This window comes from Ambystoma mexicanum, chromosome 6q (genome assembly GCF_040938575.1).
Source record: "Ambystoma mexicanum isolate Mex_15411 chromosome 6q, UKY_AmexF1_1, whole genome shotgun sequence".
NCBI lineage: Eukaryota > Metazoa > Chordata > Amphibia > Caudata > Ambystomatidae > Ambystoma > Ambystoma mexicanum.
Window position 1 is genome coordinate 997,098,713 of NC_090937.1, and position 66,598 is coordinate 997,165,310.

General features: G+C 45.0%; 1 non-coding gene across 1 annotated transcript; it reads right to left on the reverse strand.

Moving 5' to 3' along the window:
* Positions 1-49,102: 49,102 nt before the first annotated feature.
* Positions 49,103-49,204, reverse strand: LOC138517099 (U6 spliceosomal RNA). The gene has a single exon (XR_011282373.1). It is a non-coding gene; the product is annotated as a U6 spliceosomal RNA (small nuclear RNA).
* Positions 49,205-66,598: the final 17,394 nt, after the last annotated feature.

The following is a 66,598-nucleotide window of genomic DNA, read 5'->3' on the forward strand; positions in this document are numbered from 1 at the left end:
AGGTGCTGTGGAGCACAGCGGCGGGGATCGCACCGCCAGCCGGAGACGCAAGGCCCGGCTCCCCTCCCAGGTTGTCATCTCGTCGGGGAGTGAGGAGTCCGGTGCCGCGTCCAGGGCCGCAGCTGCCGAGGGGAGGTCCAAGAGGCGGAGGTCAGAGTTGGACTCCTCGGCAGCAGAAGGGGGAGCTGGGACCCCACAGGGCCCAACAGGGGAAGATGGCATGGAATCATCCAGGTTGGTGGGGGGTTTGGTGGAGGAGGAGGCCATGCAAGGGACAGAGACGGGGTCTGGAGGTGGGGATTCCACTGGTGCTAGTGGTGCAGTGCAGGACCAGGGACAGGAGGCAGCACAGGCCGCTGCGGAGGTGCCTGTGTGAAATCCTGTCCCTGATCCTGTCACTGCATCATATTGCACCAGCAGGGATGCCTACATCCAGACCCGTTTTCAGGCAGGGGATGAGCTTACAACAACTGGCCTTCCTCTGCCTGTGCACGTGGCTATGCAGGTACGGGTTGAGCCTGTCCTGACTGGTGTGGCGTTGCGTCAACGGGCCATGCGAGGTGACCTGCAGTCTTTTCGTGAGGAGACTGCACATCATCTCGAATGGCCCGTTGACCGCGTCGGCCTACTGGGACCGGTCACCCAGGCCGGATTCCTCCGTTTGCTGGAGCTTGTTCCGACCCCCTCCTCAACTGAACCCCCTATGCACCAGTCGTCCTCCGTGCCATCTTTCCACCCATTTGTCACCTGGGTACCCTGTGGAGCTGCCTCTGACCGTGCGGCCAGGCTGGTGGAGGACACATCCCTGCCACAGTCGGGAGTCGGACGTCCAGCAGGGGTGGCCACATCAATGACTGCATCCCAGCCGGAGGAGGATGTGCAGGCAGCAGGAGCACGGGCACGGGCACAGGCACAGCAGCAGCAGCAGCGAGGTGAGAGCCATTATGGCTCGGGGCCTTCGACATCGGAGGGGCAGGCATCGGCCGGAGGGCAGGCGGACCCAGGACGGGAAGTGTCTTCCGTGTGGCAGCGGTTGGGCCACGTCATAGATGCGGAGCGGCAGTGGGCGGAAGAGGCACGACTCATGATTGTCAGGGCGGAGAACTCCATGCGGAGGGCCCTGAGGCGGGCCGAGTGCCTCGAGGCAATCCGCAGGGAGTTGGAGGAGAACATGTCGTCGGCCCTGCGGATCCTCGGGGCCATGGAGGAGGACCGCCTCCGGGACATTGAGCAGGAGTTCGATGATGCCCTGGCCCGGAACATCCAGAAGTGAGCCGTCGGACTAGCCCGGTGCCCTTGTAAATAGTTCTTTGGTGTTAAGTTTCCTTTCGTTTTTTTTTTTTGGGGCGCTTGGACAATGCCCCAACTTCTTGTATATAGTTCTTCATTAGGTAGGGTTTTATTTCCTAGGTTTCATTTAAAGGATTGGGCACATGGACCCTGGATGTTCACTTTGTAAATAGTTTGACTATGGATTTGGATTATTGACTTTTTTTCACATGGATCAATGTTTTTTTATGATTTTTGCCCCTTGGATTTATTTTCTCAGACTGGCACTTTGGAGACTTGCTTTTGGATTGCTTTTCATTTGGATTTCATGCATCTTTTTCATTTATTGGACATGCAGGATTTCATTTATTATTTCCATTTTCTTCTGTTCCATTTCATTCCCTTTCCTTTCCTTTTAATACATTATCATTTGGTACTTCAATGTGTGGTATTCTCTCTTTGGTTTCATGCATGTCACAATGTGTGTTATCATTCACATGCTCTGATTGTGTGGGATTGACGGATATATGTTGATGTGCAGACTGGCCATTTGGGATGCATCATGTGGTGTTGATTTCATTGTAGGGTGGATGTCATACCTGGTGGTGTGTTCGGACTGGGGTGGCGTGGGGGGTGTATTGAGGGGGCATGGGGAACATGATTGTGGATCGTCATGAGGTGTTGGGGGACATGTGTGGGGGCCTGCTGGCAAGTGCCCCTGACTGCTGGGGGGTGGGGGTGCAGGCGGACATGTGTGGGACATGAGTGGGGACCTGGTGGAGGGTTCCCCTGACTGCTGGGGGTTAGGGGTGCAGGGGGACATGAGTGGGGGCCTGGTGAAGGGTGCACCTGACTGCTGGGAGGTGGGGGTGCAGGGGGACATGTGTGGGACATGAGTGGGGGGGTGGTGGAGGGTGCCTGTTAGGAAAGATTTCTTAATTGTGGGTAATTTTCCTTCCATGTGGCAACCCCTAAACATTTTGCTGTTGTTTTCACCATGATCTAGACTTTGCCAGAGAAGTGCAGCCTTCTGCCGCACTCCTCTGGGCTTTCGCTCCATTCTTACGGGGAAACTGACATGCCCTTAAGACCGTGAGTACCGGGAAACGCTGTTTTCCGTAGTTTCTTTATCATGTTGCAGCTTTCGTGCAACATGACACAAGAGGGCACTGTAAACTAAGTTACTGCTCTCTTGGGTCTCTAGTCTTCTACGGGCCCTAGATACTCTGTTTGGATTGTAAATGATCGGTGCAAGTGAATCACGGACGGGAATGGTGGCAGCGATCGTTTCTTGTGTTTTTGAGCTCCTTTTGGCGTTTTAAGCGTGTTTCTCGCGCTTAGCCCAAAATGGTGGCCTGGCTCCCAAAATGGCCAGACCATGAGGCTCCTTTGTCCTGTCCGCTGACTGTCTTGCCCCCTTCACCTTCCCCAGGTCGAGCCGACCCAGGGCTTCCTTATTGGGGCATGTACTTTCCCGCAAAACACAGATGCTTTTGCAGGCTTCTACAGGCCTTTTGTGTGCCTCCAGGATGTGGGCTGGGATGTCTGGTCCCAATACACATCCTGGGTGCCAGAGAGTCTAGTGTGGTGTGAATGCCTGGGACCACCGTGGTCCGTGATAGGTCCACGTATGGTGTGAGTGTTTGATGAGCGGATCTCCCATTGGGTCCCCTCCATTTTGGCGCAAAGGGAACCGTGGATAAGAGGGGGCTGGAAACGCCACTACCATGTTGATCTCCTGAGTTCTCACGTACAAAGGAATACAGGAGCCAAGTATCCTGCAACCATGAGGCTGAACCGAGGAATCGCTGGTGATCCGCTGAAGGACTGCTCCTCTGCACTGCTGTCGCCCTGTGAAACCCTTTCTACCTCTGATTGAACCAGAAGGCCTGTACTGGTACTTCGACCCTTGGAATAGCGGGGACAGCTATTCTCGGCATCTTCACCATCTCCTGCACGTAAGCCTTCGGAAGTGTCTCTGGGCCATCCAGTAGACTGACCAGCCTACCCAGGAGTCTTGCTCTGTAACCGCCGCCAGGTTGTGTTGTATTTCGAGTCCTTGTCACTCTCGCACGATTCGTACACTTGGCATTCCCAGGTCCGAAGTGAGTAGTGTACATTTGGCTGAGATACACACGGCCGCTCCGTTGCCCTGCTGTGGTAACAAACTGTGCGGGTTCACTTCATTTGGGACATCTTTAACTCAACTCTGCTGCTGCAGAACCTACATGACGACGAGATGTCCCCTGCTCCCCTGAACCTGCCAGCACTGAAACTGATGCGGAGAAGCCTGGGTCTGCTTGCATCGGGGACCGGTGAGTGGCATAGCTAGGAACTGGTCGCCCTCCTGCAGGAGCCCATAGCTTTTCCCCGCTGTGTCAAACAGCACGCCTTTCCGTGCTCGCGCTCTGCTTCTGCCCACAGTGGAGGCTGCGCATGAGTCGCGGAACTCTGTTCTTCTTCATTTGTGCACCAAACTGAACTGCCTGATTCCCTCGAAGAGACTCCCCTTTTTGCCCGTTGGCACCAGCGTGTGTAGGTACTTTTGAGCACAAGCCTCCACTTTTCGTAGGGCTTGGACTTTCTTTTAGTTAGGTGCCTCTGAAGGCGGATTGGGTCTAATCATTATTTCGCACTGCCTGTTTTCCTCCCCTTCTAGGTGGACTACACATTTCGTGCATCTAACGCTTTAGACTCGTTTGTATTGGTATATATATTGTATTGGTTTGATATGTGTTGGTTTACTAGAGTTTTATCGTGATTTCTCGCTACGGTCATTGTTGCAAAGGACTTGGAATAAATGTGTATATATTTTTAATATAACACCTGTTTGGAGTCATTTGTAAGTGTCCTTGCTTTGTGTGCTCATTGCGGGCTTTCAGTCACCCTCACCCCTCTTGAGACCTAGTCTTGACCGCCGCGATCGCTACCCTGATTGGTCTGGCTTGTCCAGAGGTTACCCTGTTCCAAGTAATTAGGTTGGCCTTCTGAACCTCTGCGCCTCCAGGACAGAGTTCAGAAATCCGTCTTTACAGTGCCCCTGACTGCTGGGGGTTGGGGGTGCAGGGGGACATGAGTGGGACATGAGTGGGGGCCTGGTGGAGGGTGCCCCTGACTGCTGGGGGGTGGGGGTGTAGGGGGATATGAGTGGGGGCCTGGTGGAGGGTGCCCCTGACTGCTCGGGGTTGGGGGCGCGGGGGGACATGTGTGGGACATGAGTGGGGGCCTGGTGGAGGGTGCCCCTGACTGCTGGGGGTTGGGGGTGTAGGGGGACATGAGTGGGGGCCTGGTGGAGGGTGCCCCTGACTGCTGGGGGGTGGGGGTGTAGGGGGACATGAGTGGGGACCTGGTGGAGGGTGCCCCTGACTGCTGGGGGGTGGGGGTGCAGGGGGACATGTGTGGGACATGAGTGGGGGCCTGGTGGAGGGTGCCCCTGACTGCTGGGGGGCGGGGGTGCTGGGAGACATGAGTGGGGGCCTGGTGGAGGGTGCACCTGACTGCTGGGGGGTGGGGGTGCAGGGGGACATGTGTGGGACATGAGTGGGGGCCTAGTGGAGGGTGCCCCTGGCTGCTGGGGGGTGGGGGTGCAGGGGGACATGAGTGGGGGCCTGGTGGAGGGTACCCCTGACTGCTGGGGGGTGGGAGTGTAGGGGGACATGAGTGGGAGCCTGGTGGAGGGTGCCCCTGACTGCTGGGGGGTGGGGGTGCTGGGAGACATGCGTTGGTGATCAGTAGTGCAAGGTGACATGTGGGTTGGCTGGGGGGCATGGCCATGGTGGATGGGCTGCCTGCGGGACATGACCAGGGGTGCAGGGTAGTCCCCTGTGGTGTGGGCTGCCTGCAGGGGCCGTGGAGGGTGTAGAGGGAACACCTGGGGGGACCCACACGGCCAATTCACGTGTAGTACTCCCCGGCACCCCCGAAATACACGTACCCTGCTGAAATCGCGTGTGGAACTTCACGCGCACCCCGGAATACACGTAGCCTGCTGTGATCGCGTGTGGGACTTCCCGCGCACCACGGAATACACATACCCTGCTGTGGTCGCGTGTGGAACTTCCTGCGCACCCCGAAATACACGTATCCAGGCCAATCGCGTGTGGTACTTCCCGCGCACCCCGAAATGCATGCACACACTATTTTTCACGTAGCGGGTGTCCGTGTTTGTCGCGTACCCCTTTGCACGTCATTTGTCCTAGCGGGCCACAATATGGGACATTCATCATAGCTGTATATAGGTGCTTTTTGTTAGCGCACATTTTGGCGCACATTCATTTCAGGCGCAGGGACGCTATCGCCTGCTTTCTTGTGGCGATCGTGTTTGTGCCTGTGCACGTCTTTGCCCGTGCGCTGGTTTGCCCTATTCGATTCCATGAATACGTGTTGTAGGCGAGCGTGTGGGCGTTCCGCGCACTTGCCTCCTGTACTTCCCCGTGACGCCCATATTTTCACGCGTTGTTCCCCATTCCGAGTGTTACGCCCCATGTTACGCCTACTTTTGTTATGTGCGCCGCGCTATCTGCGATTTCGCTGTGGCCATGGCGCACGCCGTTAGATAACGTGTGCGCCGGCGTGTGCCGTGCACTTTTTGAGCGCACATCCAATATTTTTCTCGCGCACGGACTTCCATGAATTAAACTTACACTGCGATTTGCACGTTTTTGGCCGCTTGCGCCGATATTTTCGGCGCACATTGATATCCTGAATCGACCTCTTAATTTGTATTCACCTGCTTGGCTGGTGGTGGCAAGAGATGCCAAAATCCCTGGGTAATATATTTGCCAGATGACAAATTTACAGGAACTTGTGTGATAGAAAAGACAAACAAGATTTGTCAGATAATGACATCTAGTAAAGAACTGCGTCCAAGATGGCTGACACTTGCCCATGCATGCGCTCTTGCAGTTTTGGCTCTACTGGAAGTAAGGAGGTCGAAAGGGTGGTTTGTGGGCAGAGTCGGACTGGACAATAAAATTGTCTCGGGCACCAATGAAAAAGTGGCCCACAATTACAAATGGCAGTTCATTCCTTTTATGACACTGTTTGGATAGTACCCAAAGGTGAATTAATTGATAAAATGTTTTGGAAATTATGCATTTTATAGAATTTTTACTCAGAATGAACAAAACTGCTAGCCACATAGTGAACTAACTCATCAAACTGGCCCACACTGGCCAGAAAAGTGGCCCACTTTGCCAAAAAAAAGTGGGCCACACCAACATTTTGTGTTTTTGGTTCGGCCCTGTGCCTATTTCCCTATAGGCCAGTCCGATCATGGTTATGGGGTGCGGGGCAGTGAAGGGATAGTGTCAGTAAAATGGAGAGAATAAAAATGATATCCCTTCTTCACCAGTTGTCAAACTGGTAAGTTTCTCAATGAAACGCAATTTCAGAAACAGCAACCTCATACAGTTTGTTAAATTGGCAACCAGTGGATTTGTTCTGTTGTACTTTGTGGTGCAATCTTCGGATGGACAACTCAAATGAATGCATGGTTGAACAAAAGAAAATGCATACATGTATTATTATGTGTACCTTGAAAATAAATGCCTGCATTTGTTCATTTGGTTGACACAAGCGCAAGGCCACTAACTGTTTGTTTCATTGAGTTGTTTTATTAGGCGGGAAAGACATGAACACTCCACAGATAATTTGTAAAAAGAAGAACACTGCATCCTGGTCAGTCTCGTCATTATTACATGTCATACACAATTCCTTCAGCAAATTCAATGTCAGAATGAAAGGCCATACTCCCCAATGACCACCTCTGCCAAGCCCTACACAATGAGATAACAATCTCCACCAGCTTTTCCCCAAATAACCAACGCCTACTGCATACAAGCTGTAAACATCCAAACCTGGCACTTCGAGAAATACCACTTAAAGATGATGCTCCTATTAAAATCCCCAAAGAATACACAACTCTAGTGCACTCACTGTCAGCTATATACACATATTAGCCTTCCTTACTACAGCCAGGCTAATGATCCATCAGGCCTGAAGCAGGATCTATCTGTCATGAGGCCCAGGGCGACAGTGAAATATTACCCTCTAAGAGAAAGCCAAGACAAGCCTTGAGGCTCAAGCAAAGGGAATAACCGCTGCGCACTTTAGCCATCCCATCAGTATCTCAACAAACTGACTAGGCCAGGAATAGCTATTAGAAAATATTGGCTCTGAAAATGTGTGGACATTTCTTAATTTTTTTTTTAAAGTTCATTTTGTCATGAAAAATGACAGCCTAGGCTTAATCTCAACCCTGATTTCACATGAGATCAACCCACTTCAGGAGACCTGTCTGCCTACCAACAAGCTCAAGATAAAACCTAGTTGGACTACAAATATCAGGCTACGCTAGGGTTTGAAAACTTATAAGGGAGATTTGCAACAGAATCCACACTAAAGCTAGCCATTTGCACCACCTTCACAAGACTAATAATTGTCCCTGCTCACCCGCAGAAATATATGGATACTGAGAGACTTTAAAAGGAAATTATAAGCCGAGTGATTCATCACATGAACGGAGCACCGCACCCACCTGATTGGCGAAACAATAGCATTGATGTTTGACAAAACTAGAAGGTTCAACTGCGGTGTTGTTCTTTGCTGTATGGATGGATGCATGTTAGTCATGAGGTCAGAGAGAGTGTTGATGTATGAGTTTGAGAATGCTAGGGTGGTGGTGTTCCACCTGTGGCAGTTGGAGACATATAGCCTGGGTGGTGGGAGCCAGTGGGGTCTTCTCTTGTAACTTAGCTACTTACTTGTAACTGAATAAAAGGAACTGTATTGTATGGTAACTTACCTGGAGCGATTGGAAGTATCTTTACACCATTGGCAACGAGCTGGTCTTCTTTCTGTATGGAAACTGACTCCGATGTGCTGCAAGGAAAAACAGATTAATAAGAAGTGGATCATTAAGAAGCTGCTGCGTTGGGTGCACCTGACGGGGACCCACTGCCACCTAAGTAAGGACCCATCACCCAGGTCAGCCTGCAGGAGCAAAGTAGGCTATGTGGGCCTGGAAAGGTATGTAAAGGAGACAATTGGATCGGCCCCACTGCAAGGGTATTGTGGGCAAGGATACCTCGGGCAGCTAGCACACAGAAAGAGGCTGTGTCAAATGGGTTAGGACCCGAAGCTGTCTTCAAAGGAGAACAGTAGTGCTGATCCCACATATAGGATTGCCCTGCAGTATAGATCCCAGGAATGTGGTGTAATGGAAGTAAGTGGCTCATTGTAACACAGCTTAAAAAAAGAAGGTTGTAGCTGCTGAAGAAGTGGAGGACTAATGTGTAATATTGTAAGGATTTTTTCCCTGCTTGTCATGAGGCCTCCAGGTGGCTCCCAGTGAGCGGGCGTTCCCTGGAGCATTCACCGGTGTGAAGCAGGAGCCAAGGAGAAGGAAGGCTGGTGCACTGCTTGGAACTCCGAGCATAGGAGGAATGATGACGTTAGGGAAGAGGCGTCTCCAGCAGATTATAGGGGCAGAACTTTGCAAGGAGAGGAGATTGGAGGATGCAGAGGACGTTGCAGGACCCCATGTACAGCAATGCAAGGAGCTGCACAGTACATGCGCAGGTGCTGCCATAGTATCATTGGCACAAGTGTGCGCAACCTGGGTTTGTAGGACATTATTATGTGAGGCACGGTCGGTTTACATGAGTTAAGGTTGATAGAGTTGTGAGGAGTCAGAAATGTGAGGCAGAAAACATTTGGATGATTGTTCAAAATATGCCATTTTATTAAATTATAAATGTTATCAAACTCCTCACTAGCCCTACTCTGACGATGATTTCCTTGCCTATCAAAACTAAAGGGAAACACTTTAACACAGGATGTCTGGCCCTCACACTTAATGATCAAATACACAAAGAAAATACATGGCAATTCAAATAACATAAACAATGATATTAACAGTCTCTTTTGACAAACTCTTAGTAACCTGGATGAGCTTTCCTTCCCCAGGATTCAAGGTCAATTCAGCTTCAATGTTCAACAAAAAGAAACCAGGAAATCCATATATGCAATACAGTCTCAATTCAGTTCTTGATATCTTCAATTACAAAGTAAGGTTTTGTTAACCAAAGTTTGTTCCAATAAATGAAAAGCTTCTCCTCTTGATGATAAGACTTTCCAATTCACCAAAATATCATCAATGTCATTCCCAGCCATGATGCTTTGTCACAACTTCCAGTTTTCCAAGAATAATTATCACAATTCAAAGGAAAGACAACTTCCATGAATGTTAATGAAACACAGTTCTTGGTTAACAGTTGATATGGCTCTTTACAAGATTAGGATTCACAGTAGGTATCTTTGCCAGGATGGTTTCACAACACTACTTCCACTTCAACAACTTCAGCTTCTACAATAGTTTATGTTGAGGGCATATTCCCTTTGCCTCATAGTATTCCACATTCATTTGTGCTAATGAAGTCTCAAATCTACTGATAACCAAATACACCACTGCAGGTTTGGTACATTGTGACACCACCACAACTTTAGCACTTTGTGACTTTAAACAGGTTTTTGATTATGACAAGATTCACTTTCAGGTACTTCACACCTTCAAGTAGACAAGGCACTCTTCATTTGAACAGAGGGTCAGCATCTTTGCCTTTCTTGCCTGTCTGCAACCACCAACAACCTAGAATTGCCATTAGGACACAGTTCTCTCTTCCTTCTATGGTCTTTGGCAATGTAGGCTGTATCAGCTTCAAAGAATGTTTATAAGTAGCAAGTTTCCCTTCCTCAACCTTGCCTTTATCCATCTGCCTCTTGTTAGCCAGAATAATTACCCAGAAGATTTGTTATCTCTCTCTTGGCTTCAGGTAATGCTTGCACACTTGTATTTTAGGCAATGTGGAAGTTCTATTGGGCTCACAGTGTTGTTCAAACTGTTTTCTGGCTTTGGGAAAGGATGATTTCAGTCTCAATTGGGACATACCAGGTTCACTCTTAGCTTGGGCAATGCTTACTCTTCCCAACTTCAAATAACAAGATTTCCACACTTGACTTCTCTTAATGAGCAATTGTTGTTGGTGTTAATAAAGATTCCGAGGTCACTCTTCCTCTGAGAATCGTAATCAGGCACACACAACCACTTCTTCATGGGTTTTACAAACTTTTTTTTTGTACCAGTGCCATTTTGAATTTATCATTGTTTTGATTCAATATTATGTTTCACCCTTTACTTGATGTAAATATGTTTTTTGTGTTGTTTGTATGCTAAAAAATATAAAAAATGTCCTTTTATTGCATATAAAAAAACCGTCATTATGAATATCTGAGATACTCTGTGTGACCTTTTGTGCACCATATGAATTTCAAATATTTGTAATAAGGACAACACATTAAGTTGTATGCAGCATGGACATCCTTTATTTGTTTACTACGCATAGAACAAGGACAGAAAACTATTCCAGCAGCATTTGGAGCCGAGACGGTACCATTGACGGGACACCACCCCTGTGGCAACTGGACAGTATTTGCAACGACAGTGACACTCAGGACCTTTGACCACAACCCTTTCCACTGGATCTTGAAGAATTTTTCCACATGCAATACTAAAAATGTGATTCATGGCATTAAATGCCATTGCATTTTACTGTATAATGGTATGACTAATAGGAAGATATTGGTGAGGATTTCAGAACACTGGGGTAGGTTTTGTTACCAGCTGCTCACAGGTCCATTAGTCCAACAATTCATTGAAAAGGGGCATGAGCCAGAGAAGTTAACTTAGTTTGTCTTTGATCAACTTAAATCAGACATCAATGGTCCTCCAACAACAAACCACCTGCTTCCTTTGGAACAGAAATGAATCTATCACTTAAAGACTCATGAAATAGGGCTTTATGAGGGCATACTATAGTCTGCGCTGATTACTTAGCACATTGTAGTTGAACAGGCAAACCATTTCCCTGGCAGCTTCCCCTACTTTTGATAAGAGGCTTCCTCCCACTCTTGTTAGGGATCACAGTCGATGGCACCAGAGGAGGCTAATGGCAGATAGGCTTGATTCATTTGCTGCCATCGATAGCTTTGCTCCACACCCCACTTAATTGTCACCCCATTGAAAATAAGCAAAGAGGCATTTTGATTCCGACCCCCGTTTTTTCAAGCAGGATAAAAGTGCCACCTCTACCCCATTAAGTTATCATGGCCCCGCCGAAGTTTAGTAAGACACTTAAGGCACAGGTCCTACTTTTCCATACCCTTTTAACAAGTACATATATTCAATTCACTTCTGCTTCCCATTGGGGCACATCTAAAATTCAGTAGATTCATTCCTTAGACCTAGAGGGAGAAGACCCCCTTATAAGTTCCTGATATTTCGGCAGATGGCTGTGGTATAGGAGCGCTGAGGGCAGCGATGCGCTTGCACTCCAAGCTCTGTTCCAAGATGGTCGAATCCGGCCGAAAGACACCTTCATAGGGCTCCTCAAATCACATGACATTGCTAGTGGAATCTGTTTACACAACCTGTTTACATCTGTTTACAGTTGAGTTGAAGATGACCCTGAGGTTTCTTACCTCACAGGAAGGCACAGGGAGAGGGCCCAAGGAGGGGGGCCATAGTGAAAGAGGGAAAGCAGGAGCAGGGGGTATTAATGAGGAGGATCTCTGTCTTGCTGTCATTGAGGCGGAGATCGTTGCAGGCATACCATTCCTGAATCGCGGATAGACAGTCAGGAATGTGTGAGAGAGAAGAGGAGGCAGAGGGGAGCCTCAAGGAAAGCTGAGTGTCATCTGCATAATACTGAAAATTAGAGAAGAGGGTAGAGATGAGGTGGGCCAAAGGGACCATGTAGAGGTTGAAAAGCCAGGGAGAGAGGTTGGAGTCCTGGGGAACACCACATGAGGAGAGAGAGGTGGTTGGGAGAAAGGACCCCAGTTGGACCTGAGAGGGACGGTCCAGGAGGAAGGAAGCCAACAAGGTGAGGGCCTGATCCGTGATGCCCAAGTTCTCACAGAGACAATTGATCAGGATGGCATAGTATACTGTGTCAAAATCGGAGGAAAGATCGAGGCGGATGAGAACAGAAGGAAGGCTAGAATCAAGATTAGTGAACAGGTCTTCACAGGTTTTCAGAAGAGCAATGTCCATGCCTCTGGCTGCCCTGAAACCAAACTGATGGTCATTATTTATTTATTTATTTATTTATTTATTTGTAACGCGCCGAAGCTCGCAAGCATCAGGGCGCGACAAGGACACAAGGACGAAGAAGAACGGGACAACACATAGAGAGCATAGAGAGGGAGGAAGCAGAACGATGGCAACTAGAAGCGGTGTGGAGGTTGTCTAATTATATGAAGAGAAAGGTCTTCAATTGTTTCCTAAAGCGTTGGAGGTTGTTTTCCAATCTGAGGCTGCAAGGCAGTTTGTTCCAGTGGAAAGTCGCCAGGTTCGGAAAAGCTCGGCCGAGACCAGTGGCTTTACCTGGAGGGCTGGGATTGATCAATCCTTGTTTTGCAGATCTCAAGCTACGGCTCGGCTCATACCAGCTGAATTTATTCTTAAGGTATGCAGGTGCCGTGCCATATAGGCATCGGTGGGTTAGGATCAGTGATTTAAACTTGATCCGTTCCTTTACAGCCAACCAATGAAGATCTTTTCTGTCCTTGGTGATGTGTTCACGTTTGGATTTATTAGTGATGGACCTAACAGCATTATTCTGGATAATCTGACATTGTTTCAGGCAGTTGTTGCTGGCGCCGAGCATTAACGCGTTCCCATAATCTAAGCGGGATAGTATGGTGGCTCTCCCTATCGTGGTGCTGTTCTTGGTATTAAGAAAAGGTCTTATCTGACATAGAAGCCTTTGGTAGTATTGACAGTTTCGCTTTAAATAAGCGGTTTGGGCTTCTGCACCTAAGGAGGATTGTAAGTAAATACCTAGTGTTTTAACCTTATTAGATACCTTAATGGTAGAATCTTTTATGGTGAATGTGGAGTAATCCGAACCAAGATTGTTTAAGGCTTTAGCGCTTCCGAAGGTCATGAGTTCCGTTTTGGAGCTATTAAGACACATCCAGTGTGCAATCATCCAGTTTTCGATGATGTCGTAAATAGCCGATAGCTTCTCGTTATCTGCGTGATGGTCTCCGCTCAGCTCTAGAATGAGCTGTGTATCGTCAGCGAAGTTGGTGAAAAAAATTCCGAGCTGAGATAAAAGAGTACAGAGGCAGCGGATATATAAGTTGAAGAGCAAGGGTGAGAAACTGGCTCCCTGAGGGACGCCGCAATCTACAGGTTTGGGTGAGGTGGAATGACCTGCCCAATTGATTTTTGAGTTCCTGTCTTCTAAAAATGAAGACACCCAATCTATTGCATCATGGGAGCAGTTACCAGCTGCGCCTAGGGCCTCTCGGAGCTTTCCGTGATCTAACAAATCGAATGCCGCCGAGAGGTCCAAGAGGATTAACAGCCCTGTTTTACCTCTGTCCAGGATGCTCAACATTTCTGTCTGTAAGTCCAGCAATGCTGACTCAGTGCTGTGGGCACTTCTAAAGCCCGATTGTTGGGGGTGTAGCAAGCTGTGATGATCTACATAATCTTGTAGTTGCCTGGTCGCTATTTTGTCAAGGACCTTCAGAAGAAAGTTGCAATTAGTAATGGGTCTAAGGTTGGCGGGGTCTTGTTGATCTAATCCTGGTTTCTTGACTAGGGGGGTGACTGTGACTGTTTTGATTTCTGCCGGTACCTTCCGGTCCCTGAAGGAAGCATTTGTCATACGGCAGAGAAAAGGGGAGAAGATTTCAGTATTATCAAGAATCAGTTTGGGAGGTATGATGTTTTCGGCGCAGGTAGTGCAATTTATGGAAGAGAGGGTGTCGTTCATGTCTTCAATAGAAACTGGCAAGAATGTGAATTTAGGAATGTCTAGAGCCGGATGTGTCATCTTAGGTTGCACGGGTGGCGGATCTGATATTTTGCGATTTATAATGGAATCTCTAGCCTTTTTGATTTTATTTGAGAAAGCCAGTTGGACTGCTTTGCAGTCAGACAGGGTTGGTTGAAAGGGTGAAGGGTCATGGAGACAACCAACGGATGCAGTGTGGACACTGAACTGGGAGATGTCCAGCTTTTCCACGAATTTGCCCAAGAAAGGAGTGATAGAGATAGGGTGGTAGTTTGCCAGACAGAAAGGATCAGAGGACTGTTTCTTCAGGAGGGGATGCACAAGGGAGTGCTTACGGGGAGGGGAAAGTTCCAGTTGCAAAAGAATGATTGCAGAAATCGCCCAAGGCTGGAGCAAGGTTGTCAATGTGGTCCTTGATGGTTCTGGAGGAGCAGGGGAGCCGCTGCTTGGATGATATTTTCATAGCTCGGACCTGTCTAGAAACATCATCAGGAGTGATCACAGAAAAAAGGGGAGAAGGGGGAGGAGAGGAAGAGAGGGAGAGGCAGCCAGAAGAGGACCAGGAGAGGTAGAGGGATAGGAAGAGGAAAGAGAGGAGGAGAGAATGGACAGGATGTCCTAGGTTTTGGTAGAGAAGTGAGAGTCCAAAGCCATGCATAGGGCCTGGGAGGGAAGAATCGAGGTGGAGACTGTAGCAGGATTGGCCAGCTCCTTACAGATTCTGAACATTTCAGCCATGTTGTTAGAGGCCACTGAGACGTGGGCTCTGATGTAGGCTCTCTTCTTGGACAGTACAGAGAGCCAGCATTGCCTTTGGAGCAGACGACAGGCCAGTTTGTCAAAGGATGTGCCAGATGCCCTCCACTTCCTCTCGGCCACCGTACATCTGCGTTTTAGGGTGGCGAGGTCAGAGTCATACAAAGAGTTGCACTTGGAGTTAAGCAAAAGCGGATTCGTAGGACAGTGGCAAGGCTATCTAGAGTGTTAGCGATAGAAAAATGCAGGCTAGAGAGGGCTGTGTCAGAGTGTGAGAAAACCACAGGAGTAGGAGGAGGAGAGAAAGTAGCAGCAAAGGCTCCGCTGACACATGCTTTATGGGGCGGATGACCCAGAAGGTTGGTGGTGGTGGGGAAGGCTTCACCTGGGGGACAGAGAGAGTCAGGTCGGAGGAGTGCAGCAAGTGGTAAGTCCAAGAGAGAGGAGTGTTGAGAGGCTTAGAGAGGGGGATGTCAGAGGAGATGAGGACATCCAAGGTGTGCCCGGCTGGGTGTGTCAGAACAGAGGGTAGAATAGAGAGAGAGAAGTGTCACAGAGATTGCAGAAGACCCCGGATGAGGGATTGGAAGCATCCAGATGGATGTTGAGGTCTCCAAGTAGGAACATTTGAGAGGTAGAGGCAAGGAGAGAAGATGAGAGGTCAAATCATTCAGACTGAAAGAGAGTTACCTGACTAGGTGGCCTGTAGATGGTGGTCACATTCAGGGAGAGGCCAGGAGAGATAGAGAGCCTGCAGACCAGGCATTCAAAGGAGCAGTCGGCCTGCGTAAGGATGCCAGAGGCAGGGAACCCCTCCAGTAAGATCAGGGGTACTCCACCTCCAGGACGGTTGGTTCTTGGTTCGGAGAGGATCTTGTAGCCCTATTGGGTTTTGACAGAGGAGTGCTTGACAGTAGAACGAGAATTGGGAGTAGCAAAATGGAGCAGGTTACCACATTTGAAAGACTTCCGTCGAGGGGTACAGGCTTGAAGTATGCCCTGCAGAGGTGGTAGAGGCGCCTGAGCATGGGCAGAGGAGGAAGAGGAGGGTGCCAAAGAGGTGGCAGAAGGAGTAGCAGGAGAAGGGAGAAAGTTGATAAGACATGGCAAACGCCTATCAAAAAGGAGGAGATTGGTCTGGGGGGCCTGAACCCAACGGTGCCATTCAGATAGACATTAACGATGGTCTTGGAGGAGTGGAAGGATGCCAAGAGGACCTCCCACCTAGTGCCACCATTAATGGGAAGGGAGGAAAATGGAGAACAGAGACCATATGAATGGTCCATAGGGCTGGATAGGGAATGACAAAGAGGATGTGGGCGAGAGTCTGTCTGGAGGAAGCACTGGTATAAGTATCAGTGATAGGGAGCCCTGGGTTGGAGACCAGGCTGTCCCTCTTGAACTTCTTCCTTCCAGACTTAGTGAGAGGGATAGGGTAGGAGATAGAGTAGCAATTAGAGAAGATGGGAGAAACAGAGAGTGCCAAACGGGGTGCAATGGAGGTTGGTTGAGGAGAAGGGCGTGAGAGAAGAGACAGAGACGCACAGCCCTGTTCCACACAAGCTAGAATGTGCAGAGTTGGAGGGGGATGGGGTCACAACAAAGGAAGACACAGGAGGGGAACAAGTAACTCATAAGAATGAACGGCACACCTTGCAGGGGGGGATCAAGCTGGGGGAGCCTAGAGAGACCCAGTAACAGTGCCTCAGTTACTGGAATGCGAAACACCCAGATTCAACTTTCCTATAGGGGGGGAAAAAGACGACTTTTTTTAACACAGCACAATACAACACACCCAGAATGAACTTACCTGATAAGTCACCACAGGGTGAGGGCTTCAGGCTACTTGCTACCACGGCGGACACTGAGAGCCATCATCTGCAGCTGCTTCTCTGGAGATGCCCTTAGCCTCAGGGTCCTTAGAACTATGCAGTTTGCGTGATTGTTTGCCTCTAACAGACTCTATCACCACTCTGCGTCATTCCCTTCATTGGCTTCTTGTCAGATGCTGAATTACCTTTAAGGTGTTGTATCTTGTCTTCAGGTTTTTGCATGGACTTGCTCCCATCTACTTGCAAAACATGATCCAACAATTTTGTTTGTTGTGTTCAGACCAAAAATAGCTGAAAGTCGCAAAATCTCATTTTAAAACCAGAGGAGACCACAGATTTGCTGTCGCTGTTACCCGATTATGGAATTCTCTCCAGATGGATATCTGCAAATTAGAGAACTTACTAAAGTTTTATAAACCCCTCAAGACAATGTACATGTAATGTAATGGTTCTCATATTAGTGCTGTTTGTGTCTCACCCATTACAGAGTGCAGTCTACATATGGTCCATCAGAAATCAGCACACATTCACTCACTCCGGTGTCTAGCCACATTTGTACAACTCTCGAAATGCCTCTCCCAAGCTTCCTGGTCAGTGCCTCCAGAATCCACTGATCCTTGGGCAATGTGGTCACCAGGGCCCTCTGCGGTTCTCTTGCCAGTGGTTCCAAGGTCTCTCTCCTCTTCCAGCCTCTCTGCTGGCTTCATGACACTGACTCTAGCTTACAGAACCCCTCCTGCAACCAGGGGGTCATACCCAACCAAGGTCATAGAGCCTCCCGCTCACAGCACACTCTAGGTCATTACTCCTCCAGCCTTCAACATCTACCAACTCTTTGCTGCCTCTTTCATATCTCCACAGCTTCTCCCTTGAGTCTGTGCCTCTTACTCTCTCATATTACTGAGGCATTTACCAGTTTGGGGGATTCCCATGACCTGCTCTCATTTGTCCCATTGGTTTATTGGCTTTATGATCCTACTTATCGTGCAGCATTATCTGCGCATTCTCATGTCATGAACGGTCTTAAAACTAATGATGTCATCTTGGGTCACATCCTTTTTCCTTGACAGTGTTTGCTCAGACAAAGGGTGACCAGCTGTGTTACTGCTTCCACCAATGTCTTAACACAACAGAAAAAGTTCCCTTTTGTGTGTATAAATGACTGTCAAAATAGGCAGTATGTTGCAAACCATATTTTACCTACAAATGCAAGGAAGATCACACAACTGACATAAAAAATAAACTCTAATTACATCAGGGAACTTAGATACAGTATGGCATGAATCGGGGCTCCTATGTCGGCAACATTTCCCCTTCCTCCGCTGCCTCAAGAACACTCACTACGGAGGTCATGTGTGGTGGCTGCAACAGCATCTTTTGTCCCAAACGGCCATGAGTGCTATAGGTCTCCGACATGGCCATATGAGCTGCGAAAACTACCTTTCTCTGCATGCCCTGAACCTACAGCACAAACACAGCATCAGATAGTAATCAACTCAAATTGTGTCCAGGAGCGCTCCTCACTGGGTCTAATGCCTGCAACGTCCCAGGTTCCTTCCAAAATTCTTCTTGGGTTCTTGGAAAGCCTAATGTTCCCGATATAGTTATCCAGCTTTGGCCTAGGGAACACCTCTGTTGTTTATTGACTCTGTCTGCCGATTTTGCTATTGTGCTTCCTTGAAGTTAAAGACCCAGGTTTTGTCTCTGGAGACCTTATCTTGCTTATTTTGCCAACTTTGCCTGTTCAAGGGTATGCCACAGTTTTACCCAGGGCGTTCTTCTACTAACAGTTGACCTTACTGCCATATATTCTCTGGTCTCTCATGAGCACTAAGCTTTTAATGCCCTGTTCTGTTTTCTTTTTCACTCATTCCCTTCTGTTCACTTAAGGTGTTCCTAACTCTCTCCTCTGGTTCCTGCTCACTTTAAGGGTTTTGTCCCTGGTCTCCACCCAGCCTATTTCTTGATCTGGGGACCTTTCTCTTACGAACCCTTGAGTGGACTTACCTCCCTCTGGGAATTTATCATCTGCATGTCATCAGGGGAGAACTCTGGACCATAATCAATTACCCTGTCTGCTTGTGGTATGGGCATGAACTTCGGACCATCTGCTGTTGCTCTGTGTGCTGTTGGACTATTTAGACATTTGGACGATTTTCTGCACAGAAGTCTTCATCCTGGATCTCCATAGCAAACTCTCCTGGCCTAGGGTTCCCTGCCTGATGCTCCGAACTTCAGGTACCTGCTAGTATAGCTGTTTCTTATTTTTTGCACGTCTTTTTGATCCTATAACTAACTACTCGCTGTCTATTCTTTGTAAAGGAAGGTGAGACAGTCGGTCCTTTACATCACTACTGTTGGTTCTAATTCTTAGATGGATGGTGAGCCTGATTTTAACAGTCGAGGGATTGGGAGGAGAGCTCTGTGGCGACCCCCTCACATTTTTCTGGCCATTCATGGCAAAGGTGCTTGCTGACACTGTTAATGGTTGCAGAGCAGCAAATACAATTTTCTTCAGCCACGGCGCCTTAGTGGTTCCATGTAATAATGTCGCCACAAAAATCTCGCCATGCAAAAATATTTCCGAAAAATGGCCGTTTTTTGTGGCGACATTATTGCATGGAACATGCGAGGGACACCCCTGCAACCCCCAATTTTATTTTTTTTTATTTTATTTTTTTTATTTTTTTTTAAACCTTTTTTTTTCTTTTTTCCCCCTGTCGCCATATATATGGTCACCCAAATAATATCGCCACAACATTTTCCCGGTGATATTATTTACGGCGACCATATATATGGCGATATTATTATCTGATACCGTCTTAGTGTGTAGTTTATATCTCTGCTGTTGGCTCAAGAAAGTGTGAGCTCCTTCAGTAAAGTCAGGTTGGGAGATTTCCACCCCTCATTGCGTTTGACTTTAATAGGATACGCAAAAACCCTTGGATCTAAAACGTTCAGAAAGTCATGACATTATGCATCAGCTTTTATCTTAAATCGAAAGTTACAAACGGAATTAAAGGTTTCAATAAAAATCTTAGTAATGAAATGTAATTTGGCACAAAATCTTACATTAAAGTTAATGGTGATCCTCTAAAATAGTTTACATTTACGAGTTGACATGGACAGCAGGAATCCTCCCACAGGTAGGCTGTGCAGCACTGAGGGAAAAAGCACCATTATTTAGTGAAACATTATTTTGTAATCATTCACTCACAGAAATCTTTGTGAGCCGGCTTCATTTTGTAATCCAGATGCATGTCCATGGCCTTCAAGCTGCAGTAGGGCTGGCAATGTACTTATTTTCGTCCTAAGCAGAACTCCTCCAAAGTCAGCTTGATAGACAATTACAAGGGCAAGCAATGGCTGGCTTCGTGGTGTCACAGGGGCTCAATATTTAGGTTCCAAACCAAGCGCCTTTCTATTCTTTAAAATTGATTGGATGCAAGTGATAAGATAACATGTTAATGTATTAATTAAACACCCCCAGGAGGGCTTCTGGCCAATGCAAAGAACTAAGTGACTGATGTCATTGTAAAATATTACTCATGAGGGATAGTTGGTTCTTTCTAACCTATTCTCATGATCATCAGGTTGATTATATGTAAAGAGATCAAAATTAATGGTACTCGGTTGATAATTTTTTTTGTTACTCCTTCAAAGCAGGAAGTTCATATAGCTCGCAGAAATGTAGAATGCGCCTTAGATATGTGCTAACCCCAAAGATGGTGCATACGTATGTGCTTACGCGATGGCATAGTCGCGCTGCACGCTATGTTAAATAGCAGCCATTTAGCGAAATTCCTTGTGGCAGAGATTCGCCTAATACACATTAAAAGAAATGCTGAGAGGAAAAGTATTGTTTAATATTAAAGGTAAGACAAGGCTTGCTTAGTGTAAGCAGCAATAATTGATTTACATATAGATAGATATTCTTATCAGGTATGAGTTAAACAACTTAAAGTCAGTACACCTGCATCTTTTGCAGTTCACTAAGAACAAAGTAGAGAAGAGTGCACAAACAACAATTTTCCAACCATGTATGCATTATAAAGTAATAAGGTCTCCTCAAGCGCACTATAAGGTAGCCTATATCTAGTAGACAATGGGAATCGAGCTGCTGCGAGAGGTTTACAATGAATATCTACTTTTTGTTTTCATTTCAACGAAATAAGAAAAAAGTCCTGTATGGAATTTTATCACATTAATAGTGATGGGAAAAGCTGAATGGAATATGTACATATGTAACTGTATACAGTACAGTAGCATTCTTGGGGTAGAATTCTATATATTTTTCATTAAAAGTGTTCCTTTTGCATACTGATTACTTAATTAATGTACGTATTTAGACACACATGAGTTCCAATGATTGTATGGAATAAATATGCGTGAATACATTTATATTTTTGAGCAGCTGTTTCAAATATATATGACATAGATAAGTAGTCCACCCTTTTTCTTTCCATACTTAATCAGTATAACCCAGTTAGTGGGTGGTAGAATATTTGTCCTCATATACCGGGTTAACCGTTAGGTAGCAAAGTTTGGCAATGAAAGCCACGGGGACCAGCTTAAAAGCTACATCGCAGGTCAAAGAGAGTACACTTTATGGTTGTTCTAAAGTTGATATTGTTGAGAGACAGATGAATGCGTTGTTCATAGTGTCGGCCTTTTCCCCTCCTCTATACCATAGGAAGGAAACAAGCGCATCATTCATGGCTGTCCCCTCTCTGCTGCCATACGAGTATAAGTATAAGAGACGCTACTCACTGGGCAACCCTACCAACCTAACGATTGAAGAAGAGATGAATCTGCAATCTTTAGCAGACATTGACATGCTGTAACCAAAGATGTCTAAAGCCAGTGACGTCACTGCCGAAATAGACAAACGTAGACGCATGAGACACGAAGCAGATATGCACTCACCATGAAGTTACATGGACAATAGGTCAAACTGCATTTAGGCATGAAGAATGTTAACTGCATTCAATAGACACTATAAAACATATACCCAATGTATACGCTGAAACGCAAGATACATAAGAATACATATAAAGCTTAATGCAGAGATGCAACAGTAACTAGTGGCCATTTTGGATAAAATGGACGGTGCAGCCATGTTCGAGTGAATGGGAAGCATTGAAGAAGCCTCAAAGTTGCAGGAAGAATAGGCTCGCTGAATTAGCTGAAAACATAGATCTGAGCAGACCCAAATGGTAGCTGCACAATTCCTGCTAAGGTTACGGTACAAAAGGGAGGTTTGGACTTGCACTGAGGAGAACAGAAGATAACAATTCCCAAGCGTAAGGCACAATTCTCTTAGATTAACTAAAGAAACAAACAGCCCTTGAAGACCAGGTGCTCATTCATTAATGCTTAATATTGGAAAAAAGTCATTCAAACAAGTCTCCAGTATAAAAATAGGCTAGAATCCTAGATAAAGTCGAGCAGAATAATTCAAAACATGGTCTCCTCACATGTGACTTATAGTTGGAGAAGTGGGGCTAGTAATTAACTCCAGACGCAGATAGACTGAGGCCTTTACTACCCTCAAATTCTCAGAACAATGATACAAGACAAAGCCATGTTCAATGCTGAAAGCCCTGGCTCATAACCTAGGAAATCAGAGATGGTGTGTTATAATTGGGAAAAGCAGCACCTTGATGTTGCTCCACCTGCCATTATTGTTGCTTATGTGCTGAAGACCTAATATCAACAAAAACGAATGAGCAAGGTCAGGTCGATCTCTGCTGAAGAGTAACCACTGCTACACCCTGAGTGGGTAACCCCTTGTGTGGGTGGTCACAGAATTCTCATGAAACTGTTCTTCTGCACAAAATGGCTTTGTTTTGAAGTGCAGTGGTGTAGTAATACACTGGTATTTTTCAAAAACATAGGACATTCACATTTGAGGACATACAAAGTGTAGTACCTAAGTACAAATGATCAAGTAGTCAATATTTGAGACATCTACTTGTACAGTTTGTTCATTATCTATAGGTTTCTTGGGAAGGAAGCTTAGAGAATTCAGTGGAATCATAGACAAGTAGGGGGCCCATAGAGTGTGGGCACAATCAAGAGTTGAACAACAACAAATAATACATGTCAACACGACAGTGTTTCGGCCATTTAGTGTGGAGCTAGGTGAGCTCTAATGGTGTAGGCCTTCATCAGGACAGGAGTGTCTTTACGAGTGGAGGGTCCTATGTGGTCTGTAGCAGTGAAACAGACAAAGAACGTGTCAGGATGTACGTGGTCAGCAAAAGATCTAGCAGAGAGAAGTTGTGAATACTATGTAAGGCGGATGCCGGTGCTTACCGAATCCGAGGAGCTTAGTGGCTCAGATTAAGAGGTGGAAGGATCCACTTCTTTAGGATGCAGTCGTAATCTTGTCAACAGGCGCGATCACGCCTGTCAGGGGATAAGGAGGTAGGATTACTAAATGGCGCCCCAAGGGTGCGGTTCCTCTCTAGCCCATAGTTAGTGTGTGACTAGGGAGGTGGTGGTGTAGGTTTTAACAGATTTGGTGAGAGTAGATCTAGTGGTGGTCCCACTAAACGTGGAGTGCGCTTAAATGTGATAAAAAGGGCTTCTGTGGAATCACAAATGCCATTTATCAAGTGCACGGAGAAATTAGTACAAATCTGTATTTAATACAATGTGATTAAAAAGAGTGCCCCTTCTCAACGGTCCTGGGGGAAGGATGGACCGTGATCTATGTGGGCTGTGCAAGTTCTCGATTGCGGTGCCACAACACATGTCATGCAGCCTATGGTGTAGGTGGCACAAAGGGCTATGGCCGTTTAAATGTGCAGAGTCATACTGTTTAGAGATTCCATACATTGAGGATAGGCCTACCACCTACCAGTTTCTGTGCATAAAGCTGCGTGCAGTAGAGCTTACCTATTGCCAGAGCATTCAGCTGCCAAGATCGTTGAAGCAGCAGTGTGTCTTCTCAGATGTCAAGGATGCAAGTGTGTAGAATGCAGGTAAGGGCCATGTTAAAGAACAAGGGCCCTGTGGTGGGGTGACTACCTAGATGCCTGTTTGGAGTTGATGCAGGCAGTCAATCGGGCCAAAATGCAAGTCATGCAAGGTGTGGCGCAGGATGATGATGTCAGCCCCTGTCAATCCCATTGGGTGTCAGCTGTCATATAGTATAGAATCAGGCCTGTGTTATTCATTCCCACGTGTTGTTCATGACAGGTATATGACATCAATGATTTATATCAATTTACAGATGTAATTACTTTAAAAAAAAGATTTGACACACAAAAACAAATTGTTACACAGTGCAAATTCTTGTTTTTAGAAAATGGAAAGGATCTGTATGCAAGTCTGGCCAGATGCAAGGTGGGTGTGGTTTCTCAGAGTGCATTCTGCAGCCATATTGTATCACACACATTGCTGTAGATGGGTGTTCTGTCATAGGACATACATACTGTCGCCATATTTGACAGGAAATGCTTCCATTCTACAGTTATGTTCAAACCCTCTTTGACAGTTCGTAGTTTGTGGAGCCATTTCTGTTCTAGTCTGGTCAGGGTTTTGTCAATGTCTCCACCTCTACGGGTGGTGTTCACTTTCTGTAAGACACACCACTTTATATCCATGTTGGTGTGGTTCTTCTTACCATAGTGTTCCACTAGTGGTTTGTCTGGTACCTTGTTTTTTATACAAGACCGGTGCTAGCCAATTCGGGTCTTCACAGCTCTCATGGTTTTCCCAACATATAGAAGTCCACATGGGCATTCAATGGTGTAAATAACTTGTTTGGTATTGCAGTTTGTGTGATCCTGTAAGGTCCACGAGATCTCTTTGTGTGTGAATACTTTGGTTGTCTCGGTGAACTGACAGGCCATGCATTTGCCACATCGGTAGTGTCCTTGGACAGATGGTAAGTTCCATAGAGTATTGGGTTGTTTTGGAGTTTCAAGAAACACATGGACCAGTGACTCTTTGATGTTGCGGTTTTTCTTGAAGGCAAAACGGGGCACCTTTTGGAGAGATCCAGTGTTCTTGATCAGTGGCAAGTGCTGCTTGATTGTCTTTTTTTTATCAAATTGCTGAGGGGACTGTAGGTTGTCATGCATACCAGTCTGTCCAGTTCTTTTTTGGTGGTTTTGGTGAGGCAGATAGTACGGTCTGTGTTTGCTGCTCGTTTGCTTGCGTGTTTCACGGATTTCCTCGGGTAGCCTCTGTTGAGAAGGCTGTTTTGTAGATCTGTGGCGTGTTTCTCATATGTGTCATAGTTGGTGCAATTCCTCCTAATCCTCAAGAACTGTCCGTAAGGCAGGTTATATTTCAGACCTTGAGGGTGATAGCTTCTAAAGTGTAGTAAGGTGTTCCGGTTTGTAGGTTTCCAAAATAGTTCCGTGCGTAGATAGTCTCCTGACCTGTAGATGTGGAGGCCTAGGAAGTCAATCCCGTGGAAGTCCCAGTGCATCGTGAAGTTGATGTGAGGATTGCATAGATTGAGCCATTCCTGGAATGCAGTTAGGTCTTGTTGGTTCCCCTGCCAGATGAGGAGCACATCGTCTATGTACCTTTTCCAAAGCTTGATGTTGTTTCTGTAGGGATTAGTGTCTGCCATGACATTTTCGGTTTTGTAATGTGCCATGTACAAGTTGGCGATGTCTGGTGCAAAGGTTGCGCCCATGCTGACCCCTTTGATTTGTTTGTACAATTGGTCTTTGAATAGAAAGAAATTTTCGGTCATTGCAAGTCTCACACATTCTAGTATGAAGTCTGTAGGGACGGTTTCGGTGTCATTTCTTTTATCCAGAAAGAGTTTTAATACCTCTAACACCTCTTGTTGTGGGATTGAAGTGTAGAGGGCCTCTACATCCAGGGTGGCTAAGGTGTAATCTTGTTCCATGTTGATGGTCCCCAGCATGAGGATGGTGTCCGTGCTGTCTTTGAGGTAGGAATTCATTTGGTTTACAAAAGGTTTCAAGAAGAAGACCATGTAGACTGATAGGGGTTTGAAAATTGAGTCACAAGCCAATACGATCGGTCTTCCAGGAGGTTTTTGTAAGTTTTTGTGTATCTTTGGCAGAATGTAGAACGCCGGGATTCTCGGGTGAGCTTTATTGAGGAAAAGATGCTCATCTTCGCAGATCCAAGTTTCTCGAAGTGCGTTGTCTGTTAGGATGCGAATCCTATCCTGTAGACTCTTGGTGGGGTCCACTTTTAAGGGGCGGTAGGTGTTGATGTCACTCAGTAGGTGCAGACATTCCAGCTTTGGTGACCATTTTCTCATATGTTTCGAACTCACAAGGGATAGTGTGGGGAGGAGGCATACATGTTGATTTCATTCATCAACACCACAGGCCTCAAAATGAAATCAACATTTATGACTCCTCCCCACACTATCCCTTGTGAGTTCGAAACATATGAGAAAATGATCACCAAAACTGTCCAGAAGGGACTCACACAGCACAACTTCTATGCAGACAACCTACAAATAGATGAAAGAATAGTGTTACATTCCCTTAAAGACAACCATGACATCACCATCAAACCCGCGGATATAGGCTGTGGCATCGTTATTCAAAACACCAAGGACTACGACCTGGAATGCCTGTGCCTACTAAGTGACATCAACGCCTACCGCCCCTTACAAGTGGACCCCACCAAGAGTCTACAGGATGAGATTTGCAGCCTAACAGACCGCGCACTTCGAGAAACTTGGATCTGCGAAGATGAGCATCTTTTCCTCAATAAAGCTCACCCGCGAATCTAGGCGTTCTATATACTGCCAAAGATACACAAAAACCTCCTGGAAGACCGATCGTATCGGCCTGTGACTCAATTTTCGAACCCCTATCAGTCTACACGGACTTCTTCTTGAAACCTTTTGTAAACCAAATGAATTCCTACCTAAAAGACAGCACAGACACCATCCTCATGCTTGGGACCATCAACATGGAACAAGATTACATCTTAGCAACCCTGGATGTAGAAGCCCTCTACACTTCAATCCCACAAGTAGAGGCGTTAGAGGTATTGAAACTCTTTCTGGATAAAAGAAATGGCACCGAAACCGTCCCTACAGACTTCATACTAGAATGTGTGAGACTTGCAATGACCGAAAATGGATTTCTATTCAAAGACCAATTGTACAAACAAATCAAAGGGGTCAGCATGGGGCCACCTTTGCACCAGACATTGCCAACTTGTACATGTCACATTACGAAACCGAAAACGTCATAGCAGACACTAATCCCTACAGAAACAACATCAAGCTGTGGAAAAGGTACATCGACGATGTGCTCCTCATCTGGCAGGGGAAACAACAAGACCTAACTGCATTCCAGGAATGGTTCAATCTATGCAATCCTCACATCAACTTCACGATGCACTGGGACTTCCACGGGATTGACTTCCTAGCCCTCCACATCTACAGGTCAGGAGACTATCTACACACGGAACTATTTTGGAAACCTACAGACCGGAACACCTTACTACACTTTGGAAGCTATCACCCTCAAGGTCTGAAATATAACCTGCCCTATGGACAGTTCTTGAGGATTAGGAGGAATTGCACCAACCGTGACACATATGAGAAACACGCCACAGATCTACAAAACCGCCTTCTCAACAGAGGCTACCCGAGGAAATCCATGAAACACGCAAGCAAACGAGCAGCAAACACAGACCGTACTATCTGCCTCACCAAAACCACCAAAAAAGAACTGGACAGACTGGTATATGTGACAACCTACAGTCCCCTCAGCAATTTGATAAAAAAGACAATCAAACAGCACTGGCCACTGATCAAGAACATTGGATCTCTCCAAAAAGTGCCCCTTTTTGCCTTCAAGAAAAACCGCAACATCAAAGAGTCACTGGGCCATTCGTTTCTTGAAACTCCAAAACAACCCAATACTCTATGGAATTTACCACCTGTCCAAGGACACTACCGATGTGGCAAATGCATGGCCTGTCAGTTCACCGAGACAACAAAGTATTCACACACAAAGAGATCTCGTGGACCTTACAGGATCACACGAACTGTAATACCAAACAAGTTATTTACACCATTGAATGCCCATGTGGACTTCTATATGTTGGGAAAACCATGAGAGCGGTGAAGACCAGAATTGGCGAGCACCGGTCTTGTATAAAAAACAATGTACCGGACAAACCACTAGTGGAACACTATGTTAAGAAGAACCACACCAACATGGATATAAAGTAGTGTGTTTTACAGAAAGTGAACACCACCCGTAGAGGTGGAGACATTGACAAAACCCTGACCAGACTAGAACAGAAATGGCTCCACAAACTACGAACTGTCAAAGAGGGTTTGAACATAACTGTAGAGTGGAAGCATTTCCTCTAAAATATGGCGACAGTATGTATGTCCTATGACAGAACAACCGTCTACAGCAATGTGTTTGATACAATATGGCTGCAGATGCTCTCTGAGAAACCACATCCACCTTGCATCTGGCCAGACTTGCATACAGATCCTTTCCATTTTCTAAAAACAAGAATTTGCACTGTGTAACAATTTGTTTTTTGTGTGTCAAATCTTTTTTTTAAAGTAATTACATCTGTAAATTGATATAAACCATTGATGTCATATACCTGTCATGAACAACATATGGGAATGAATTAACACAGGCCTGATTCTATACTACATGACAGCTGACACCCACAGGGATTGACAGTGGCTGACATCATCATCATGCGCCACACCATGCATGATTTGCATTTTGGCCAGACTGACTGCATGCATCAACTCCAAACAGGCATCTAGGTAGTCGCCCCACCACAGGGCCCTTGTTCTTTAACATGGCCCTTGCCTGCATTCTACACACTTGCATCCTCGACATCCGAGACAACACACTGCTGCTTCAACGATCTTGGCAGCTGAATCCTCTGGCAATAGGTAAGCTCTACTGCACGCGGCTTTATGCACAGAAACTGGTAGGTCTACCCTCACTCTAAGAAATCTCTAAACAGTCTGACTCTGCACATTTAAACGCCCATAGCCCTTCGTGCCACCTACACCATAGGCTGCATGACACGTGTTGTGGCACCGTAATCAAGAACTTGCACAGCCCACATAGATCACGGTCCACCCTTCCCCCAGGACCTTTGAGAAGGGGCACTCTTTTTAATCACATTGTATTAAATACACATTTGCACTAATTTCTCCGTGCATTTGATAAATGGCATTTGTGATTCCACAGAAGCCCTTTTTATCCCATTTAAGCGCACTCCACGTTTAGTGGGACACCCACTAGGTCTACTCTCACCAAATCTGTTAAGACCTACACCACCACCTCCCTAGTCACACACTAACTATGGGCTAGAGAGGAACCGCACCCTTGGGGCACCATTTAGTAATCCTACCTCCTTATCCCCTGACAGGCGTGACCGCACCTGTTGACAAGATGACGACTGCATCCTAAAGAAGTGGATCCTTCCACCTCTTAATCTGAGCCACTAAGCTCCTCGGATTTGCTAAGCACCAGCATCCGCCTTACATAGTATTCATAACTTCTCTCTGCTAGATCTTTTGCTGACCACGTACATCCTGACACGTTCTTTGTCTGTTTCACTCCTACATACCACATAGGACCCTCCACTGGCAAAGACACTCTTGTCCTGATGAAGGCCTACACCATTAGAGCCCCCCTAGCTCCACGCTAAATGGCCGAAACACTGTTGTGTTGACATGTATTATATGTTGTTGTTCAACTCTTGATTGTGCCCACACTCTATGGGCCCCCTACCTGTCTGATTCCACTGAATTCTCTAAGCTTCCTTCACAAGGAACCTATAGAGAATGAACAAACTGTACAAGTAGATGTCTCAAATATTGACTACTTGATCATTCGTACTTAGGTACTACACTTTGTATGTCCTCAAATGTGAATGTCCTATGTTTCTGAAAAATACCAGTGTATCATTACACCATTGCACTTCAAAATAAAACCCTTTTGTGCAGAAGAACAGCTTCATGAGAATTCTGTGACCATCCACACAAGTGGTTACCCACTCAGGGTGTAGCAGTGGTTACTCTTCAGCAGAGATCGACCTGACCTTGCTCACTCGTTTGTTGATATTATTGTACCGACCTGGGCAGAGCAAGGCAGTAACCAGGTACCCTTCCGAATACTAAGTTGTGCTGAAGACCTGCCAAGTAGCCAAGGTTTGAATTTAGGGGTGGTCTCAGGTGGAGCATTCAGATAGAGCATGACCAATGAGAAGACTAACCCTGATACATTATATACATAGATGATTCCCCTCACCAATCCCACCTTCCCATAGGTTTTTGTAACTAAGAGTCTAATGTGACGTCAGATGTGGCGCGTTTCGTGTTTTTACTCTGTTGTCAAGCTTGAAGACGATGAGCGCATTGAGATTTTTCTTGTTCATTGCTGTCCCTATTTTGTATGGATTTTTAATAAAACAGGCCTTGGTAGGTTACTTGGCTCTTCTGTTTTTTGGCGCAAGAAATCTTAACTACCCAAACTTGCAATCCTAAACCAGGAGGAAAAAACTAAGAGTGGTGGAGAGCAGTCCTAGGGGATGAATTGAGTATGTATGCATTGTACTTGAAAGGAGGAGCCATTGATATAAAGCCCAACAGTTCTGAAATTAGGGCTTACATTTAATGAATTTGGAGAATTCCACAGAGATATTGTGGCACCCTACCTCCACATGCTCTCTAAACTAACAAGTAGCAGTTTTCCAATCATTGCAAAATTCCACCCGTTTTGTTTCCAAGGTGCCAAAATAGCAGCTACTTCCATAATATGGATTAAGCAAAATCATGATCACCATGACATGGTGGTATAATAGCAATCTCAAATGTTTGAGGTAGAAAAATCAGGCATGAGAGGGTGATCTAATTTAGAGGCCAAGGATTCTTTGGATATCACTGAGGACACCCAGGCTCCTGACTGAGACAGCTCATTCAGAGCAGGAGCCTATGAATTCCAAGCAGAATTTAGCCTCCTTTTCTCAGACGTATCGGGGAACACGTATATCTGCTTTGTTTAAATTGTATTTAAGGCTTTTCATAGACAACAGAACAACCCCTAGCAAAAGGCTTTCTTTTTGGTTGATATAGCGCTCTGAACACTCAATTGTTCAAGGAGAGCTAGATGTCATCTACATGCATGAGTAAACAGGGTGTTAGGGAGAATTCTCAGAAATGTGCCAATTCCTCTCTACCTTAGAGACACCAGCAACGTTGCTAGATTTCCGGACCTTTAATTTTTAACCTGGAGAGAGTGAGGCCCTTTTTCCCACTCTATCATGTATTTTGAATGTGATTTGAACTCTGTGTTTCTTTGTTAAGTATGGAGTCTGACAAACTCCAAAGGCATCATCTTTACATTGTGTCACACAGCACCTTCAGTGCAGTGGCATGGGGAACATTTTCCGATTTCCCAAAGGTTTAAATACCTTCTCTTGGATATACTACTGTTTCCAAAAACAGTGAAGTGAAATTGACTTTACTTACAATGGGCCTCATTATGACCCAGGCGCCGTTAAACACGGTGCCGTAAAAGGCTGCGGCGCCGTTAAACACTTAGCGCCTAATTACGAGGTCCCTTTGTGGGACCCGACCATAACGGCTGGTTTTACCAGCCGTTAAAGTAGGGACCTGCAAAGGGACGTTGGTGCTAATTACGGTACCGCAATTTGCGGTACCGTAATTAGCGCCTTCCCCCATTCCCATTGAGCCCTATGGGGCAAAAATGGGAATGGAGAAGGGCCATGGCGGCATGAGGAATTACCGCCCCCCCAACCTCGGAATGGGTTGGTAATTCTCCATTCCGCCATGGCGGACTCCGGCATGGACCATGGTGCCAGTAGCACCATGGTTTAGCGCCGGAGTCCTAATGAGGCCCACTTTAAACTGTCTAGACCCAGCACACACTATCTTACAATAGGGTGCTGGAGGGGTTACTTAGTATCCCCTTTGTCTAGTTTGTGATGTAACATTTTGATGTTACCATTTCCTCGATGAATGGCTGGTGGCAGTGGTTTCAGTTTAACTACCGTGGTGTGCTTTTACCGCGGGCTGCATTTGCAGCTGCAGTAAAGCACCCAAGGGTGCCATTTTTGTCAAAATGGCCCTGGTCATCTTTTTTCACCATTTCTTTGTGGAAAGGTGCTTCTTGAGATTTACTCTGCGTGCCAAACCAGGTCTGGTCCCTTTGTTCATGTTGTCTTTGGCAGAATTCACAAGTGAAGCCTGCCCCTCGCTCCAGGGTGTCTGGCGGGTGGAGGAAGCGAGGGAGGTGCCCAAAACTCCATGTGCTTAGTCTCCTAGGAGGCAGAAATGCACTCTTAGGTGATTGGGCGGCTGGCTGTCTGGCAAGGACAGCCACCCTGCTGGGTGACTGACGGCTGGGCTGGGCTGGAATGAATGGGAGAAACCTGCATAAAAGGCAAGGCTTTCTGGCTTGGAAGGCACAGTCGTCCACTGGATGAAGGAATCTGAAGAAGATCTTGGAAGAGGCGCTTGCTACAACTCCTGGGCCATTGGTTTGCCCGGTGAAGCCCTGCTGATCTGCTGAACCTCTGAATTCTTTTTGACTAGAGAAGCCCTGTAAGGACGACTTCTCCCCTTGAGTTAGGTGGACCAATCAACTCCAAAGTAAGCCACCTGGACATCCTCTCAAAGGGGGTTATATTTCCACTGCAGTTGCTGCTGGAACCGAAGAGCCAGGGAGCGGAACACCAGATTGGGTGCATTGCTTTTAAGCTGGCCAAGAGCCCCAGGAAGATCCTCTAGACTCCCAGGAAGCAGGACTGACTGAGCCTGAGCAACCTCAATAGAGTGCTGGACCCCAGATGCAAGGAAAGCCCATCTCAACCGCCAAGAGTCCGCGGTGGTTCTATTTGCTGAGATGCAAGGAGCTGAAATCGCGAAGTGCCACTGAATAGACGTTGGTCCTTTTCTGTCGCTGACCGTCCCGTTGCAGTGCAGGAGTCCTCCAGACGTCCTCCCTCTTGTCCCCACGACTGAAGCCCATGAACACGGGATCTGCAGAGCTGCACATGAACAGAAGCCAGCTGGAACCGTTTTACTTCTAACCAAAGGTAATGTAAAGTCTAAGAGAACTTACCTCTTGTTGTGTAACCTCACTTGTTCTCAGTGGAGACTTGTCCTTGGTTGCTTCTGTAGAGTTGCTAACAGCTTCTTTACCTCACTAGCTTAATCATCATGTGGCCCTACTTTGATTTCTTCTTAATCTACAAAGACTTCTAAAACATTGTGCAAGACTTTTACGTACCTGCAAGAAGTGCTTCAGCTCACCTTAACTTTTGTCCAATTGACTTTGGCTTGGCCTGGCTCCCTAAATAACTATTCTTCCCTCTGAATCTGTATTTAGTCCTCCTTCCAGGAAGGGGTTAACTTACTTTGCATTGGGGGTTACCAAAATTACTTACCTGCATCAGAATATTTGTGAGATATCTTGTTTTATTCTAATAATCTTTTCCTTTAACATTCTCCTAGGTATTGCCCTAAATGCAACAGTGATATATTAATATCCACATTGTCCTAGCAATTGAAGTGACCTGAGGGAGTAGGAAGTGTCTGTGTGCCATCCCAAATGGGTATTTGATGAATTAGGGAAACTCAGAGTGTGTATTTTGGAGTGTATTTGTGTGTTACCATTATATTGCCCCTTCTGAAGAAGGCTTACTCAAACTGACTGCTAAATAAATTAATAATTGTTTAATCAAGAAAACGTGTGTGTAAAAGTTTATTTGAATACTTATCACTGTGAATCTCTGTGTAACTCCCCTACAGCTCACATTGACCCCTTTTGAGATAAGCCTGGCTGCTCAACACGCTACCAACCCATGTAGTACAGACTTATACCAAAGGTTGGGTTCCTATTGCCAGGAGGTCACGGTTGTTGTAGTGCACCCAAAGGGAACTGCATAGAATCTTGACTAACACAGGACCAATGAGACTACATGAGAGAAGCAAATGAGATCAGTGATACATTAAAAATAGTAAAAAGGGAAGAAGAGCCCTGCAGGAATCTGGTGGAAACTCATAGTAAGCCAGGTTTAAAGGGAGGGATTGCACCATATTATGCTCTCAGACAGAATAGAAACAGGCCAGTCTGGCGTCGTGCCCTGGGCTCCCTTGGAGGTGAGGCAATGGAGAAGGATTTGGTGGCCAGCATTGCCCAAGGTTGTTAAAAGATAAAGTTCAGGGCCCGAATCTCACTGAAATCTGCTACCTGTCTGCGGGTCCAGATCAGAAGTTATATAATTAATTGTGTATTCTTTTTTATGGTTAGAATTCATGTGAAAAAGGGCCACCTTTATCATTGTTGTCAGGACTGTCTACATTTTTACTTTTAGTTTGCAATCATGACCTTCGAATGGGCAATTCAGGGGATGGCGTGGACACCTGGCTGTGTACAATCACTCTTGTTTCTGGGTGCATAGCCTTCCCTCGTCTGTTGGCCTACATACATTGTATGCATGTGCTTGAGACTATACGGCAGTGAGTGACTAACTGTATGAGAGGCATTTGGTGGGCACTGAGGTTTTCATTGAAGTGTGTTTTTCACTTAGCACTTTGTAGTGTGTTGTTGCAGCCTTGACGCTGCTAAAAGTCGTCATGGTGCTGCACCACTGAGCATGTATAGGGTATTGTGAAGAGGAATTGTGTTTCCTGATGTATTTAAGTGTTGCCGAAGTGGCATATTCGCTATCATATTTTTTGCTAAGTTGCCTTTTTCCCTTTTGTGAGTAATTTTCATCAATTGCTTAAGCATTCCTGTGAATATAAGTGTCCTCACTGTGCACACATTGTTCTCATGGCACACACATGCATGTGCTGCGGAAGGAAACAATTCCCCATGGCAGACATTAACATATCAGAATATTTAATATTGCCCCCTTCCGCATGGTGGTAGCAGGCACGCTCCATTAATGTTCCTGCAACTGTGCCATGTCCTGTACTTAGGTCTTTTGAAAGTACATCACAGTAATTCATGTTACATTGAATTATTTGATCTTCAGCATGTGTCATTTGCCTTTCCCTCATTCATCTATACTTCATTTAATTGGTGCTGTCACTGAGGATCTACAGAAACAACAGGTAGCAAATCTTCCCCTCCACCAGGCCAGGGCAACCATGAAATCACGAGAGCTTTCCAGAGGGTCACAAGCCAGCATGTGTCCTGGGGCAAACATACCCACTAGCTTAGCGCTCTCTGTAGACCAGCCCCCACACTCCCAGGCAAGTGGAGTACAATATAATTCCTTGCAAGGCACTTGCTGGATCCCTTCAGAGAACCTGGCATCCCATGCATTGGTGCACAACTTAACACCGAACCCCCTCTAATGCCAACGATTCCTCAGCCCTGGTGCTTTCCATCTTCATGAAGTCATGGATCCACCAAGCCTGGAGAGGTCACTTAAAGCAGGTGCCCCTGGGTGTGTTGGGCTATGACTCGTATGACTATGCTGCCTAGGGCTGATGGAAGTTCTACTCCAAAACATCTAGAGAATAAAAGTTTGCAGAAACCTGATATAAAACAATGCTAAAGAGAAACAAGCACAAATCGGGTTTGTTTTATGGTGGTCGAAATGTTGGAGGCTACGTGAGAGTATAGATGATCAAGGACCTCTGTGGACCATTTGTGCATGTACCACATCAGTTATCGGTTTAGCTTTTTTTCCATCGTTTTTTTTAATTGAAACATTACAATTTTGCACTTCTATATTAACATACTTGGGTGTGGCACTGTTGCACAGAGTGCATTTCCAGTCTGTCGAACATGCTTAGAGGTGACACAACCTGTGGGCCACTCTCCCGGAGGGCCAGTTTACTAATTACACACTGTGGGAGTAGGAACAAGGCTAATTAATCTGCAAGGACCTGCGCCTCAGCCAGGACAAGGAAATTACGCATATTGTGATAATCAAGAAGGACAACAGATGCTGCTACTGCCCAGCTTTTCGCATGCTGACAAAATGTCGTTTCTTATTTTATGGATCTCACCGCCAGAGGCCATTTTGGACTCCTAGTAAATATAACGGAGGAGACTGCTTGGGATTACACTTACATGTAAGCGGTCCCATCAATGCTGCTTAGTTTTTTTGACCATCAATGTACATGTAGCATGGAAATCCAGGCAGAACCAGTTTTCCGGTTTAGATTTACATCCACTAACAAGACAAGTTGTAGATGCTGCCTGCCAGGCCACGCAAAGGGTGAGGGGGGACATTTACATGGATTCCAATCACTGTATAATGGGGGCCCAACCCCCACCCCCTGCGGTGCCGGGGGCCACGCCACCCATGTCCTGGGAGGGGGCTACCATGGACAAAAAAAAAAGACATCTTATTTTTTGTCACTGTGCCTTCATAAATAAATGCTTTCTGTTACAGCATAACAGAAATAATGTATTTATGAAGTCAGAGTGACTACAAAAATAAACTATTTATTTTTGAAGTCTGAGGGCTCCTCCCACCCCATTACATGGAAGCCTCTAGGGGTGGGGGAGCTCTATGACTTCAAAAAGAAATAGATTTTTTTAAGTCACTCTGCCTTCATAAAGAAATTATTTCCATTATAGTTCGATCCTTAACGGAAATAATGTCTTTATGAAGTCAGAGTGACTTCAAAAACAAACCATTTCTTTTTGAAGTAATAGGGCTGCCCTCAACCCCATGATGCGTGTGAGTGTGTGTGTGTGAGTGTATGGTGAAAGGGTGCACAATTAAATGTATGGGTGGCTGCCTGTGTGAGTGTATGGTGAAAGGGTGCACAATTAAATGTACAGGTGGCTGGGTTTGCATGTGATGTGTATGGTGAAAGTATGCAAACTTAAATGTATGGGGTGGCTGCCTGGGTGTGCCTGAAGGATGAAAGGGTGGAGACTTAAATGTATGGGTGGCTGCCTCTGTGAGTGTATGGTGTAAGGTTGCAGACTTAAATTTACAGGTGGCTGCCTGTCAGTGTATGGTGAAAGGGCTCACACCTAAATGTATGGGTGGCTTCCTGGGTGTGGGTGCCTGTATGGTGAAAGGGTGCACACTTAAATTAATGGGTGGCTGCCTGGGAGTGCCTGTATGCTGGAAGGGTACAACTTAAATGTATGGGTGGCTGTGCATGCATGTGTGTGTATGGTGAATGGTGTGTGTGCTTGTGTTCAGGGGTGCAACAAAACCTAAATTTCAAGTGGGAGGGGTGCTAACCCTTCAAATGTTGCTAGAGGTGGTAACTTCAGCGGGAAAGGGCAAAATTATTTGTGTGGAGCATCGAACTTCTTTATGCATTCTAATGAGACTGTTATAGTGCAGCTTCAATGTTACAAGCAGTTAACTCTCTATTTTAAGTCTGAAAGCACCCACTTACGGACTACTGTGAGAATAAGCGGTCTCCTGTCCCCTCTCTACTGTTCCATTCACTTCCCTGGCATGCAAGTACTAAACCCACACCGGATTTCAATTGCCTCAAGAATTATTCATTTGAATGCAGGCCCTAACAGTGAAATGCTTTACGTCAGTAATTGTTGGGCCTTTGTTAACAGCTAAACCCAGGTGCAGTTTAACATCTGTGTCCTGTTTTGTTCGGCAGCTCTTTAGGTCAGCCAGGCCGAGTCAATATAGCCCTAAATTTCTAGGGGGTGGGGGGTGATGGCTGAAGCCCAGTCATCCACAATTGTGTTTCGCCACTACTTGTGTTTAATCCCTTGGTACTTATTGGTAATCTTCATTACACATAGCCCTATTCTTCCTCGCCCCATTACATGTGTATGAGGTACTTTGACTCATACACAAGTACTGGGATGAGGTAGAAGGCCATGGAGGTCATGCCTGGCTTAGTTACCTGTGATCTTCATTACTCATAGTCCCACTCTTCCTCATGCCAGTACTTACCTATGAGGCAAGGACCCTCATATGTAAGCACTGGGACAAGGAAAAGGAATGTGGAAGTAATTCTGGGCCGAGAAGCTGATGTTGGGGGTTGGGGCAGAGGGTGGGAGGGAGGGGGGATGTGTGGGGGGTGGGGCGGGACGGGATTGTGTGATAAATCATAATGGTCATCCATGTCCAGGCTAAGCAGGCATGATATGTGGTATTATTGGCTATAGAGGCATTTTGGTGAAGCCAGTCTAGTCATTTCTTAGTTTAGCTTGATTTTTTTTAACTGGGCATCTCTGATAAAGCAGTCCTGCTAAGTGTAATTACCTGGCTAGACTGGCATTTGGGTGATGCCAGTCTATCCATTTCTTACTGCAGCATTGTATATTTTTCTGGGCATCTGTGATAACACAAGCATGATAAGTGTTATTGCTTCGACTGGCATTTTGGTGCAACCAGTCTAGGTATAAATGTGGCCTGACATGCTTTACTGTAATATGTTATTACATGCCTAGACTGATCTACATTGTACAGCCAGTTTGACATGTTTTCATTGTGGGATGGCATTTTTAATAGGAAAGCATTATATTAAAGCATTAACGTTCCTGTACACTGTTGATGACTTCCATGTGTTGGATTTTTAGATTGGTGTCACCCTACAAAACAATTGCAACCGCTCTGGCATTTTAGCCAATTTTTCCCAGAAAGTGTACTGTATAATGCATTAAAACACATATTTATATCTTTGACCTAGTGCAGTGTGCGGCTTACCCCTGCAGCAGCACGTTTGTCCGTATTGCGGAAGCGTGGTAATCTAATTAATAGCACAAAAGGGGGCCTAATATCTCAGTAAACAGGCCTTGCCCTAACTGGCCAGGTTTTTAACACAGAAGAAGGCACAACGCATCTGTACATAAGTGTTCTGCAACACAATTCTCCTGTGGTCATAGGATGAACTAAAGGCTACAACCATACAGAAGGACCCAAGGATAGAGTGATTTTCAATCTAAAACTACCTATTGATAGACTAATACTAGGAAGCGCTGATGTGCCGCTTATCTAAAAGTAGATAGGACAAGAAAGGAAAAGTCCTAAACAAATTGTCAACTAGGTAGCTATAGTCTCACTAGTGTGGTGAGAAAATTACCAAACATTGCTCTGGTCTTTTAGCCACTTTTTCTCAGAAAGTTTGCTGTATAATGCTTTAAAGCACATATTTCTATCGTTCTCCTAGTGCAGTGTGCGGCGTACCCCTGCAGCAGCATGTTTGTGCGTATTGCTAAAGCGTGGCAATCTAGGCCGGCACAGAGTGTGGCGCAACCCGTGATTTGTTGCTGAGTTGGGGGAGGAGGCATGGCCCCTCAACATGGCTTGCAGGGGGCCGCGAAAATATGTGTTACGCCACTGATTCCAATGGAATCTGCCTGATATTTGCATTTGTAAAAAACATGAAGATTCTATAGGTAACCATATCGGATGCGGTCGTGTTTGAGAGGTCCGTCTCACAAATCAATCAAAAGGTCATGGTCATAAAAAAAGCATACTCAAATCGTCTTATGCATGAATTCTACACACTGTGCCTATGCATCGCACAGTTTAATATTACAGCCACGTGTTAATTTTAAAATGACTTTAATTTTTTGAAATAATTGTAAGGCTATTGGAGGCACGCCAGTTGCGCACGGCTTTGACATGCCGTTCTCAATCATCTCGATCAACTCGCTGTATTTTAATTGAGAAACGATAGCAATTATTGCCATAATTCTATATTTGTGGAGTCTACACTGGCAGGTTGCTAACATGTTAGCCCGTGAATTCATCAGTGACTACAGAGAATTGTCTATACTTGAACAATGTTGTCCAATGATGTGGAGGGCCTTACAAAATGATAATGAGTGCACTGATTCAGGCAAGGGTGACAGCAGTTTGATAGCATTGGGCTTTGCTCCAGCCTGTAGCATAAGTCATTGCAGCTGTTTAAATCCACTTACTTGTATTTTGCAATACGCGAAAGGAAATGTTCATAGCATTAAATTGCCCAACATAGTCATCACAGTTCTTCCCTTTGCGTTGTCATTCCCATAAACTGCCTGACCCATGGGGGATATGTGCAGATTTCCTATTAGGACTTCTGGTGGGTCCATGAATAAGTTGAGGTGCTTGAGTGATAGAATCTAGCCCGGGTTTCCTGTATGCCTTCTTGACTGGGGTAGACTTGGAGCCATGCAGTTAGGCTAGATCGAAACTATGTGTCAGGACAAACAACAAAAACTAGTTAAGACACTGTGCCTTCAACACCAACGCCATCTTCATCGAGATGATGACTCAAAAATTGTCAGTCTCCCATCTTGTGCCCTTTTTTGAGATCATCCTAGATATTTATTTACAAATCTGATAAATTAGATGATCTCCTGTAAAATCTTCATTTGCACCCTGCTTCTGCACATCAACCAATCATATTATGTGGGACACAGGCATTATCTGTCAGGATAAGCCTGTGCTTCCTGTGTTCAGTCGCCACTGCCTCCCAGGTGCCATTTTCCCACAGCCCTCTAAGCGGTGCGCGCCTTGCTTCCTCCTTGCTCTATTCTCCATCCCATGCATGGCCATTTCCTTCTCCAGCTTGGTGCTGCCACTGCCCCCCTTCACTGTCTCATCTACCTGGCTGCACCATCTCCTCTCACGACCTTGGGTGCCAATGCCCCATCCATGCCGTCACTTCTATCTTGCGGGCACACTGCTCCTACTGCTATGCACTTCCAGCTACTTCTCCCTACTCTTTTGTAGATATCACCTCCAACTGAAACACGGTCATCTCGCCACGGGCGCTAATGCTGATAATGGCCTCCTTGGTACAAGCCCACAAAAGTCGCCATTATTGCCATATTAGTTGCTGATATGAAGACTAAAATGACGAGTGTGACTCTAGAGAGTCCTTTTTGCACACCAGCCAAGCTTTTTGTAATTGATATGGTTTCTTTCCTGATTGTCCTGTTGGTACCACAGTCCAGTTTCCTTGGCACGTAAAATTGCGATGTTTCTGTTTAAGAACCACTTATCTTATTGAAAAAAAACGACCCACTATTTAATGAACTTGTATTCCCCACCCCCACAGTGAAAATATGATTTAATTTAACATTTTCCATTTTGTTAAGTAATTTCAGTCTGTGCCTTTTGTGCAAAAAAGGGATACATTATAGCATTACAGTTGGGAAAGAAGAAGACGTGAGATGGAAGTAAGAGTCAAATGGGTGAAGGAATACAAAGGTTGGGACAAAAAGGAGGCATCACAAGAAAGGGCAGAAGAGGATCTGAGATCCGACCAAAGAGTCATGACCAGTTTCCTCTTCTATTTGAGACAAGGATGTAGAAACTCAGCTTGCTTTCCGCTTAGACTGTGCCAGTCGAGGGTTGTATGGGCACATCGATGCAAGGCAAGCTAAAAGTATGGACTTTAAAGCACTCTGTGCAGTCTGACTTTGTGTCTTTTCTATTTTTTCCAGGTTGCTGTGGTATGTCTTTTGATGCAGGATTTTCTTTTTCAAACATACGTCAACCCAAAACTTTCCCACTGACAGGGAGACTTCTGAGAAGTGCTCCCTTGGTGGAAAATCATCACCTTCTCAGTGGGGATGGAGAGAAAATGCCTTTTTCATAATTCCGTCTATAAAAAATATAATTTTAGAAAGACTGCGCTGAGACCGCTCAGTGCAGTCTTTATTTTATACCGAACTGCCATGCTTTTGCTACACACAAGTCCGCGCAGTAGATGAAAGGCACGTGCATGCCTGACGTAAGCCATAGATGCAGCAGGTAAGTGTTAATGTTAAAGGATATTTGTACCGCGCACTATCACCACCGGAGTGGTCCCCTGGCGCACTGGCAGCTCTGAAAAAAGGGAAGGGTGGGTGAGTTAGTGGGAATGAGCTGCAAAAGTGCAAGAGAGCAATGATTTGCTATTGGCAGTCTCAAAACCGGTTAGCTCCATTGGCAGGACTTGGGGCATTTTCCAGTTGGTAGCCATTGTGTACTGTTGTGCGAGTCTGTGTGGTTTGTATGTTGTTGTAGTGTAGTGAAGTTTGTGCGGATTGTTGTGTTTATAGGCTTCGTGGTTGTGTTTGGTTAGAGTTTGAGAGGTGTATGCAGAGGGCTGAAATTGTTAGTGGATTGGTTAATTGGCATAGCTAACATTCAAATTTCTCCAAGTGTGGCGCATGCTAACATTCATATTTCTATCTAGATGCGATGCCTAGTGTCTAAGATTCCATCTAAGTGTGGCACATGCTAACATTCACATTTCTAACTAGGCGTGGCACATGCCGACATCCACAGTTCAATCTGATGTGAAGTGTGTGTGTGTGGGTGGGTGTGTGTGTGTGGTGACGTCGCGGGGGTGAAAAAGGTGACTTTTTTGTGTGCGACAATCAAGATTCGGAAATTTCACATAGAACCTCTTAGTGTCTGTGGTGCCTTCTCTTTCTCCTTGAATTCTGAGAAATGATTGGAATTTCCCAAACAATCACCAAGAGATTTTCTGAGGAAAAAAACACTATTATGATAACAATATGATGTCTACATTTCAAATATGTATTTTCAGTACACCCAAAATATTTTCTATGGAATGGGTGTTGTGGATATTAGTAGGCCTGTTTGACTATAGACATTTTAGCTTGGTCAGTTTCGGGTAGGTTCTGACGGGTGGCATTAGTGGCTAAAGCCAATTCAAATCAAAGACTCAGACTCCCTTGTGAGTGGGCCAGCTGTGCAGCCGCAAACTGGAAAGGGTCTGAATGCCAGCACTGCCAGGCAAGAGTGCAGATCTAATGAGTTACTTGGGGCCTAGTGGCTGAATTGCAGGCAGTGGGTGTAATACCAGGATAAGAAGCATTGAACAAAAACTTGTATTTCTAGGTGCATTACTTTATCCCAGTGTGCCTTCTATTTAAAATATGTATATTTGTTTTTTGTATGTATGCATTTTACCTTTTTTTTTTTTAAATGTCACTTTCCTTTTCCTATATTGTCATAAAAGGTGATTGCATTTAATGGGATAAACCTAATCATGGGTCATACAGAATTCGAATTGAATTTGAGTAACTGAGCAACTCTGTACTTTTTTCAAGATTAATATCTTTGGATCCTTATTGACTAACTGGGACATGACTGCACATTTCTTCCAACTGACAGATTGAAAAGCATCACCCTTGGTTGGCAGAAAGTGAAGCGATCTGATGAAGGTTACTGTGTGCTAATTGCTCAGAAGCAGCTGCCAAAATGAGAACTCCCACTGCTCTGTGTTCTTCGAGCTGCAGAGACATTGTTTTGGCTCAAAAAAATTAATTTTGCAACTATTCCGGCCTTAATCAATTTGTTCGATATAATATACAAAGACGCAAACAGCTGTACAGTGGGCCGTCTAGTATTGTCCACATTATCTGTTCCCAACTTCCCAACTTCCCTACCAATCACAATCTATTTTCTGTAATCTCGTCTGCAGCCACATAGTATACTGTTTTCTGTACACCATTTTATGTTTGAGATTATCTTGTAATATTCAGGATGAAGGATGAGGATGCTTGGAATTAATTACAACCGATTGCAGTTGCTCCAGTGAGCCTTCCATTTCCTCGTTTTTCATCCACCAGCATCATTAAAGGAGCAAGACAATGTCCAAATGAGCCTCAGTCAACCCCAAAAAGTTTAACAAGAGTGTAGGAGCCCCTCTACTGAGAACAAACATGGTTAAAATAACATGTTCTTTGGAATTTTTTCCATCAGCAACCCCAAACACGTGTTTTGGCCTTGTTGGGGTGGGTGCCTCAGTGAGTCACAGTGTGCAAGGGCTCCATGTCTGGTTTACTCCCGGTTGCTTAGGGTGAAACCCCAAGTTTTACAAATTTAACAAGAGTGCCTTTCTACTGAGAACGGACATGGTTCAAATAACATGCTCTTTGGAATTTCTTCCACTTTGGAGAATCTACAACCACGTTTTAGCTCACTGACCCTTCACAGAGGGGAGATAGCCATTTGCATATCAGTCTGATCCCACCCACAAAGGCAGTCCAGTTGGAACTACTTAAGCAATAGAACCCCGGGGCCCATAGGTAAGGACCCGAGGCCGAAGGCCCCGGGGCATTACCAAAGTCGGTAATGCCCCCGACGCGAGGGTTCTATTGCTATTAGTACCCCGGCCTGCAAAAATTGCTTGACCGGGGCACTAAAAGCTTTTCGGCCGCTGCAGCGTTTCGGGAGAAAAAAAGAAAAAAAAAGAAAATGGCCGCCGCCTTGGAATTGGAAAACAAAGTCCGTTTTCCCTTTCCATGGCGGCCATCGGGAGTGTTCCCAGCGCGTCCGCTCCCGAAAAAGGATCAAAAAGAAGGTAAGTGGGGTTGGGAGGGCGGGAGTGGAGCGGTGGGGAAGAGGGGGAAAAAAAAGTACCTGCGTCCCCGGCGGGGGACGAGGGAAGCCCGCAGCCAGGTTGAGGCGCAGAGTGGGGATGGCCCCGCTCACAGTCTGCACACGGCTGGAGGCTTCCCTCGTCCCCCACCCGGGACGCAGGACCAAGAAGGTAAGTAGGGGGGTGGGTGAGAGGGAGGGAAGAGAATAAAAAAAAAGACTTAACCCAAGTCCCCGAATGGGGCGAAGGCAGCCTCTCAGCCGCGGGGAGGCTCGGAGCGGGGAGGGCCCTGCCTCGAGCCTCCTCATTGGCTGAGGGGTTGCCATGGCCCTCGCCGGGGACAAAGGCCATGGAATCCCGACGGAGGGATTCCCGGCCGGGTAGGGACCTGGCGAGAGCCAATCAGAATGCTTGTTGCATTCAGATTGTCTCTCGCCGGGTTACAAATAGGTGATATCCCATCCGACCATAAGCAATCCCAGGCATGCTTCTGCCTCATTGTCTGCCATGAGTGATGTGTAGTTTGGTACTCTAGGCACAGGAAGCTTGAGACCCACACCTGGCCCTACCTGTGCCACTTCGGATGGCTTTGCAAAACTGAAGAGTGATAGATGAAAAAGCTTTGAATTAATCACACTCACTGGCAGTTGTTATGGGCAGCCTGAGCCTTCCATTCCATTGATTCCAGTCTCCAGTTGCAGAAGGGGAAAATACATTTACTCCTGTAACCGATTAAAGAACTAGAATGCTCCTTAGATCCTGATCTGTTATATATCAAATAGATTAAACAAATAGATAGGAAACAGTGCCAGAATTCGTCATCAGAGGTGGGACTGTCTGTTGAAGTTCAGATGCCAGCCTCAGGATAGCTCTTTTCATCTTAGGATGCTGGCTCCTCTGGTTGGGAAGATGTGAGGATTGCACGCCTAATACATAGACATGTTTTCCTTAAAGCTACTTTAAGTCCTGTGTCAAGCAACCTCAAATAGTGACCAGAAGGCTGAGTGTAGTGACTGTTGTCACTGACTATTGTTGACTGTGGAACAACTTCAACGAAATAACCCTGTGATTTTGGCAAAAGGAGTCTTTCTTCTCGAAGCAGAGTGAACAAGGATCCAGTACCACAGTATTCTATAGCTTGAGGTGCACAAATGCAGTGATGTTGTGTCAGTGTCATAACGAAGTACTACACGAAAAAGCGTGCTGCATGTAAACTACTGACCAAAGAAATTGCAAACCAAATATGCGTACAAAACTCAAAATGCAAAGAAATCTCTGAAGGAATATGGGAATGTGCTAAGAGCACCATGTGAAGCAAACCTGAGAACAACCTAACTTTGATAGACTCAGTTTGCAGTATCACACTGGTTCAGGTGTATCCGTGCTCACGAAAGTACCATCCCCGAGCACCTGACCATCCGATTCAATTGAATTATATGCATCATTGGATTCTGTCTGTGCCTGCTCTTGTCGAGAAGATTTTGTATGTGATTTAACACTGATACATCAGTAATTAGAGCACTGGTTGTATCAATCATCTAAAGACGGCATCTTCATCTGAATTGCACACCTGCACATTTTTCTACCACCATGATTTACTGGGCCCTTAGAATACACTTTTATTTAAGATTTAAACTGTAAATCTCTAAATTAAGGTTACCACTATGTTGTCCAGTCTGGATAATCCTGATTATTATTACTAGTTTCTTTAATTGTGCATTGTGTTCTTTGTCTGTTTGCTCTTTTGAATGGTGTATAGTTCTCCTTGCTTCCTCTCTCAAATTATGCAGTGTTCATACCTGGAGCTTGACCAAGCAATAAAACAGCAAGCCAGATAGTGAGATGTTGATCGACGTTTCTCTGAGCTGAGTCCATCTGATGTTGGATATTTTGTAATACATGTTAAGCTTCTATGTACTTCCCCACTGCTATCTGGTCAGTGAATTACTCCTACTAGTCCTGTGTTCTTTGTCAAAGTATAAACCTGGCAGTGTCCTGCATGTGGCATATATATATATATATATATATATATATATATATATATATATATATATATATATATATATATATATATATATATGTAAACGTGTAGGCAAAATGGACACTGACATCTAAGCTGTTTGAATATTTTGTGATCTTTTAGTCTTGAAAGACTGATTGCCTCTCAAATTACATATTGACAATATTTGAGTGTTGTAGTCGTAAAATGTTATTAGTAATGATGGAGTACATACACATTTTGAATTTCAGAGTTTGTTCCAATCAAGTTGGTCATTCAGGCCATTTTAACTGTAATAAGCCAAATAAAAAACATCCTAGCTGACTCATTGCACTCAACATTCAATATTGTGTTTTTTCTTTTGCTTAAACTCTATAACCTGCAACCTCTCAACAGGTTTCAAAAGATTATTTTGTACATAACTAGTGATTTATTTGTAATTTAATCTGCCGATATGTGTTTCAACTAAAAGGCTCTTTCTTGAGGATTTTCTTTAACTTGACCATTTTATGTAACGTTGGCCAGAACAAGCAAAATAATAACTAAGGGAGAGCAAAACCCTCAGGGATTTTTCTCATTTGGGTTTATTATGCATCATGAGGAATGAGCAGATAACCCTCATCATAGCTGAGTTGGTTCTGTGGCACCAATATTAGTGTTAGTGTTTTTATTTCCCCTACAGGGCTACCACCATTGAGGCGACGACGGAAAGGCACCCCACGACGACACAGCGACAGACTTGCCAGTGTGCAGGTGGCACAGTGCCAGCAAACTAGGGCAAGTGTGAAGTCGGCTGTGTGGTGGCCTGGGGGCACAGCGGAAGACAGCCGCAAAGGGAGGCACCAGAGTTTGGGGGTGGAGGGCATCTTGGATTTGCTGGCAGCCTGTTTCAGCTGCCAGTGTAGGCGGCGGCAGCAGCGCCATTCGAGAGAAGGATACGACAACAGGAGTAGCACTGGCGTCGCTGTTTTCGGCCAAGGCCTGCCCCGAGAGGACGATGGCTGTGATGTTTAATGCTATTAAGGTAGGAAGTGGTTGACAGAGAGCACTGCAGTGTTTTAACTTTGCTGACACTTAGTGGCCCTTACTTGTACTGCAGCACTTTTCGGCCAGGAGCCTTTAAAAGTGACTAAGTTAACCAGGAACATAGAACATGCAAAGCACTCCTGATAATCCCCCCCCATGCTTCTTGCCCGTCCGTGGGGAACTGTCCATGCATGGGGATTGTGGTTGGACTCCTTTAAGGTATATATCAGGGTGGCAGGTGGATCGCACTACACAGATGAACAAAAGGAGGCAGCCCTGTTAAACTATATAGGGACAGAGAGCCTATACATTTTTAGATACCTACCGGGTGAGGATGTGGTGGTGCAAGTGCGGGGGGCAAGGGCATTGTCAGCTCCTATCAGACTGCATAGTAAAAACATACCAAAAGATTTGACAAGAAGCTGAATGTCATAATGGAGAGATACCTTTCTTTGTGTGTTTAAGAGTCTATGGACAGATATGTTACTACGCTCAGCACGCTAATGTCAACATGTAATTTCACCGGTGTCTTAGAATAGTACATCAGGGACCTCATAATGATGGGGACATGCAATGCCAAAATAAGGGATAGGTTGTGGATCGAGAGGGACTCATCCCTGGAGAACGCACTGAAACTGATCAGGGCAAATGAGGAGTCTGCAAAGAGCATCCGGGTAGTGGTCCAAAAAGAGGTGATGCAAGGCAGCAGGAACAGTATGAAGGCCGTGCAAGCAGTGTACCCGAGCAAGAGGCAGACAGTGGCAGATTCAGCAGGAACATGGCAGAAGGGCACACAAGAACAAGCACAATTACAAAAGCCTTCTGTTGGTGGAGGTGGAGTAGTCATCCCATAGGAGTTTGGGAATTTTCAGCTCTGGCGGTGGAGCGCAGGCATTGTGGTGTGAAGGGACATTTTTTGAGACAGTACAAAGGGACCAAGAAAGGGTTTCGCCCCTCCAGGGAAAACAATAACATGGTGGAAGAGTTAGAGGACGCTTGAAATGGAAGAAAGGATGTTGCACCATGTTAAAGGGAAGAAGAAGTACAGACTGTGGCATATCATAAAAGTCAATGAGGAAGACATCGAGGTGATGGTGGACTCGGGATTTCCTTATACCATGGTGTCTCCTGATTTGTATGTAAACACTTTTAAAAACTCAGTGATGGGCATGTACCTAGTGACATAAATCACAGTGTTTACGGACAGGTTCCCATCACCATGTTGGGGTACGAGTGGGCAGATATCTTGTTTAAGGGCAGGCAAACAAGAGGCAAACCGTATGTAGCATATAAAGGTACCAGTGTCCTCGGCTTGGGATGAGCAGCCTGCTTTGGACATCCAGATATGCCCGGGAAGGGCTGTACCTCTTCTGTGCGTGGATGCTAAGTGGCATATGTCAGGGGAGAGTCTCAAATCCATGTATCTGGCAGTCTTTTGTTACAAATTGGGAACAATGAAAGGCTTTGCCCACAAGATTGGGTTAAAGAAGGGGTGTGAAGCCCATTGCATACAAAGTGAGAAACGTTCCGGTACTTGCCCGTGAGGGGCTCAACGCAGAATTAGACAGGCTAACTGTAGAAGGGATAATTGTGGCCATTGAAGCATAAGAATGGCTGTCATCCATGGTATTGGCAAGGAAGCAAGATGGAGGACTGAGGATGTGCATGGACTTGCGTGACTTGAATGCCAACATCTTGGTGGAAAGACATCCTCTCCCAAACATTAATGAGTTGTTGACCACCGCACACATTAAGGTTTTTGGTGTTTGACCTGTCCTTGCCCTACCACCAAATCGAACTGCATGAGGCATCTTGTCATTGTGATGAATCAGAGATGATCATCCCAAGGAATCTGGCCTGAAACTAACTAACTAACTAACTAAATGAATTTTTGTATAGCGCAACACTCACCGAAAGGCCTCAAGGCTCTCACAAGGACAAACACACAGGAATAACAAATAAGCTCAGTAAAAGAGAAAAAGACGTCACTTGAAATAGCGACTGCCGGAGTCCTTAAAAAAGAATAGCTGGGTTATCATATGCTAGTGAGTGACTGTAGGCATCAAAAAGAAATGTCAAAAATATGGAATGCTTCACGAATTTGCACGTCATCCTTGCGCAGGGCCATGCTAATCTTCTCTGTATCGTTCCAATTTTAGTATATGTGCTGCCGAAGTCCTTCTCATGTGGCCAGGGAAAGGCAGACGCTACCTGATCCAGACCCTCAGGGTGGTGTTCTGCAGGAGGTTCACATGAGAGAGGACTCGGCCAGGAAGAATGGAAGTATCTTCGGAATAATTTCCCTAATGATCCCACTGTATTCATGGCTTTTTATCAAATTGAATATGTTCCTGTTAATACAACTAAAAACATTATGGAGTTCAAGTCCCATAGTACTGAGATTAGGAAGAGGGACACCGAGTCACTAGACCATAGTGAGCGGTCTAGTTCTAATGGCCCACACCTGAGCAGGACCTCTAAATATTTAAAGGCCTGTCAGGTGCAGGTCAGAAGAAAGCCATGAAAGCAGGATCAGCAGGAGCCTCAGAAGCAGCAGGAGAAAGTAGAGGTTAGTGCTGTTGCTCTGCCGATAGCAGGACGCTGTACGGAGTGTTTGTCAGAGGTAGTGCCCTGGAGATGCAGAGGATGTGCAGCGGGAAGCGGTGGTGAGACAGTTGTCCTGAAGGGGAGATTTGCTGTCTGTGTCTTACTTCTCACTCTGGTGTGAGGACTTCACCGGAGCGTGCGTGGAGGCAGCATGTACAGCAAGAGGTTAACGGTAGCTATCAACCGTGATGGAATAACCGACGAGCAGCAAAGTATAACAAGCAGGTCTGGAGGAGACGCCAAGAGAAACCGGTGAGTTGTCCTGAACTAGGTAACCCTGGGGCGCTCCAACATAGCCCAGTTCACGAGAAAGCACATTTTGAATGTCGAACATTTAAAAGAAAGCAGATTGAATGTAATTACCCAAAATGGAGAGGGTGAACAGAAGGATATTGTAAACCACATTTCCCAAACAAAAAGGTGGCCATTGTTAAAAAAAAAAGTGAGTGCGACTTGCCTAAAAGGAGAGAACTAATAAGAGAATGTTGTAACCCACATTGTCCAAGCCAGCAAAGGGCAAATATAAAACAAAAGGGATACAGTTTTCCCAAAGAAGGTTAGTCAAAGAAGGGACATTATTACCTGCATTGCCAACGCCACGAGATATCAAAGCAAATTGAATGTAGCAGTCAAAGGAGTTGTAAATCACTTTCTCAAAAGCCAATAGGTTGTGTGGAAAGAAATAAGAGATAGCAGGATAAAAGCCCTGCTTATAGAAAGGATCAAGGGAGAGATAATTGTTATCTGCATTGCCAATGACAAACAAATCCATGTAAGAATCATTCTCCTTCTGTGGAGCATTTGTATGAAAGAAGTTATAAGCCAATGGTGTTACAAGTCCAAAGACTTATCCCAGAAGCTGTAGTTGGTTTACCTTTCCCCAGTGAGGGGTCAAGTGTGGAAGTTGGGAACAAACCTTACCACTGAGTACACATAGGATTAGTAGTAGGAGTTTTATCCTGCAGTTTTATACCAGAAAAGAGACAAATAGTGGCCAGTCCTGGCAGGCGAGTGGATCAGGAAGGAGAGAAGTTGAGGTACTTTAAATTTGGTAGACGGTTGTAACTGATTGTGGTGGAAAAGAATTGACAATTCCATTTCTGTTTTTGTAACCATCCTGACTGAAGAAGAACCTCTGACTGATCAAGGTGTGAGTTGTGAAGAAGCATAATGTGATGAAAAGTGATTGGTCTCCTGAGAAAATAATCTCTTTTTCATTAACTTTTTAAATTGATGTAGGAAGAAAAAGACTTTTTGAACTGCCAAGTGAAAGCCTTAACAATTGTTCTAAGAAAGAGAAACCGTTTCTTTTAACTGGGAAGTTACTTTGCCAAGTGAGGTGTATAGTGGTGATAATGAAATGTGTATTCCACCTGGAGTGGCACTGCACAAAAGGAAATAACTTTCCTGAAATTAACTTTGATTTAAATTATCCTGATTTGATCCAGGGGAAGGGGATCAACACCTGATCATAAGAGTTTCTGTTTTCTTTATATTTCAATATATGTTGAGTTACAAAATTGAAACTGCCAAATGTTTCCTGTATGATTTTCTTGTATGTAAAAGTGTGAGGGGCAGACATTTCTCGGATACTAGGTTATTTTCATTTAATCTTGGATTTGTTAGGTTAGGCAAAGATAGGTATTTATCTCACCCTTTATTGTTTCAATAAATGGTGACTTGTGAGAAAACTCATCTATGTGTCCGTCTCCCATATCTGACTCCTCACATCATTTAACTTAATTTGTCAAGATGTTTGGGGTTTACATGTAGGGTTCCATTTGGGTTGGCATCCGCGGCAGCTGCGTTCCAGCATTTGATGCAAGAATTTTTGGGTGTTTTGGCTGAGGTAAGCTATTTCCAGGATGATATCTGTGGGGCAAAACTGAGGAGTGCACAGTCTGTTGAAGGTGTTGCAAGAGAAGGGGTTCACTGTCAAGTTGTCAAAATGTCAGGTGAAGGTGCATTGTGTCACTTATCTAGGGCACACCATTGATGGGAATGAGATCAGGCCCAGGGAGTGTGTGGTGAATGTGTTGACGAAGACGCCTGCCCGGAGTCCAAGGATCAGCAGAGGTTTTTCCTGGGCATGGCTGAATATTATGTGAAGTTCATTCTGGGTTATGCAGAGAACACAGTCTGAATGAGAGAGTTGCTCAAGAAGAATGTGGTATTCAAATGGACAAAGGTGTGTCAGGTAGAGTTTGACATATTGAGGAAGTGTGTGGATGAGGCCCCTACGTTGCCAACGTTCGATGTCGGGCCATCACTGTTTTGACTGTCGGCGCCAGTGAGATTGCCATAGGAGTTGTGCTGGCACAGTGGAAAGAAGGGGAGTACAGGCTGGTTGATGTTGCTTCCAGCGTGTTGCATGATCCTGAGACTATGGAATTCTGTGATCGGGAGGGGGAATCTGGCGGTTTGCTGGACATCCACGCATTTTCGAACATTGTTATGTGTGTGCCTATGTGGTCAGGCCAGACCACAAGCCTTTAGTTCATGTTCTAACCACTAGAGGTCTAAATCAGTGTCACCTAGGATAGCGTGTTGGATGGTGGAGCTTCATGATTACAATGTTGTGGTGTAATATGTCCCTAGTCAGAAGAACGCAGTTACTGATTGTCCCGACGGCCAGTGCGAGTGGGGGAAACTGACAAGCAAGTGGGGTAGGAACGTTTTAATAGATTACACGTCAAGTTGGATTGAGTTAGCACTGGTACAGTCAGTGACCACTGAAAGGGTGTTAGAGTTCGAGATTTTTGATAGAGAGGGGGTGCAGGAGAGTATTGTCACTGACAATGCTGTCCAGTTTGTATTTAGAAAGATGATTGACTTTTTTAAGGAAGGGGGTTTTCAGCATCACAGGACCGCGTTGTATAACCCCAGTGCAAAGGGGTTGGTGCCACGTGCAAACACATTTGGGAAAGAAGTGATTCAATTGTCCCTAGCTAATGGTTTGGATTCAAGGGTGGTTTTGAAGGATGCAGTCAAGGCACACAGAGACACACCAAACAGGCTCATGGGGTGTGGACCTTTTGAACTTATATAGGGTAGGCAGATGGGTGTAAAACTCTGTCCCAGATGGCTATGTGGGGTGTGCTGTCAAAGGTGGACCTCACGGCTATTGTTGATTTGGCAAATTGAAATGCAGAGAGTATTGTCGGACAAGCATAATGAGCGGTGTGAGGAGTGTGCTGTACAGGTGGGTGATGAAGTGTGGGTGAAGATCCCCCGTTTTGTGAAGAAGGGGCTACTCTTTTTTCTGCCTCTTATGAAGATGGTCGGAGTGGGGAAAGGTTATGTTAGGTGGAATGATGGCACTTTGTGGAGCAAGGGGAGGATCGCTGTTCAAGATGTGTCTGGTGCATGGTGGATGGATGATGGATTTCCTGACAGAAGGGGTGGGCAAGCTTGCAAGTGGGATGTGCTGGTAACAGAGGAGAGCGAATTGTGGGGGTGCAGGTTAACGATGATGGCAACAGTAGACAGACACCCGGTGGAGGTGAAGCAGTCAGTGATGTCACAGCGACTGGGGACGGGTGGGTTACATTGCTCCAATAGGATCAGAAGAGTGCCAAGGAGGTTACATTGCTCCAATAGGATCAGAAGATTGCCAAGGAAGTTGGATGATTATGTTTGTGATTAACGTATTTTCTTTTTCAGGTCCCGTACAGTAGTTACAGATTCTATGTAAATCTTTCCATATAATTGTTAACAGGTTCCATGCAATTGTTTTGTGTTCCATGCAATTATTTTATTTTGTTTCCAGCTTTGTTTTGTTTACCATTTCCTCATACTCTTCTATATCTGTGAGCTAAGTGTTGGTTGTTGGAATAAGGGAGGGAGGCGTGTGGTAGTGAAGTGCGAAAGTGTGCTGATCTGCAAGCGTGTGCAAGTGATCTTTGTGTGTTTGAGAGAATGTTATGGGCGAAGATTCCATTGGTTGATGGCTCACCAGACTTTGCTGTCATGTTAGCACAGGTCCCTATTGCAAAACATATCTCTCAGCCATGATGGGGGGGGAGGTATGTTTTTACTACTCTAAGATTTCCTTTGAGAAAATCCCTGACTGTTATACAGATTTGTGGTGCAGACTGTAAAATTTCCTGTGTGGCTTTTTTTACTATTATTTTAAGGAATAACACCCACACATGGTGCAACTGTCAGCAGGGCTCAAGTCGAGGCTACACGCGGGTGGACAGAGTCCCCCCACTTTTTTCAGAGAGCACCTGGTAATGCTAATTTCTGGTGACGCCACATTCAATTGGTATGTTAATGAGTCCCCCCCAATTTTTTCATTAGGACCTGACCCCTGACTGTCACATGGCAGGTAGTGTGACAGTGTGACAAATTTATCGAAGGAAACTGGAGTCAAAGGCTACCATTGTCATTGACGCTATGGTAGTTTGCTTTTGTCAGCAGTGGAGCATCAGATAGCATGTATCCGTTAGCTCTTACAGGGAAAAAGGAAGTGGCATGTTGGTTGTAGACATGTACTTATCACAAATAAAAAGAGGGTTTGGGAAAAATCCTATCCATCCCTAACTCTAAGAGGGGTTTCCCAGCCTCAACAAAACGGAGGCATGTCTGTGTCAGGATGTTAAACAAAAGAGCTTCCTCCGTCCTGTGTCCAAAACACTAAACTGACCCTTACACTCTAAAATCAATATAATGTGAAAAAGGGGATGTCTATAAGCTGTGTATTTGTAGCTTTCTTTCAAAGTTCCGAAATATAAAGTTCCATGGTGCAGAAAATAAAAGAACTAAAGATCCACTAGAGGAAGGGGTACTCACTTCCCCTGTGTTTCTTCTGGTCTTTCACTGTCCATCCGGTGCTTCCGAAAAAGGTCAATATTGTTACGCTGTCCCCAAGGGGGAGAGGGGGAATAACTCTTCCCATGAGTTTCTTTCTTTATACAATATTTCACTTGACAGTTTCAAAGGGATGACTTCTGCCTTGCGTTTCTCCACTTCTGTGCTTCCACAATTTTAAGGATAATAACTATTTTCCTTTTGTTCCTTCTGTTTTCACCATTTAATACTTTAACACCAAGTTCATTCAAGGGGGGTGATTATTCCCTTGGCTCTCCTTAACACAGACAGTTCTTTTGAATATTAAGCTTCTCACACTTTGTATCTCAAGTAGCTTTGAAGGGGGATGGTTCTTCCCTTTTCCATTGACTGTTATAGTTCCACAATTTCAAGGAGGGGGTTTGACCCCTGAGCTTTCTCCATCCTTTTCCTACCCCTGGTATACTCTTCTGGCAGGGTATTGCGACTTTATCACTTATCCTTAAAAGGGGCATGGTTCTTCCCTTTTGTATTGGTTATCACTGTTCCACAATTGCAGCGTCAGGGGTTTTACCTCTGACTTTTCTTATGTTTCTTCTTGCGCCTGGTTTACTCTCCTGCCGGTGTATCACATCCTTGGTTCTTGGGTGCGAAGTCCCAGACTCGCACAGTGCCAGATTTAATTCCTTGCCAGGGCTTGTTATATCCTCTCATGGGTTTAAGTCCCAGACCTACTGTTTGCCTGGTTCACTATCACAGATTGGGGAAGCATGGCGATTGAGCCTAGGCAGACGAGATCTGTGAGTAGCTGCCTCCTGGTGTATAGATATGATTGCGTTACACTGCAATGCACCCTGGTATTGTCTCATGGGGAGTCATGTGGGCACCTTCCGACACCACGTTGAATGCTGGTGAACGACAAGGACCCGCCGGGGAACGCCTTGGCGCTCCCAGAGGTAGAAGCGGGCAAAAGGCGAATGGGGCAGGTGATCGCTGCTGTGACTCCTGGCGGCCGGTGCAAATTGGGTGTCAACCCTGTGTAGACCGGTATGACACCCACGTGACAGGAGCTGTGGAGACAATGCTTTGATTGTTCAGTGAGCGACATCTGACCTGGCGCCTCATTCTACACGACCCCTGAGAGCCTTAAACAAGTGTTGGTGACAATGGTACCTCGCATGTAGAGAGCATTGCTGTGGCAAGAGGGAGACATTGGGATGGTGTTCCACAACAGGCTGGGCCTGCCCGGCCTTGATTTCATCACGCCACGATCCCGGACTGATCCGGTATGGTCCTGGGATCAGCGCACATTACAATGGTTGCCTGCCTGCCGGCTTGGTGTGAAGGTGCTGACTCATCCATTTGCAGCAGTGACACGATGGTGAGCATGTGGGGGAAGTGGCATCTGTGCAAGGAGGAAGATTTGCCCCCTTGCTGAGAGTACAGAGGTGGATGAACTGAGGATTCTACGGGGAGCTGCTCTACACCTGATAGTGTCTTTCTTGATACATTGGTTCACTCATGAGGCCTCTGCTGTAGCCTTTGCATATGGAGTTGCTCCCTGGGCTTTGGCGCATGTGCCCACACCATGCAGACTTACTCCATGTTGGACGTTCCTCCGTTGGGGGCAGCATTGAACTGGTGTGGGCAGATGGTGGGGCTTAAATATGGTGAATTAAACTAGCTAAAAGCTCTGCGCCTGGTCTGACTGCGTGTATTGTTTGAAGTGACAACTAGATTAGATAACACATTGAAAGAGGTCTGGGTCAGGCCACTTGGATACAGGCAGACGCACAAAGGTTGGGTGGGAAAGCTGGAATTCCCTCCCTTATCGAGCACGTTGGAGTGGTGTCAACGGCATGCCTCAGTGGGCTCATGTGAGTTGTTGTGATCGTTCACTGCAGATGTTGCAGCAGGATACCCCCTTTAACAGCAATATCTCCATCAATCTGGAGGAGGTACATTGGTTGTGGATGTGCACTTGCTCGTAACATGCGCAGTTGTAGCAGAGGAGACTGCGACAAGTGTTCTTTTGCTTTGCACAGTCCAGTCTGATGGCAAACCAGTAGAAGGCAGAAGTGTTATGTGGAAGTAGGAGACAGAGAGGCAGTGTCATGTCTGAGTCACAGAAAACTGCAGTTTGACACCTCCGCCCAGGGTAAACACCATACAGTAATGGAGTAGTCCCGAGGTGTGGCCTCTCAGTCCACCTCTCGGGATCCGAATGGAGCGTTCAGCAGCATTAAAGCCATGTTCAGTCAGTTACACGCGGGTATACAATCACTGAATGGGAAAATGGACACTCTGACATGTAAAGTAGACCACATGGAAGATAAACATGGGGAGAGATTAGATGAGGTGAAAAGGTGTGCTTCGACAATGGAGGATGAATCCTCCACCGCCACACAGGAACTTGTTCAAGTGCAAATGGGTCTTAAAGAGCTGGCTGATAAACAAGATGATCCTGAGTCGCATTCACAATGAAACAACCTAATGATAGTTGGTGTACCTGAAGTGGCAGACCAACAATTCATGGAAACTATGGTCGAAACTATCCTGCGAGAGATCCTTGGAGGTGAGGATTTCTCAGCAGTGTTCATTGTAGAAAGAACTCACTGAGTCCCCAGCGGAAGGAAACCAATAACTGGTTCACCAGCTAGGCCAATAATTGCCCAGATGTTTAATTATCGTAATAGAGACCTTGCCCTGCGGAAAGCTAGAGAAAAAGGATTGCTGCTGTATAAACGTGACCATATCCGACTCTTTCCTGATTTCTTGCATAAAGTACAAGCAGCAAAACAGGGGGGTTCTGGGAGTCTCTCTACCGGCCTCAGTCATGGGGGAGTCTCAACCAGATTTTTTAGCTCACTATCCCTTTCACAGAAAAGAAATATCTACAACATATCAGTCTTTGGCCTGCCCAAGGACAGTCCAGCACCGAAATGCTAGGGAATTCTCTTCTGAACAAGCCCCCTACACGTGTTTCAGCCTGGCTGGGCCTCATCAGTGAGGTGGAGCTGTGCCTCTCGAAGAACAGTGACCAAGGTGTCCACGTCCAGATTACCCATGTAACTTAGGGTGAGACCCAAAATAACTTCTGGGAGTCTCTCTATCGGCCTCAGTCAAGGTGGAGTCTCAACCAAATTCTTTAGCTCACTATCCCTTGCACTGAAGAGAAATATCCACAAGATATCAGTCTTTGTCCTGCCCAAAGACCGTCCAGCACCAAAATGCTAGGCAATTATCTTCTGAACAAGAGTACCAGCAGCAACCCCAGACACTTGTTTTGGTCTGGCTGGGGTTACTGTTGGTACTCTTGTTCAGAGGAGAATTGCCTAGCATTTCGGTGCTGGACTGCCCCGGGGCAGGACAAAGACCGATATGCTTTGGATATTTCTCCTCTGTGAAAGAAAGTGAGCTACAGAATGTGGTTAAGGGTCTTGTAACCAGGACTAATGTCTGGCAGAGGGACTTCCCAGGAGCCCCTTTGTTTTTTGCATAAAGTGCAAGCATCCAGAAATACTTATATCGAGGTCAAGAAGAGACTTAGGGAGCGGGGCATGAAATATGCCATGCTGTTCCCTGCCAAACTCAGGGTGGAACATGAGGGGCGGGTGCTTTTTTTTCAAACCCTGTATGAAGGCAATGTTTTTCTTGAGTCATTGCCAAGGGTACCGAGGCGGCGAGAGAATAATGAGCAGGAGTTATTCTCTGTGAAGTAGAGCATAGGTTGTTAGCTGATGACAATTATTGTGATGCCCATACTTCAATGTGAGGAGTGAGGAGCAAAAATCATTGTTGGGGTGCTGAGGCAGTTGGGTGCTAGTGTGATCCTCATGCAGAAGCATATGTTCGTTCATGGTTTGGGATGGGGTGGTAACTGGCAAGGTGGGGTTGCTGGTGGGGGAGGGGAGGATGGTTGGGGTTTGAATGGGTGTTTGGGTAGGATGGTGGTTCTAGGTATTGCTCTTGCTCAGTCCCTGACTTCTCTTTACTATTTGACGTGGTTGTACAATAGCACTAGATGCACATTGCGCATCCTGAAGATTATTGTGAATGTAGCACAGGAGTATAGCTAAGGCAATTAAATATATGACATGGAATATTAGGGGCTTGATTTGCCGATCTAAATCCCGCAAGGTATTATTGTATATGCAACACCACCAGATGGATACTGCATTTCTCCAGGAAACACACTTGACCCATTCGGGAGAGGCACGATTTGGGCAGAAGTGGGTTAGTCACCACTCCTTTTCCTCTTATTCTTCCTACTCCAGAGGGCTCTGCATACTGTTGCAAGGCTCAGTAGGGTTCCCCCCAAATGAGGTGATTAAAGATCAGGAAGGATGGGCATTGCTGGAATTAGGATCTATACATGGCCAGGAAATTACCCAAATTAACTACAATGGCCCCAATCAAGATTCAGTGGAAACACTGGAGTGGATAGCTCAACAGCTGGATACAAAGACAACTGGGGTGAGTATATGGGCAGGAGACTTCAATGTGGTGCTAGAGTCCGACTTCGATAGAACTGGGGGGTTCATAGACCACTTCAGAAGGCGACTTGCAAATTGTGGGCTGGCTGATGAGGTGTTTCCAGTTGGGATAACGCATGCCATTGATACATTTTGAGGAGAATGTGGGATTTGTTGATTCATATACAGTGTCATGCGAGAGGTTTAAGGGTTAGATTCGGGGGAGGCATCTCAAAGGAATCTGGGTGACTGACACAAATTCAGAGAGAACTAATAAATAGTGAGGCACATCTGCAGCATATGCACATACAGCATCGTTCACTGTGCCTGCCAGACAGACAGAGATCAGGGAGGAACTGGACAAGTTTAGAAAAGCGGCACAAAGAGAGGTGAAGTTTCTGTTTGGGAAGGGGGCTGTTTGACAATATGGGGAGGGACAGCGTCCTGGTAGATTACTTGGGAGAGCCTTGAGGACTGACACACCAAAGGCACACGTCTTGTCTGTTAAAAATTAACAGGGGAACTGAAGTATGCAGATGGGGATATTGTTCAGGAATTCTGCACATTTTACACTCAATTATATTCCACACACACTCAGGTTTCACAATCTGGGACACACATTTATCTTGATCAGGTAGCACTCTACTGATGCACTGACGAGGAGAGAGAATGCCTGGGTCACCCCAAAATAATACAAGAAATCCTGTTGTGATTAAGGAGATGTCATTGGGGAAAGCTCTGGGGTCCGATGGTTTTGCATACAAATTTTATAAGCATTTTACATTGAAACTGGCTCCACAACTTCTGGGGGTGTACCAACAGGCTCTGAGAGATTGCCAGAGTCTATGAGGGAAGCATTGGTCGCTGTATTGTGGAAAACTGGGAAAGCGGCAGATGAATGCGGATGAATGTTCTTCCTACAGCCCTATTTTTCTTATCAATTTGGATAATGAAATTCCAGCCAAATTGTTACCACGAGATTATTACCTTTAATGCATAGATGTGTGAAATCTGTTCAATTGGACTCATTCTGGGGTGCTCCACTTCTTATGGGTTGCGGCAGATGTTTGGCCGAATGTCGGCGGTTTGACAGGAAAATCAATTGTGGCGGCACTATTGGATGCCGAGAAAGCATTCGATTTGGTTGAATGGCCCTTTCTTTTCGCAGTACTCTGAAGGATGGGGATGGGGAGGGATTCATCTCCATGGTCTCATTGTGCTACACTCTACCCACTGCAACAATTACAGTCAACGGCCAATTTACCCCGAACATACCGCTGGGGAGGGGTACGCGACGGGGGTGTTCTCTTTCACCCGTACTGTTTGCCTTGGTGATTGAACCCTTGGCTGAATTACTTAAAGATAGGCATGTCCACAGAGGGATATAGCTTTATAGACACAAGTTGGTGGTTTCCCTTTATGCAGATGATATGCTAATCTATGTGAAAGACCGGCAGAGTAACCGAGGGCTGATCATGGTAGATGTGCTAACCTTTGGAGACTTCTCTAGTTTGAAAATTAATGATATGAAATCAGCAATCTTTCCAATCACTGAATGTACTAGACGAGTCAACGATGGTTACAGGTTTCAGTGGCATGCGGTCTACACCCGGTATTTAGGGATAGAAATTGTGTTGTCCCCAGAAGAGCTGTATAAATGTAACTATGAAAAGTTTTTAGAACATACTCGGATTGTGCTGGACAGATGGATGGGGCTGCCTATCAAACTGTTAAAAGAGAAACAAAATATCGAGGCTGAGTACCCCAAAAGGAAATATACCAAACACAGGTTTCAAAGGAACATACAAAGTACTTTATTCTCTATCGAACACAATTACAAAATAGTGCAAAGTCAGATAGCTATCGGCCCTCAGTACAACACAACGAACTCCAGCGTGGTTCTGTGCGTTCAGTGAGAGACTGTACATTAAAATGCATTCGCTTTTTATACATTTTGTGAACACTATGGCCAACCCCTCTTCGGGTTAATATTCTACTTTATATGTTACCAATTCTAGGGTTTGTTGCCGAGTCTCAAATAACCGCATCTAACTGGTTCGTTCTTTATTACATGTAACAATAAGCTTATGCATTAACGGTGTATTCCAAGTTTCGTACTGCAGGTCTTCTTAAACATTTATACGATATAGTAAAACAGGCGTTCTTTGTCCAATGTGTAAATACATTATCATATTACATACTCGTGGATTGGATTACTTGCACGAGTAATCCTTTTACACATAGGTCAACGTAGGACGAGGTCTCAGTTCATGACCTCGACAAGTAGCCTGCAGGCAGATTACACATTAGCGATGTTCAGAGGTCAAGACGGCCATGTTGTATTTTGCAATGACATCGTCCACCATTTTAGCTCACAGGGTGACTTTTCCACATAAATCCTAAAATGGCGGTTTGACCTAAAATGGCGACCTACATAGATTAAAGGTCAGGGCCTTGCAACACAGATCTCGCAAATGACTTTCGAGCAACTTGGCGTAGGCCAATATTAATATATTTATTACAATAGGAGGCACGATATACTTTTTATCCCGACAAAACTGATGCTGAGGTCATACTTTCGTGAGGTGCAGTCAGAGGTTTTGTGGTTTATTTGACTGGGCAAGCAGGCTTGTACGCCATTGGGTAGGGGTGGTTTACACTACCTGCCTTCGAGATATACTATGAAGCCGCCCAAGCAGGGATCTTAGCATATTGGTTTGGGGAAAACACAAATATAAGGCATGTGGAGATGAAAAGGGCTCTTGCAGCGCTGTTCCTCTTGCGAGCAGTCCTATTAACGGCTCCTGGTAGATCACACAAAGTGGAGAACATGGTGGAGCTGACCTGTAGATGATGGGTTCGCATTGAGGGGAAAGGGAAGGGAGAGATTGTTTATTCTCCAAGACTTCCGATCATACACGTCCTGGGTTTACCATTGACCATTGAGCCGAGATTCGTACAATGCATGAAATGACTCGGCATCTTCTGTTTTTGGGACCTCTTTCTGGAGGGACAATTTCTAGCTTTGAAGGGGATGCGCAGTAGGGGGGCTATCACATCCCTAGAGCTGTTTCTATATTTTTGATTGAGAGAATCCCTGAAAGGTCTATTTTCTACTTTCCCCAAAGAACAGGGGTGTCCCGTATACTAGATGAAATGATAGAACGGGTGGATACCAGCAGAACTATGTCCATTCTTTTTAGCAAAATACAGGGCACCCGAGGGGGATGGGCAGAGTCCTCTCATAAGAAATGGGAGAACTCTCTAGGGAGCACTGTATCTGATGAGGTATAGAGATACTGCTGTGCACAAACGAGAAAGATAGCTCTTAACAGTTGATGACCGGTCCGATAGCACAGCAAGTACGGATGAAGGAGATATGTTGATGACGCGGAGAAGCTAGCACACAACAATATGAGGACAGATACATACGTGTAACTGTGGCAGCGAGAAAGAGATGTTTGAAGAAATGTGGGTAATGGATTCACTGAACCACTGTCTTTCTTTTTCTGTGCATTTTTTGCTCTTGAAATCAATAACTCAAAAAACAAAGACAAATTGGATTTTAAATTTAAAAGGGTGTACACCTTCAACAAACCACCAGGCAGACAATTCAATATACAAACTTCTCAGAAGTTCAAATCCAAACAACCTCAAACCACTATTCCTTCATCTTCTGAAACGGAATCTTTAAGTGAATTAGATCAAGCGTCAACAGAATCCAATATAGGAGAATGTCAAGATCAAGACATTCCACAAAACTTAATTCCATCCTCTTCTTTTTTAGAAGAATACAAACATTTCAAAAGAACTCACTCCAATTTAAGACAAAATCAAAAATGGGGCTCTACTATGACACCCAATACATCAGGAGAAGGAGGGGCCACAGGGGCAAAGGCAACCAACAAAGAAGACGGGACAGACAAAAACAATGGTGTACAAACAAGATCCAAGAATCAACAGTTGAAGAAGAAAACCTAGTAATTCATCTTACCAATCAAGAGATACCTATGGAACTAATTACAGCACTCAATAAAGGCCTCACATTTTGTCTGACAAATAGTTATGACTATATTGAGACAACTATGGATCTTTATCATTTCTGTAGAACTTCGAAATAAAAAAAAAATCTTTCAACACACAACAAAACAAAGGAAAAAAACAACCTTAGATATTTGCTCAGACCTATCCACGGCACATGTGGAAAACACTGTCAATCTTCTAAATCTAGCGGAAGAAGAGGATACCCACGCAGTGACAACATTTGCACAAGAACAAGATATCACTTTGGGACTAGCAAAGCACTCCAAACTTAAATCACAATCTCAATTCACCCCAATATTACCAACAGACAATGCAATAGATCTTTTTCAGAAACCAGTACAAGGCAAACTCAGACAACTGTATCTTAAAGGGCTCAAACCAAAAATAAACCAGAACTTCAGTCGCCAGCAAGCATTATCCATACAGAAGCTAAAAGAAAATTACGATATCACAGTGAAAACAGCAGACAAAGGAGGGAATATTATTCTTCTTAAAATGGAAGATTATATAAAAATAGCTATGGACCTTTTGAACAAAATGGAATGCTATCAACTGCTAAAGATGAACCCCATCAAACACCTACAACTCGATTGGAATCTCATGAGTTCTCATTGGAAAGAACAGTCTCTGATTACAGAAGAAGAATATCTATATATGAATATTTCACATCCAATACTTCCAACTATATATGTCATGCCTAAAATACATAAGCCTTTTACAGAACTACCTCAATGTAGACCCATCATCAATAGCATTGGTTCAATTCACCGAAAGAATTTCAGAATATATAGATCACTACTTACAACCCCTCGTTTCAGGTCTAAGCTCTTTCATCAAGGACATGACTAACACCATCAAACAACTAGAAAATAGCTATTGGGAAGAGAATTTTTGGTTTGTAACTTTAGACGTCACAGCATTGTATACCAGCATCATACACGACAGAGGAATATCCACGGCGAGCCATTTTCTGAAAACCTGGTCAATTTCACAAGATCAACATCTAATGATTCTGTAAATTATTCATTTTACCCTAACAAACAATATTTTTTGCTTCGGAGACAAATTCAAGGAACAGCAATGGGGACGAAATTCACCCCACCATATGCCATTCTCTATATGGGTCATTTTGAAACACAATACGCTTGACAACATCCGGACTTTACAATCAACAACAGAATAGCTTTTTGGGGAAGATATATTGACAATATAATTATGATATGGAAAGGCTCAGAATAACAATTGCAGGACTATTATTCGTTTTTGAACAATAACGATTACAATTTGAAGTTTACTATCACATACAGTCAACAAGCCATAGACTTTCTGGACCTCCATCTCTATATACAAGATCACACAATAATTACCACATTGTACACCAAAAGCACAGCAGTCAACAGCATTTTACATGCTACAAGCAATCACCCTCGCCATGCCATATTATTCAAAATATACCATATGGGAAACTACTTCGGATAAAAAGAAACTGCACAACAGAAACTTAATTTACCAAGCACAGAGACAATACAATCAAGAAATTCAAAAATCGGGGCTACATTCAAAAGCATCTTAAGAAAATGGTACGAAAAACAGAAGAAAGATCGAGATTGAAACTATTAAAAGAGAAGCCCAAGAAACCATCACAATCAGACAAATTGGGGTTTATTACAACATACAGTACGAACAGCAAGGTTATCAAAACAATTCTACAGAGGAATTGGAACATCCTAATAACAGATCCAGATATGAATGTCATTTTGTATAACCAACCCAATGTGGGCTTCTGAAATTATAGAAGCATAAAGAAAATAAGTCCATCACACTTTGACAACTTAAAATATGACAAATTCAAACAAATGCAATCTAGAAAAACAGAATCATGGCTTAAATCACCTATGCAAGGCAATTTCAAATGTACCAATTGCCAGATATGTCCACACATGTGCAATGCTAAAAAGGAGTTTCTGAGACCTAATGGAACAGGTACCAAGATTAAACAATATATCAATTGCAACAGTAAATATGTCATGTACACTATAATATGTGCATGCAACAAGATATATATTGGCAGCACAATAAGAAAACTAAAAACCAGGATAGGGGAACATTTGAGAGCAATTAAAAACAAAGACATGAAATCCCCAATAGCTACTCACTTTCATGATCAACATCTGGATTCAGACATGGCAAAGATCAGATGCTTTGGAATAGAAAAACTTTCCCTCCCAGCCAGAGGGGGCAACCTGGAACCAACATTGCGGAAAAGAGAATATTTATGGATTTGCACCATGGATGCCACATATACTGGTTTAAACGTGGATCAGGAGCTGCACCATTTCTTTTGATGAACATTTCTGAACGTATGCTGGGTTGTTGTTTGTCTATATGTGACTATTTTTTCTCTCTTTCTGAATTGTTCTGTATAATTGACAAAAGATGTACAAGTGGCACAAAGAAAAGACCTAAAGGGTTTTGATATGCAAATGTACCCTTCATTCCAACACACAACTGATAATGAGTTACTGTTTTGGGTGAATTATGAGATCACAGGGATCAGCCTCTTCTATTGATTCATTATGTATACTTTATCCAGGTTTTACACCATAGCCTAGGAGTATGAGGAAACCATGCAATATGGATCTTTGTGATAGCAAAAGGGTAAAACAATTGTTTTCTCTTCTCACTTAAAGGGCTTCATGTATATTGCCAACATTAAGAACAGTTAGATCTGCCGATTTGCACAATTTGATCTCTTCTGACCATGCACGTAAATAGTATCACTTATTAACATTTGGGGCACATGAAACAATTTCAGATCGCAACTTAAAATGGGGCTCGATTACACATCCTAATAGACCACTTGACAAGTTCCAATTATTTTTTTATAAAAACCTCATTATGCAACAACAGACGGCATACTTGGAGTTCAGTTAGATCCCAACTAAAATGGCGACCGCTTGATGACACGTCTGATGTCATCACGCTACGTATGTTAGAATGAACTTTATTGAAAAGATGTACGCACAGAATCACTGTTGTACACAACATCGCTGGCAATCGCACCACTCTGTTAAACTGGATATGTTGGTAGATCGTAACATAAACGAGGTAAGCGATTTGAGAGTCAACAAATAGGGTGCTTTGACCAGCAGAGGACAGAATCAAAAGTGACTCACTTTTAAATTCTCTTTTGGAAAATCGAGTACTCATACGCTCTTATTTACACTATTTACAGACACAACAAGCTATGAAACGTACCGAGAACTACAACATATGCTGCTCTGACAGAATAAGCATAACACAAGTTCTCAGACCATGAATGCCATATAAATGTAAGTTATCTTAATTGGTTTTAGCTAAATCAAACAGACTGATATGTGAGATATTTGAGACCCTAATACATGTGTTTTTACTCATTTCTCTCTCCCCATTGTGCAACACTAGAATTGTGACAAGGTTCACAAACAAAAATTCAGCCACCAAACCCCTGAGGAACCGTCAGACACAAGACAGGGAAACACGTGTCGGGAGAAGGTTAGGCAGCAGTAGTATTAAGGAACTTAGCCACATTGTTTTGCAGATTCAAATGCACTGTGTCAACAACTTTGGAACGACTTACTATGCAAAATGTGAACACCTGATTAATGAACCTGTGG